General features: G+C 41.9%; 1 protein-coding gene across 7 annotated transcripts; it reads left to right on the top strand.

Annotated features, from left to right (window-relative positions):
- The first annotated feature begins 39,074 nt into the window (after positions 1–39,074).
- Positions 39,075–66,202, top strand: kiz (kizuna centrosomal protein). Of its 7 annotated transcripts, none has more exons than XM_027004823.2 (16): positions 39,075–39,194; positions 39,919–39,981; positions 40,426–40,588; positions 42,140–42,217; positions 43,909–43,987; positions 44,162–44,482; positions 44,599–44,845; positions 48,858–48,977; positions 49,649–49,816; positions 50,298–50,448; positions 53,012–53,165; positions 56,875–56,937; positions 59,079–59,186; positions 59,423–59,474; positions 65,396–65,445; positions 65,992–66,202. In XM_027004823.2, exons 1-16 carry the CDS (start codon positions 39,130–39,132, stop codon positions 66,093–66,095), a joined length of 1,986 nt encoding a protein of 661 aa, XP_026860624.2. In that variant the 5' UTR covers positions 39,075–39,129; the 3' UTR covers positions 66,096–66,202. The 7 variants fall into 7 exon arrangements, with proteins under 7 accessions (XP_026860624.2, XP_026860623.2, XP_026860621.2 ...); XM_027004822.2 differs by having other exon boundaries at positions 43,909–44,096; positions 44,202–44,482; XM_027004820.2 differs by having other exon boundaries at positions 43,909–44,482.
- Positions 66,203–72,089: the final 5,887 nt, after the last annotated feature.

The raw sequence follows: 72,089 nt of genomic DNA, 5'->3' as shown, positions 1-72,089 counted from the left end.
AGAGCTGTATTTGGTTAACTGTTTCAAAGCGTGGGTTTCGTGGAAGTGTCTTCCCTCTGAATGGCGCGCTCTTCTTTTTTGCCTGTTATCAAGATGTTTGCTCTAATTCCGACTCTTCCATTATCTTCGGCGTTCAGCGCTCGGCGCGTCTCGCTTTCGCCGCCGATGAGGCAGCGTTTAATTGGGCCAGCGCTATAAAGACTGTAGGGCTCTCCACCAGCTCAGAGACTTGCATTCACGCTTCGCTCGTTCACTTAGAGTATGTTAGATGTCGAAATATTATTTACCTTTAGACTTAAAATCAAAAGGCACACCATCCCACAAGCATAAATCCACGGGTAGCACGAGGCACCCGCGTGCTTTTTCCTTTTTACCTACAAATTGTTTCTCCTGAAAAAAGAAAATTCTATAATAATGTTTAAATTCAGCTGATATATTTCAATAGATATATAGTACATTTTACAAAAGAACAAAAATTGGATATTTATTTGTAATATCCCACAATGTAATAGCATACTCTAGGGGCAATTTGGTATTATTTAATATTATTTATTGCCCTGTGTTTTATCATGCTGAAAAATTCCAGGTTAGTTATTGCAGTTGTTTGTTGTGGTAGATGCTTTAATTTTATTTTTTTCTTTGTCTCAAAAGAGGATTAGGATATTTGGTGCTTACAGTGTATTTTTAGTGCTAAAAAATTATGTTGTTGACTAAATGTAGTTTTAATTTAACACATACAGATAAATATGTTATATTGTGTTTTATTGTTTACAAAAAAAAAATCCACACTACATCCTCCAGTTTACAGGAACTATTAACCATTTATGAAGACAAAATCTCTTGGAGTCTAAGCTACAGTATACAACAATAAGCAGCAGACACTCTATTTTCAACTCTTTTCGCCCTCTTGACTATATAGCCAGGATTTACAAAGAGGCCAGATGTGCTTCATTAAAGTTTTAATGCTGAAGCTTTAGATAAGGGTACTGGCCATTACACACGCAGGCACACACAAAACACCAAAACATCCTAGCAATTAGCATGGCTATTAAACCCCAGAGAAGCCACTAAAGAAAGATGCCATACGAGAGAGAAACGAATCTGTCCTGCTTATCTCGACCAACTCCTAGTGGCTTCTGCTGTCTTTATAGTGCCACACGCGCTGTTACACAGAGTGTCTCCATACTGAACCTGTGCGGAGGAGAGAGTGTCACTCCAGCAGGGCTGATGAACTAGTGATATTTCTCCTGTGCCGAGGCTGCGCAAGCTCTCATTAGTCAGTGCGGCACGGCAGAGCTGCGCACAGGCATAAATGAGCCAGCTATCAGCCACTGCTTCCATAGTCAGCCTTATCTCATTAGGTTCCACATCAAAGTTAATCAGAGATGGGCACGGTAATTGGTGGAGGAGACAATGCCAATGCCGTAGATCGGCGGGGGGGGAGTTCATCTTGAAACACTGGCAAAGCTGGGATTAGTAGATAGGCAGAGACAGGAGAGGTATAGTGAAGGAGTGAATGAGACAGAGACAGAGAGAGAGAGAGAGAGAGAGAGAGGGAGGGAGGGAGGGAGGGATGGAGGAGAGAAAGGGTTAGTAGCTAGAGCAGAGGAAAAGGAGTAATGGTACAGGCATAACAAGCAAGCTGCTCAGAATTAATGAGCTTAGCCAATAAGAAAAGAATAACCAATCAGTGTGTGTTGGGCAAATATAATTTAGGAATAATTGCTTGATTGCTTTTCTATAGTAGGCTGATTTGACCACACACAAGAACTGAGAATTAAGATGTCAAGACAAGAATTAATTTGGCATGCGAGGGCACACAAATTCCCTCTCGCCCTTCCCCGCCTGCCACCCGGCAGTGGGAGCAGAGTCGTCGTGCACTAATGATGAAAACACCGAGGTAGATTGCAGAATCATTTCCTGACTCTATTATCCATAAGGAGTTGCTTCGCTAATGCCACAGATGCCCCGATATCATGAAAAAGAGTGTGTATGCTAACACATTTAATTGCTGTTTTTGCATAGTCCACTCCAGCCGTGATAGCTGGCCCTGGCTGATTGTGCAGTTTGTTTCCATATTGATTTCTGCTTTTTCTATTTATTTATTTATTTATTTTTGGAGGATGCGCGGCTCTAATTGTGATGGTTGACAGACACCCCCGCCAGCTGCACCTCCCACACACATACCCCGCCTGCCGTGACTCTCTCCCAGAACAGTGCTTGTTTTGAAGCCCTTTCTCTTCTCGCTGGATTGCTAATGCGTGGCAGCTTAAGAGCGCGCGTTTTATTCCTCACCTGCTTTGAGAAATGAGGCGCGACCTCTCCTGACGCTCTCCTTGGAGGACTTTTTTTTTGTCTTGTTACACTGTCAGTGGTCGCATGTCTAACGTTTTCACCAGTAATTAACTTCATCACAATAACCAGCCCTCTTACTAAAAACAATTGGTTTATTTTGTCCAAGGTAGTAGAACTATACCTACATGTGGTTAGTTATTAAATAAGGAAGGGGCTGGTGATAACCATTGGATCTAATTCAAGACCGGGTCTGACATTAGTGTGAACATTTGGATTGAGTTCGAGCAGCCCCAGCTCAATTTATATTTAAATAGGTGGTGCGTCCAAATAGGAATCCATGCATATGAATATAGCCATATATTTGCTCCCACATGCGTCTGCTACTTAGTTCCAATTAGGCTGAAAACACTGACGCTGATTCTGAGCACACCACAGCGCCTGACTTATCATTGCTCCACAGGTTCCACTGCTGTGTGTTTATTTTCACATGAATGAGTGTATGTGTGTGTGTGTGTGTGTGTGTGTGTGCATGTGTGTGTGTGTGTATGTGCTGACATAATTTCACCAGTGGGCTAAGTAAAGGGGGAATAAATAAGTCGACAGGGCTTGTCAGGTGGGTGTTGCGGCTGCCCTAAGTCTGCCTGCAGTAGACACACACACACACACACACACACACACACACGTACCTCTGTTCCCTCTGGCTTTACTGCCATATATCACACACTGCATGAACACACAAGGGGCACAAGGTACCTTCGCTTTGATCTGCATGGGGCCTAATTGAGTCACAGCCGTTGACTCTATCTCTCCACATCAAGGAATTTGCCAGTGTTCGATTATTTTCACTGGGGGATTAAACCTCATTTTGGGGTGTTCCGCATTAACCTATTAGGCGGGCTCATCTGCATTGCTAATGCGGGCAGGGGACAGCTGTCAGGAGGTGGTGGGGGGGGGGGACATGATTGCGCAAACCTTGAGTGAGTGATCCCGGCTCCGATTAGCAGCAGTGAAGTTCGCTGAGCCCGAGTGATAAGGCAGGCAGAAATTCCCAAGTTGCCAATAGCTCTGAAAATTATCAGACTGTAGGCAAAGGCGAAATTGTGCCTGGCGGCGCCGAGCTTCAATCCAGGGACTCCCAGATTGACATTATTTAAAGCTATGGAAATGTAGCCTGCCTGCCTATCAGGCCACAGCTGAAATAAGATTTTTTTTTCACTCCTGCTCCATTTATGCACATGTCCAGGATGCTGGCATTCTCGAAAAGGCAATTTGAGCGCAATTTAACAATTTTATGATCTAATCTGGATAACGGAAATAAACAAACATGCATAGCACCAGCCAGGGTGCCGGACGGCGTACTGTAGGTGGTCTGAGATAATCATCCAAAAAACCTATTTCAAGAAGAACAAATGCAAGCAAACAATATGCATTAGACATTGTTTCTCTGCATCATCCTTGCTGTGGCTATATTTGAAGAGTCATCATACAATGCAATATTTCCGATGCAACCTTATTACTTGAGTATAGCTCATTGGCAGCATATATGTTTTTCTCCATTGAGAACTAGGGACTGGATTTCAATCACAGTATTCTAGCCCACTTTCAGGTGAGTACTATAGCGTTATCGCCGTTGTTTGACCAGCAGAAAAAGGCCCATCGGTAAAATTCAAAACAAGTACATAAGCATCAGCTCAACCTTACATAGTGGCTAACGCCTCCACAACAGGATGGGTGATTATAATGAGCCACTCTGAATCTATGCCCATCACAGTATAAATGCAGTGACTACTCTGTAAAGTGTCCAGACTGATGTATTTGGGGAGTGCAGTCACTGCCCCTTTGTATGTCAAAGCATATTAACACAGGTCAGCACTAGATGTGTTGTTGCACAAAGCGCACTGGAAAGGATGGGGGTGGGCTACAGGGAGACTAAGTGCCTGGATGAAACCAACCCGGGCCAGCAGTCAGTCTAAGCTGAGTGCACGCAGAGCAAGGTGGGCCAGAATCTAGTGGTCTGCTAGGGTCCTCTTCCACCGAGCATGTGTCAACTCTGCGTGCTACTAGAATAATAACGCCAGCCGAGCTGCACATTTTGCGCGTGATCTCTGCTATGCAAATGTTGGCTTGCAGATACTGTTGACACATCAATCAGTTCAAGTCATCATCAGTTTCTGCATTTCTTACTTTTGAATACAGCCTATGACCGCTAATAGGGCTATTAGCGATGCGAGGGATGTGAGGCTCCCACCAAACCTAATCAATGTCAGACTGGAGGGGAGAATCCTCTGGCCTGGCCTGTTTAACTTAAACGCTTCGTTTGTGCTCTTCCTGATCCCACAGCCTTTGTGTACATTGTAATGAGTGTTGCCATAATCCTGGGATTTTCTCTGGGGGTCAACCCATGGCAATGCCTCCTCCTTGCCCCGCCACACCAGGCCTAGAGTTGAACCCAACCAGGGCTATGGGGAGTGGCCTGGGAGGAGGGCAACAATGACCTGTCTCCCAAGAGATACCTCCATTTACGGCTGGTTTGGAGGCTTCTGATAGACCTGCTAGCCCATTTTAATCCTATTAGAGCAAGCCCACAAAGGGTGACTCTGCAGCAGGGCAGAGTGGACAGAGAGGAGTCCCCATTTTGGCCATGGTGGGGTGGGAACAGGGACATCTCCTGTTAATGCTCACCTATTATCTCTAAGAAGGCAGAAGAATGGAAAAAGAAAAGAAAAGGAAAAAACAATACAAAAGTTCCAGCAACAAGCAGAGCCACATTGTCCACAGAGAGCCCCCAAGAAGAGCGCCACCAGAGTCCCGGCATCTACAAAATCAGCTCACTGGACATCCATCTTTAAACGTAACGGACGTGTTTCTGACAGGCCGGGTGATACATTTCCTGCGAGGCGAGCCGCAGGAAGTGGCACTGCGGTGCCTTGTAGGCGTCAGTACCTAAGGGTCACCTCACAAAAGCTTGAGCAGGCTGGGAGGCCTCAATGCGCTTTTGTTCTGTGCTCCGGTTATGGGACACGCGGTGGCCAAGCGCGCTGGTGGTCCATCCTGTTAGCCCACCGCCAGTGCTGAAGCTTAAAGTCCCCCATTGTGATGTACGAGGAGGGAGGAATGACATGGTCCATGCAGACTGAAAAGTGTTCTTTAGCCAAACAAGGCAGGATATGACTCTTTAAGGGCCAGGCGTTGTGAATGGACAATGACACCATGGAAGAAAAGATGCTCTGAGCAAGGGCGCTGGAAGATAATGCACTTTTTCGCGCCAATTGTGTGCTAGCCAAGATGCCTCTATACAGTTCTTGCTTTCACAGAGCTCTTCTTGATTCATATAGTTGAGTTGAATTATACTGACAAAGAAAAAACAGCATCAGTTGTCGAGTTATACTGAAAACTTCTCCAGTTGTGATTTTATATGACTATGGAAAGTTCATCACTCAACCCAATCGTGTCAGTCATCACTTTACAGCGGCAGGGCCACACGTGTAACCGCAGGGCAACCTTAAGCATGACATCACTGGCAATTCTCCTACAAAGTTCTAAATTCATGTATTTCAGTAAAAAAAAATAACACTCAAATTTGACAATTTGTCAGAGAGTTTTATGCATTGATGGAACCTGTTATTACTCCTACAAATGAATGTGACCAGTGGCTGGGGTGCAGAAAAAGATGTGACATGACTTCCTCATCCATCCATCTGCCCCATCACCTTTTGTATGCACTGCCTTGACATCATTACATGAACAATTGTTACAATGTATTTACTATTTGTACACTGGCAGAGTAGGGCAAGGCTAGATGGGCAGTGGTTGATGGACAGCTCTTTTAAAGCGCCGGTGTGCTTAGGTCTAGCCCCTGGCTCCCCTGGGGCCACTGCGTTTAAAATAGCACAAACCAGGGATGCGAAGCTCTGTCATACATTTATGTATGGGCCTGACCTTTTCTATAATGAGTTCACATCATAACCGTTGACCTAAAACAAATTCACAAATGTTCTCTGCTGAGGTGGGTGACAGAAACGAGGGATATTAAAAAACACAGAATAGTTTGAATAATGTTTTCATTGTACAAATGTTAATTCTATGTGCATGTTAAAAGGTAATTAAAACTGGTATTTAAAAAAGCCCGTTTGAAAGAACCTAATGGCTTTAAGATAGATATTTCAAACAACAGTGTACTTTAAAAATATACAGGAATTGAGATGCCAAGGTGAATGAAATGGTAGCATTAAGATAAGGAGGCAAATCTATTAGAGTAAGGAGACAAATTACAAAAGATGAAAAGAAAAAGAATGGAAATTCTATCCTATATTTCTACTCTGATTTTTAATATTCATTACTTATGTAAAGTATACAACGTGGCTTTAAAACATTTTACACTATTTTTAAGCAGCTACATAATTATTACTGTCTCTCATATAGACTTTCTAAATCTGAATTTAGAAATACTTTACAGGAAATGTCGGAAAGAATAAAGGTCCATTAGAGGAAAACTGAAGACGTGGGTCAGATAAACATGAGGAGGAACACACGTCCTTCTCAGGAAAGCATTTTATTGGCTTCCTGAGGAAATATCTAAACTTTCTTCATAAAAGACTCCCAAATTATTTAGCACTGGACCCAACCTTGGAACTGTGTCAGCAAAATTGACAGGTAATATTGACTATGACCTGCTGGCTACAGTTATATGATAAGCACTTATCTGTTTGCACTGCACAGTCATTCAGTGTGTGTCCCTCCAGTATGAGTGTTCTTCCCCCTCGTGTTTGCATCCTGCGTTAATATATCCACACACATTGGAGCCAAAGCGTAGGAGCGGCACGGTGGGCTGCTTGGCGCTTCACCCCTGCTCAGCTCACGGATAATTGCCTCCTTTCGGGGCTGTTGTGTGTTTGTGCATCCCTGCCACAAAACAAGTGCTTCATACCAGCAGTAGTTTATAACTGCGCGTGGCTTATAGACGAAGGAGCTAAACAGAGCCTCTCCTTCCGCACACGGGCACAATCTTTCAATGGCGACATCCGTGAAACACTATTGTCACTCATACTCGGTGTATTGTATCACAGCTACAGCGGGAGGGAAACAGATGGGAGCTATGCATTACAATACATCCGTGGCTATTTTCATAAGTACCGGTTTACTGGCGAATGCTGCCGCGGTAGGTCAGAGAGTGTACTTGACAGGAAATATGCATACTGAGTGGATACTTGTGCTTCTTTTCATTTGCATTGCGTATTGATTTTTGGGGACCCATTTAATCGAATATTATGTGTTTGTCTTGCACTGCTTTTCAGCTTGTCTGAGAGGAATGGTTATATATGGGGCTCAGTGATAATTGCCCCAGTGGAAGCAAATCCGGGTAGATTTTAGGCCAGTATGGTTACTATGAATAACCCCGTTTCACTCTACCCATCTGCCACTGGAAGGATGGAGGAATGGATTAAAAAGGATGGTCAAATAGCACAAATACTGGAGAAAAAGTCCTCTGTAAAACACAATTAACCTTACAGGTTTCTCAGTAAGGTCTGTTCTACATGTCACAATAGGGAAATTGGAAAGCCCTTTGAAAAAGTGGCATTTCTAATTTGTGCAAGATTACTCATACTGTGATTGTGCTCCAAGTTAAATCTCTTTGGTAGTACAGGGCTTCCCTTTCAAGATCCATACGAGACGCTGCTCTGAAATGTCAGCGCCTAAAGAAGATATCAAATCCTCCACAGATCCCAAAGGATCCTGACAAATGCCATTATTGTAATACATTCACTCATCGTGTTGTCTCTCCCTGCTTAAAAAAAAGAGAAAAAAAGACAAATACATAACGGCTAGAATAATTTGATGGTTATCGTCACAAAACATGCACTGAAAATAAACGAGGCATACTTCCAAAACATACCGAATCATATTATTGTAATGGTCATGCTTGCTTGTCTCCTGATAGAGCCAGATTAAGCTGTCAGGAACAGTGAGACGATAAGCTGCTGTTTGGTCTACAAATGAAGAGTAATTAAGGGCACTGGCAACCCCATACAGTCCCAGACATCTCTATTCCTCCAGGACAGCGTTTCAATTCCAGCCTGAATTCAGCTGTACAAATCTAGCCAGTAAACAGTATATGTGCTTAGAGTTCAGTGGTTTCCCATATATTCAGCATTTCTCTATTCCTCAATTTTCCCAAGTCTCCTTCTCCAGTAAGCTCCCTATAGCTCCATTTTAGAGGAAGACTGGTTAGTTGCAGTCCTAAAGGAGCTTAATTTTGACAGACATGTGTAAACATTAATAAGATTAACGAATAGGCAGCAAGGGATATTTTATTGGCTTGACAAACAGCTCTGGGCTTACCAGGTGCCAGTAGGCCTAGGAAACTGTTTGAGAAAGAAGTCTGATGAATCCCTGAAGCAGTTCTTATGAAGGAATCTACCCAAAGCCAATGACACAAGACAAACGTGAATGACAGCACAAATGAAATAATGTATCTGCACTGGATCAATGACAACACATACGCAGGTTAACATAGTAAGTAACAAAACATGCATGCACCACAACAGGTAAAAACCCAATTATGTCAAAGATAATACTGAAATTGATCATTTCCATGCTCCATTCCCTGATAAACATATGTTTCTGCACGTGCGTGATCTGTTGTGCAGAGCATGAAAACCATTTTAAAGTTCCGAAATTCAAATAACGCCACTTGTTTTGATCATCAACGAGCACCTCTTGGTGGTGTGTTTTAACCTCTATTAGGCGGGATTACGGGGGCCGCCTGCATGCTGGCATTTGCTAAGTGTCACAGTGACAGCACTTTGCGGTGGAATGCTGGGCTGTCAGCAGCGCTCTTTATCACTGGGCTTTTCTCCTTTGCAGAGTGTGGACTAATAAGCCTAGAAATTACAGTTGCCTCCCGGCTGAATCCCCGATAGCTGCAAATAATGATATCAGTGCCCTGCTAATCTCCTCCGCTCGCCGCTTGGCACCATCCTATTGAGTCACCTGTCACACTCATGTCTGATGAGGTGAACTTAATCTCACTGTCTGTAATGACAATGGCAGCCATTTGAATGTTAAGAATGATATTTGTCAAAGTTTCCTTTTTTTTTTTTTTTTTGCATCCTCCAACACCTTTTACTGACAAATTGAAATGTTATGTCAAAATGTGAGATGCTCCAGAGCAAGTTAAGACAGCAAAGACGAGTCATGTGTGTTCCTCCCATCATTCCAAGTTGTACATTTGAGAATTTCAAGTCAGGGATACATCTAAGTGTCAAGGAATGGATTCTACTCCGCCCAATTAAACGTCTCAAGGATTAAAGGTCTTTTACAGAGACTATTCTTTAAACCCTATAACACAATGTCTTACATGCCTGGTGAGAACATATAACAATTATATCATAGTTGATTCAGGCTTCTCTTAATGGAAGTATTTCACTGCACTTGCAACTTACATATAGCTGCTTAACTGTCAGGTTCCGTGCCATTTGAGTACGGCATGACATGATAGTCATGTCCTCCTACAGATAGCAATTGGTAGATGGCAACATTTTACTTAATATAGCCTAATCACACAAATGTTGGATCTTATATAAAGAGCATGACTCCAGAGGCTGACGTGAGTATGGCCAACTTCTACGAAGCATATTAGCACCGTGAAGAAGAAGACAGGGCAAGGAGTGGGTTTCAAACGCAACACCGCTCGTGAAGCAGTCCAAGGTCAGTGGAAGCAAGGCACGCTCCAGCCTTCCAGCTCTTCGGTATTGTTCATTGAAGACTGGTGGGCAGAGATGAACTGACCCAAGAGGCACAGACAGCAGTGCAGTGAACATCAAACCAAATATTCTGGAAAGTCAGCTAAAAGAGAAATCTGTCTATTCACAGCCAGGCATTAAAATGCCTGAACCACTGTGTGCCTCTGCTATGAGCTGCTATGAACTGTATGAAATGTTCTCTTCCACGTGCACAGATGAGGTGAATTAAAGAGATGAGAAACTAGGATGGACCTGACAGAGCTGTGCAGATACTGTCTCTGAAGTGTCTGTGGACCATTTGAATGAGACGAGAACCCATAAACATTGACATCGGCATATCCATTTAGCGATGAGATGTTGATCATCTGCCCGTGTAGACAACAATGAGGATGGAGAATGGCAGGTGGGTGTAGCCTAACACGGTCCGCACCACATGCAGCACAGAATGGGTAAATGCACAGTGATATTTGGTGCACATTTTGGGATCATGGCTATTGCTCCTTAAGACTGTTCACTAGCTACCATCTCCACATTAGCATCCTATTGAGAAGGTGAGAATTTACTAGAAAATATTTAAACAGAAATACCCATTGAAATGCACCACAATATGGTACAATATGGTACTGATTATAAATGTGCCACTTTGTGACCAAGGTTCATTTGAAAGGAGTGTTGTTTTCTGAATAAAAGGTCCCCTTTGGTCCTCCCATTCCACCCACCCAGCAAACCAACCCCCCCTGCGCACGCGCCCGCTCATCGATCAGTGTTACGGAAAACTGTCATTAGATAAGTGACTGTTTCCCACCAGCATCAGATTACCATTGACAGGACAATCAGTGCTGCCTTACTTGTGTCTTCACTGACAAAGAATCATTTAGGTTTAGCATGCACTGTGCGGTGCCATCCTCTGCTTTCCTCACCACACGGTCCACAAATGGCGGCTGTTACCATACACCACGAAAGGAAGGAACTACTAGAAAACAATTTTGTCCGTGGCCTGCGCAGCTTGTGGTTTGGCTGGCAGGCTATCTGTGTGAGTGACTCTTGCTCTGTGTACTCAGACGGGTGAACTGGCATGAAACGCTGCCATAGGATCGCGCCCGTTTCCACTCCAGCCTGAAATAGCCAAAATCGCAGGAGGTCAGAATGTTGCCATGCTTAGCACAAATCCCACAGTTGATTGTGTGTTTAAAATGTGCACTCTCTCTCTACTACCAACACCTTGGTGTGTTTTTCTGTTGAAATAATTATAAATGCTTGCTTTTGTGGAGAACATGACAGTTTAATGCAGAACAGGTGATGAAAAGGGACAATAGCACAGTCGTGTGGGAAGAATATAGAAAAAACACAACAAATCCAAAAAATTGGCTATAATAACATAGAGCAGGCATAAACAAAATAAAATATATAAATGTAGCTGCTGAAGTACTTTAAATGTAAAGTAATAAGCAGGGAATAGTTTCTTGGTACAGAACACACATGGGCCTTCCCAAAGCAAGCATACCAATTAAGACTAAACAGCGAGTCTGTTCTCTGTGTTCACCAATCCCCCCAAAATGACTGTGTGCTTCTTTTATGCTGTAATTTAAAATCTGTTTGGCTCCCCTGAAGAGAAATATTATTTCTGTGTGAGAGACACAGTCGCACTAATGAGTGTGGTTAAGAACGTCATTATATTTTAAGTATCATTCTGGTGTTCACAGCAGGGAATGTAAGAAATCTCTGTAATAATCTGTTACTGTGTCTCAATTTCAAAGTGACATCTAAAGCTGAAGCTTTAATGCCGACGCATCATTAGCACGTCAGTTTCTTTTGACATTCCAGAAGAGGAAAAACAGTAATGAAGATGTATTAACTAGGAGTAATTTAGCTGTGCTTCAGTTGAAGTTGGTATTTGGTTTTATTTGCATTTATGTCTTGCAGAAGTAGTGTGCTGTTTGAACACAGGGGCTGGAGTATGTTAAGTGCTTTTGAAATGGCAGTCTTTCCAAGCAGCAGAAACCCGTCTGATGAAAGAGTGGGAAATACAATGTGGAAATCGATTTCACAATCTCCTCTTTCGCTCTGCCAATGAAGTGTCGCTGTGACGCCGCTGCGCCGTGCATGTCTGCACATTTAACACACCCTCAATGAAGGACTTAGCGAGTTGTGCCGCTGTCGTTAAGCCTGACAAATTAATGCACGTTTGTGCTTGGACGAGTGGTAGACGGTCCGGAATTTTCAATTGGTTTGAAATTGATTGGACTGTTGATATAATGTAGTGCCACTACAGTTGCATGTCTGGAGAGCAGGCTTGATTTCGCCTGGCTGGTTCAGCTTTAAACAAGAGCTCCCAACTTTTCCAGAGGCAAACAAAAAAGCATAACGTCACATCTTGGATTTTACATGCCGCGCAATTAACATGCTAAACGGTGATAACGGCCAGTAAGGAGTTAAGGCCGGTGCGCTTGTCGCTTGTGATTGTCATCTGAAGCACTCTCGCCAGGGGCTCATGATGCATTTGTTTGTGTGTTCCTCCCGCAGTTTACAGTTTGCACTTTGTCACTCCGCTGCGTTGTCGTTATGAGCTGGTGCGCCTCTCGCTCTGTACGTGTGCCCGCTGCATACAAATGGAAGCTCAGTGTCTGCTGGTGACAAAAGGTCCACAGAATAGGAAGTGATGGGACAGGCGGGGAAAGGAAGAGCGGGCCTGCGCCGAACTGTCTCTACCATCTGTGGGGATGGGGGAAAACAGGATACAGACCCAGCGAAATTAAAAGGCTTTTTCTTTGTGATTAACGGTGGCGATACACGTCAAGCCGTTTCACCACACTTAACGCCACTATAGCAGTATGCAGCTGTTGCATTCTCATGTCCAAAATGGGGGTGGGGGTGGGGATGGGGGTGGGGGTGGCATTGGGGAAGAGGGAATACAACATCAAAATCCTACACTACTTTGCTCCCACTATAATCCTCCACTGAGCAAAGAAGGGATCATGGGGCTAAGGTTACATCTGTAACAGCAAGGTCTGAAGTCATGACGCTTTGGTTTCTCTCTTATGGCTTTTAATCTTACCTCGTTAATTAACCGTTGTTTTCTTTAAGCAAGCCGTGTCCGTTTGTGACTTCAAAACGGGCAGGAAAAGCGGATGAGTCCCTATTTAATATGGCGCTAAAGTACAGCAGCACTATCTTGGCCATCGCCATAGGTGGTGAGCTTTCTTTCTTTCTTTTGAGACCCAGGCCAAGTAAACAAACAGCACAACGAGGGGGCAGCACAAAGCCCGGCCTATCCCGACATCCCCAGACACCTATTATGAGAAGGGAGGTGAAATTATGCGCTAGCAAATTGCTAATGACGAGCCAGTGATGTCTCGTTAAGTGACATTGTTTGGCCTCAGATCCCTTTGTGTCTGCTCTGCATTCCGCGCTTAATGAAAGCCACGGAAGAACAGAGTGTCGCGTCTATACATCCTCTTTCCTCCTCCTCTTCGATCTCATTCTGTTTGGTGCGGTTTCGCTTGCGGCTGCGTCTTTGCTGGGCTCTGTCCCTTGGCATGGGCAGGCCTGATTTGGCAGAGGAGAGAGCGTGCTGGAGTGGGCTCGCGCAGCAGGGGGGGCCCTTTGATGCAGCGCCCCCCGGGAGCGCGCCGCCCAGCCAGCGCCGGCGGATCACAGATGCGTCGGCTTTCGTGTGACAGTTAACTTTTTCCTAATTAAGCTGCCCGGCTAATTACGCCCGGTGCCGTGTCTTATCGCCGCAGAACGGGACAAGGTATGCACCAGCCCGTGCTGGGGAGGCTCAGATCAAAGGCCTTTAGGGGAGGGGTGGTTAGGGGCAGGGCAGAGGGCAAACAGTGTGGCCCCGCGGGCCATTCAGTCTCACCTGGGCACCGGAGCACCGAGGGCTCCCAGTGCAGCAAGGCCCATCTCATTTGTGCCAATGTCTTCCCTGAATGCTGAAGTGTAATTATGGAAGAACACGGGAGGGGAGGATAAGGGAAAAAATGACCAAAGAAAAAAAATTTCTATAATTAGCAAGGCAACTCCAAGCACAAGAAATGGAAATTAGTCACAGTGTAATAAATTAGCCTGTGCATACATTATGTGAAACGAACACCCTTGGGGCTGCGATTTAGCACCTTTGGCCATGCAACCTCATGTATCTAAATAAACCATTCAGTCCTCGCTTATTATGGCTTACAAAGAGACATCTCTGAAACCGTCCTTCCTTACAAATCAGCCGCACACACATCATTTAGAGGATGTCTATATGTGCTGGGGGGGGGGGGGGGGGGGGGATGATTGAGTGGCGCTAGCTGTCGTATTCTGGTGTGCTCTCTCATTGCCTTCCCTTATGCATTTGTAAGCTATCACATATTTCTTTGCCATTTTAGCTTGATTAGTGGTGTCACTTTGCACGGTTATCGAATTCTTTTCCCCTAGACCACAGTAAACAAATGCAAAATTAAACTGAGCCAAGCTGGGCTGGGGGGGGGGGGGGTTGAATTTGCATCAAAATAATACAAAAGAGCTACAAGACAGCAGAATCAGATAGCAGCAACAAAGGCAGGCAAATTGCGAATTAAAAGGCATGATGTGAATTGTAGTTTGTCATCAAGCTTCACTGGCCATTTGAAGGAAAGCGGGGGCTGAAATAAAGAAAGAAAAAAAAGAGAATGCGTGGCAGGCTGCGGAGCTGTGTTTTGATGAGTCTTATCTAGAGCGATTATTCATACTTGTCCTTCTGCTTGAATTAAAGCAAGAGTGCTGGAGCCCGTTAAAGCCAAATACTTGAATGGCTAGTGAACTCTCACCTTTGCACGCATCCATTTAGCTTGCAAATGAAAGCCAAGTACAGTCAGCGAGAGTCATAATGGGCCCTTCGTCTTGCCGAGTGTGGTCATTACATACTAATTTCTCCTGGAAGCTCTTCAGGAATGGAAACACTTGGCTGTGGTGGCCCGGCCTCGCGCACAAGCGCACGGGCCCGCGATGCCAGCACACGAGGTGTTTGTTCAGGGCCTACACATGACAGCTGACCACAATCAGGCGCAAGTGAAGAGGACTGATTGCAGCTCGAGGCAGTGCTGCTGTCAGATACCAGGGGAAATGAATAAAATATTGGCAACGTGATTTTCATCATCATTAAGTACATTCTTGAGTCAAAAAAAGAAAAGGGGGAAAATAGAATTCTGATTTCTCATATTTTTATGTTGTATATAAAAGGAAGTAATAAGTAAATGACACACATTTCAAAATCTGGCTGTTTTCAAAAACTGAAAATATTTGCTTATATGTAGTGCTTTTACACTGCAATGTTAATAATGCTAGAACTGTACAGTATTTTTTCTTTTTGATCGGCAATTCCAAATGTTAAGGTTTTTAAAAACTGCATACAACATACATAAATTATGTTTTATTACATACATGACTGATTCATTTAATATGTGAAATAACTTACCACCACATTTTATTACACAAAGCCCTTTCTTCCCCATTAATAACTAAAAGAGAAAACTATACTATTTATTTAATAAACGGCTAAAGACTCTTCCCTTTGTTCTGTGACAGTTAATTCATTTATTAGTTCCACATGCATGCTGTAGAACTTAAACCAGCTCATTTGGGTGGTAACACTGGCCATACCTGGCACCGATCTGCTTATGGTAGGGGAACATTTGGACCATGAGCAGCTGATTGTTAACCACACATCAGTTGTCTGGAGAGACTGGTGATTTAATTAAGCAATTAGGCAGGTGGCTGATTGAAAAGCTTAATTCATAGAGTGAGTAATTAGTTATTTGACCAATGCAATAGTTTATAGTAGTGATTCTGGACATGATTAGTTTGACCTTTTATAATGACTTTAAAAGTACTAGTACATTAAGGTCTTGATTTATAATAATGAATGAAACTATGCTGATAGTGTAGTAATACAGATGAAACAATAAATCACCATTAAACAATAAATGGGATTAACTTTGCATTGTTTAAAATGTTGCTTTTTCTTGGTATGACTCGTGAATATTAGCCACTATATACTATCAATATCCCCCAACCATTCAAAAGTGTTATCTTTCTGTTACGTTGAAATATTTTCCCAGGACGTCAGCAGAGATGACATGGCCTGTCAGCCTGCCACAGTGTGATTGAGACATCCCACTAATCCATGTTTACCCTGCTACATGTGTGTGCGCGTGTGGGGGTTTGTGTCATAGCGCACAGAGCCACCTGGCATCACGCACTTCAACTGCTCTCAAAACAGAGCATCCACAAGGTCCCCTACAGTGGTGAAGAGGATAATGTAGAATACACTTAAAATAAAAAAAACCTGCTCGAAACAACAGAAAATGAATAAAACACCGCACAAATATAAGGAATTTTACAGGCAGATTTGGAAAAGTAACAGCACGTGAAATAGTGAAGTTCTACTTCTTCTCTATTTCCAGTATTTCTCCTAAATCTCTTTTGAACTAGGTCTCCTTTGACCCAACACATGCGTGACTAGTCTCTTGCTCTGCCTCTCACCCTCTCTCCAAAACTCCCGCTCTTCTAGCATTCCCACTTTCCCCCTCTCCCACTCACGTCCCTTCCCTTTCTTCCCTGGCTCTACCTCCCCCTGCCTCCCTCTCTCCGTTGCTTGCTCAGAGAAGCAGCCAGTGTTTACTTGCCCTTATCCGGCTGGCTAATCCCTGCAGCACTGAAAGACTCCACTAAATAGGTGCCGAAGAAAAAGAAAAAAGAGAGAGAGAGAGAGAGAGAGAGAGAGAGAGAGAGAGAGAGAGAGAGGGACAGGCAGAGCCATTAGAGAAGAGTTTATCAGAGTCGCTCAATCTGTTATCACCCCTGTCCCTCTGCCCCCCCCCCACCAACCTGCCCCCCCCCACTGTCACAGAGCCACTGATTACAGCCCACCACGCAACCTGGATCTGGGTGTGTGTGTGTGTGTGTGTGTGTGTGTGTGAGAGAGAGAGAGAGAGAGAGGTAGGGAAAGGCAGAGAAGCAGCTGTTCTCAAAAATGTTTGTGTATCTCTGTGTGGACAAATTCATGAATGTAGGATGTTTTTATAAGTTTATTTTATATTAAATACTTTAGAGGACAGATATTTGTGTAGTTTTTTCTGTTGTAATTGATCTGTAATCTTACAAATGACTTTGTAGTTGTAATGATTTATCTGTTGGTCTGTTTCACTTTTTAATTAATGTTTATCTGCAGAATAAAATAACTAGAATATTTTAAAGATTATTTTCACAATATCCATGCATTGTGTACTGCTGTCAGAAGTAGAATTATAGTTGTTGCTACTGGAAAGGGCATGACTTTAGAATTTTGCTCAAAAATAACATAATTCTGTAACTATAAGTACTTAGTTTAAAGTGCTACTAATACTAGATTTACATATCACACAATAGAGATATTTAAACTTCTATGTCACACTTTGAGTACATGACCAAGCAGTTTTGTAAGTGGCTCTGGATAAGTGCATCTTCTAAATGCTACAAATGTAAATCTACAATTACAGTAATTAGTGCCCCATTGAGCAAAGGGCAAGGGAACAGTAGGCCAGCACCTTCGCAACAAGCTGCAAGCTCTGGGCAAGAAACTTTGGGGGAAAGAACTGAATGCTCCCATTAATACCAGTAACACGTGGGCAGCTCAGGCGCTCACAGAGGGAGAATGCCAGTGTCTAAGCCGGGTGCCAGGGTGTAAGCTCTGCTTCAGGTCTGGACCTTAACCTCTGCTCTCCAGTAAGGCAGGTTGGGGGACATCCACTCACCAAGGCTATCTGAGTGGCATCTGAGGGTATCTTCCTGTCAGTAAGTATATAAAAAGCCTCTAAGGAGGCCTTAAATATCAATAGGGTGTGTTGCTTTAAACAGATATCCGCATGCAGAGACACATATTTACCTTTAACAACGAAGTAATAATCGCTGTTTATTGCGGCTAGTGAAACAGCTGGGGTACACAGATTTTATTATAATGAAACACAAGCGCAGAATGATGCGGAAGCGATTATTCGAGGGAAACGGTCGTTACAAAAAAAAGCACTTTCGCTCAGTTACTCCCTGTTTTGAAAAGCACCGGCAGAAAATGCCCTGTTCCTAATATTCACCATAATGTCCAAAATGTGGCTTATTTGGAACTGCTTCCCCAAGCGGGGCAACAGAGAAATGCCCCAGGCCCCTGGCAGCAGCGGAGAGACGCGTTCCCAGCCCGGCGCACACGGCCATACGCGCCGGCTGTCGTTTAGGCTCTAATGGCTGGTAATGTGGGCTCCATGTTTACCGAGCGGTGGGTCTCCAGCACACAGGCTGTGACAAATTATGAAAGGCGGGCCTGTGTAGCCAGGCTGAATTTCATTAAACTTTAACTGGCCTTATCTGCGGCGCGACAGAGGACAGCATAATAAATGCTGACAGGTATCTAAAGACGTGTGTTTGGCCTGGGGAGAGCGAGCAGCGGGGGAGATGCGGCCAGCTTTGTCACCAAAGGAAGGACATATGTTGTTGGCTATAAAATCCTAAAGCAGATGTCACTTTAAAAAAAAAAAAGAAAAAAAAAAGATTGCAGTCGTGTTTTGCACATACGCGTAGAAGAGTAGCACACCGTATTTAGTTTATTCGAACTCTGTGAAAATATAATCTCCCTCACTGTGTCACTCATAAGGAAATATGGTGAATCCTACTTTGCATTTGTCCATTTACTTGACTTTATGTAGATTACATTTGTGGTACAAATATGTAGATTAAATTTTTTTTTTTTTTGGGGGGGGGGGGGGGGGGTCACTAGAATTTCTAGTTTAAATACCAACTGCAAAACTAAACTTTTGGGCTTCATGCTGTTTGATATGATGAAAATATAGAACTAAATTAAACCAAAACTCTGGGACTAAAACTAAACAATAGGAAACTAAACATCTGGATACAATAATAAAACACCAATGATTAGAAAAGGAGCTATTATCACCTGCCCTAGACCCAGTTTGTCATGTTACTTGTCAAACAAGGATTCAAAACACAGTCCAATTTAAAGGGAGGGGGGGGGGGGGGGTGCACAAACAGGCTTCCACAGAGCCTTGTCCATCAAGGCTACTGGCTTGGAGCCAAAGATATTTGGAACATGCTTAAGAAAGAAGCAGTTAAAGCAACAAAAAGCAGTTGAAGAAGGGCTTTGTTTAGGCCTCAAAGGGCTTTCAAGCTGTATTCTCTTCATAGGGCACTACCATTGTGAGTAAGCAAGACAACTGTGTAAATAAAAGCGGAGCATGGGTCTACATCGGGGCACCCTGAACGGGTCTGTTACAGATGCAAACCCCACCAACCAGGCCTAATTTTAGATTTGTGCAGTATTGTATATAAAAACAGTATTTCATACTCATTATAAACCAATGATGATTACTGTTTACAATAGTCCCTGAACTTCAAATTCAATAAAAGCTGCAATTTGTACATTTTCAAAGGTCTTCGTTTTCCTGCAATAGTCTTTGGCAGTTATAATACTGCAGCATTTCAGACAGCATAGTATGGTACATTTGATGGGATTTGAATGGGAGGTAATGCAATAACAATACCAGAGTCTGATCTACACTGATAGACAACTATCATTCTAGCCTTATTTTTATGTACGTTAAAGGTACTGGATCAAATTGAATAGAATCTATAAATATTTTATTTACAAAAATAGTACATTTACAGATTAGCCCAGTTATAAAAACTCTAAAACCATTGCACTAATACAGCTGTTCATAATAAAACATGATTTTGCTATCAATAGATGATCTAAAAATCTAAACAAAAAAAAAGTCTCTGCATGATCTAATGTACTATTTTATTTAAAATTATATTTAAAAATTGCAGCATATGATTCCCTAGTTTGTCGATTGATGTATGTCTGTTTACAAAGAGCTTGTGCTTGCACTAAATGTTTGGTTTCATGGATTTGCCCATATGAAGGGCAGCAAAAGAACAGGCCTATCCACAGCAACATCTAAAGGAAGTGTCACCCACATGAGAGGACACTCAGGGTGGACAAGACCCTCGAGCCAAGCCCAACAGCCCCCCCCCCCAAACACACACACACACACACACACACACACACACACACACACACACACACACACACACACACACACACACACACACACTCTCACACGTGTGCCACCACTCAAGGGTCCCTGAGCTAATCCAGTTGGTTGTGTAGCTTTCCAGTTTGCACAGGCCTCTAAGACCTTCCACAAACAGTCTGCGAGAAGAGTTCAGCCTACGCTTGAGGAATATTTGCCTTCGTCCGCACGGCCGTCTATCGACTGTGACGCTCGAGGAGGAAAGATGGCCTGCCTTCAGATTTTAATGGCTGACTGAGAAAAAAAGGGCAAAAATAACCTTGCCTGAATATGCTTCAAATTCCATGGCCACTCCGAGTTGTTGTCATGGCTTGTGTGCCCAGAGAAAAGGCGATGTAATCAATAACACACAGCCTTGAAAATGTCCTCAAACAGATGGCCCATTGAGGAAAGAATTCCTGCGCCTGTGTGCCTGAGGCTTGCACTGGTGTTAATTCATTGACAGGCAGCAAATTTGAATCCATCTCAGGTCTGAGGAAGCTTTTAAAAAAAAAAAAAAATGGGCTGCCTTACAGTTGGCAGCTTCCCTCTCTCCCTCTCTCTCTCTCTCTCTCTCTCTCTCTCTCTCTTGCTCTCGCTCTCTCGCTCTCCCTTTCTCTTCTGTGCACAGAGATCAATACATGCATTACTGCAAGAGTCATCAGACAAGCACAGTTTGCAACCCAACTGAAATAGAGCCCGCACAATGGGCCCAGTTAAAACACAGAGTGGAAAAAACAGTAATGAAACACAATGGCCTTTGGCTTTGTCAGCGCGCCCATGGTCTGGGCCGACACTCAATATTCTCTTTTCTTGCACCGTGACTGGAGCCCCAGTTCCCGCGGTGATGATTCAGCAGCAGGCTGAATCCGTGCTCTTCAGACACCTGCTCGGCTCCGAGGAAGCGCGAGATATTGACCTTCAATTCAGGCAGCATTCAGCGGCTATGAAAGGAGATAAGCACTCTAATCGTCCCTCCGTCTCCGGCACCTCTGTATTGACTAAGTGACACGCGCTCTACCTCTGGCGCGAGTGCCAGCGTCGTGTGGCCTGGCAGATGCCGCGCACACAATCCAAAGGATGTTTATGTGAAAGGGGGGCTAATGTGAAAATTGCCACTAAAGGAATACAAATCAATTTGCTCCATCAAAAGGTAATTGGATATGGAGGCATGCTTATTTAATGTGACACTAAAGCAAATCTCCTTTCCAGACAGGCCAGAATGTTTTTTTAAGTCCTGACTCTATTTGCAGCATTGGGGTTGGCTAGGGTGGGGGGTGAGGTGCCTTTATAGCTCTCTCTTTCACAGGCATGCTGGTTTATCAATTGCTTGACAAGGAGAGAAGCGTTGAATAGACGACGGGGGCTACTGCGGTTAAAGGCATGGCCGAGGATTCAGGTGGGGTGTGGGACTTAACCTCCGATCTCGTTGCAGTGTTTTCCCCCGGCTCTCTGGGTTTTGGAGGCTTAAGACACTTGAGGATGAGTAGGGGAGTGAGAGCAGCCTTGTTGAGTGCTCTAGTCTAAGATAGAGGACTGCAGTGCCCACTCACTCTCTGTTATAGAGATCCAGTAGGAGCAGATGACTAAAAATGGGCAGTGTTCCCTACACATGCACACACCACACACCACCACACGCCATCCCGAAGCCCTACGTTAGCCATTTTCATATTTATATTTACATGTATATGTGGGTCTCCGTCCATGACAATACAGCACATTATATTTGAATTCCTGCCAGACTCTGTTAAGACCATGCCTGGGCTGATACAGTGGAACATTTATTTGAATGACATTGTCTAAATTGAAGTTTGACACTCTTCACCATTCTAACCTTTATGCAAATGCAAAATCATCCAAATATGATGGACAGAATTCAATTAACTGAGATGACAGAGAATAATCTACTGAACTGAATACATCAGCCATTTGAAAGGTAACATAATCATCGCGCCGAGGTTTGGCAGTGCTGGATGGGCGTGAGAGCGCAGGGGAGCAGGATGGGAGGGGCCCTGTGGATGCAGATATAGCCCATTTCCTCCGTCTTATCTAATGGTGCAAGCTCTATTTCTCCAAAGCAGAGTCTTCAGTCCAGTAAACTCTTGATCTCAAATGAGAGGTCTGAAACACTGTTGCTAAGCAATTAGGGGGCCTTTATTGAGCAGCTGATTCTGAGCGCTCAATGTCCATCAGTGCAATTTCGCCTCACCTAATAGACTTCTATACTCGCAAACAGAATAGCCCTGCGCTCAAAGAAAATGGCTCAGGAGCAAGGCTGTAAATGAAAGGAATGTAAGCAGGTTGGCCCCCTCTTCAGAGAGAGACTGTCCAAAACAACTGTTGCTCTCTATACGTGTCTTTAAATGCTACCTCACAGCCTTAAAGAGTGTAAAATTCACACAAGAGAGGGAGCGACAGAGCGAGAGAGAGAGAGAGAGAGAGAGAGAGAGAGAGAGAAAGAGGGAGGGGGTTGAGAATAAACAAATGACAGTGGAAGAGAAGCAGAAAAAAGAAACCTATAAAATGTCATTTAAAAATTCATCATTGAACCTAAAATAAAAAAAGCCACCATAATTAATAACACTACTAAGAGTATGTATAGTATATACACTATATGTATACATGCTGTAATTAAAGGGTATTTTCAAGGTATTTTCAAGCTATTTTATATTTTTCACATCACAGGTAATTTGGTTCCTGAATCCCATAAATGCTTTTTTTGTGTGATGTTTTTATGCAGGTCCCCATTGAACAGTACGCATATGAAGGTTGTCTTACTAGCTATTAGGTGAACAGAGCCAATCGTGCAGTTACGTGCATCTGGTACTGAATAGATTTGTGGCCAGATGGGGGCACCCTTAACCAACTTTTAACATTTTTCACTACTTTAGTTTTGGCCAAAACACATTTACAAGCATTCAAAGGCGGTAATTATTATTATAAATAAATATATTTTAAATATATTATAAACCTATTAAAATTTTAACGAATTGCAAGTGCAATCATGAATAGTTATAAAACAGTAACTAAGGTATTCCTAAAAACGATTTTTTTATGTATGTTGGGGGTCTCGGTTAAATTGTGAAGCCTTCAACTTCTGATGAATTTTGACCGCCATTCCAGTGGAATCCTAAACACAAGCTGTGCAAGTTAAGCACAATCCCGGTTTTGTATACGCCGTTATAGGTACATTACAAGTGTGTTCAATTTTAGTACACAGACACTAGATGGCTCTGTTGTGATGCCTGTGATTTAACGACTGTTCTTTAGTGGTTAGATTTGTTTTAATATTATTTCAGTCGCATTTTCTTTGTGTCTTTTTTGCCATTCGCACTGCTTTTCAGGGGGATTACTTATCTTTTAAGTGTCTTGGCTATGGCAAATTAAACAGAGATGAACGCTTATTGCTAGATCACTCAGAGCTGCTACTTTGAAATTCAATGTCATTTCGAAATTCTGCGTTTAAAATGAAAGGCACTGTATCTGTCATATTCCTCGGAAAAAGAAAAATACTGCCTGATATGTAGAAGCTATAGTATTATAGAATATTACTAAAAATCCCAGTATGGACTAATCAAGTGTTTCCCTCTCAACTGAAAGGTAAGATAGTGTTGTTCGAATGAGAAAATGAGGAGAGCATTTGCAATACACGCGGTGTTAATTTATGCCAGTTTATTAGCACATTAACACCTTTCATTTGCACCTTTAAACTACTAATTCAATTTGAGTGTCTTTTAATCAGATTCTTTTCCTCAAACAGACTGTTTTATTCTTAAAATGAAACAGCAAGGAACTGCTGCAAAGTCAAATTGCATCCATTAACGATGGCTAAGTGATTCCCCACCATATCTGTTACATATAATGTAACTTCCATTAGCCCTCCAACTGGCTACAGTATGCCATTTAATTAAATATAGCCTTTCAAAGAAACCCATGAAAGCAATTTAGAGAGCAGCACATCTGAAGCTTGCATGAGGTTACTAGTGCTTTTAACCACTGGTGTGAGAGCATAGACTGTTAATTAGCATATTTAGAATTAAGTAGATTGGTTATGCACTAATCAGTGTCTAATTGACTAAGAACTACACCCGTTCAAAGACTGGACACCAATCACCGCCACTAGGGCCCAAATATTACATAATCATTAAGGACTTTCTGCACAGGAAATAATAAAAAAGGTACCAAATTCCTCAAAGCTCATCCATATGATTGCCTAATGGCTACACCCCTTGCTACTAGCATAGCCGGGTGAACACTGGGCAGTTCTACCTACAGACTGATTGGCTTTGGACTGAAGTCATCTCCGATTGCGACAAGCAGAAGGTAGAAAGTGACTGGGACAGACAAACCTGGGGCATCTATGCAGGTTGAAATTCATCCAGTGAAAGCGGGCAGTAGCATAGCAAGAAAGACGCACGCACATCCCTGCTGATTGATATACACCAGTAACTATTCATAGACATAGAGAACTCTTCTACCCCGGGGCAAGTGCACGCTCTCATCTTCGATTGTTGCCACCAACAGATTTCCACAGATCATATGAACTTAGCGACTCACATTTGTTCCATGTTTGTAAATGTCTGACAGTCTCTTTTCACAAACGTTGACTCGCTGTGACATTTCAGCTGATAAAGGAAGAACGCAGCTGTCCAGTCCTGTCTTTTCAAATCATATTTCTGTTTATTTCAAATAGTCTCTCTAGCACCCCCTGCAACTGAGCTTCAACTTTCTTTTAACAGAGAGGCCCCTTTCCCTCTAGTTTAAAAGGGCAGTTCTTCCTGTACTGCCAGAGCAGCCTTGACCCTCTGATCTCAGTAATATGGACAGTATTGACGTGCGGCTGCCCATTGAGCACTGCAGCTCGCTGAACGGGCCTTACACGAAACCTCTTTTTTCTTTTTCCAGGTGAGCTCGGAAGCCTCAAAGACCCATGCAGGGTGCTCCCACTACCAGCACCTCCTTTCAAAAAGATTGCCTAAGTTAGAAAATACACACAACCTGAAGTGTTGATATTAAAAATACCCAAGAGGAATACGTCTGAAAGGTAACATTACATGCAACATGAAATTAATCACTGGAAATGATGAGATACTGGTAGGGATACAATATCATATTCGCATTAAAACTGTATAGTTCCAAATCTCATTCAGAAGACAGAAACGAGATAGCATATTTTGGTGAGCACAAGGAACACTGGGCCCTGTACAAAACGATAACTTTGATTAAACAGCGCGGTGAATGGAACGTATCAATAATGTCTGTGAAATATTTGAAGCACATCCTCCAGTGAGATTTACTGAGCATCGTGCTGGGCTAGCTCACGTGTCACACACTGAAGATGAAACAATGCCAGCACACAGATGAGCACAGCGGGGGTACGTCTCACAGCAGACCACACACCCAGCGAACGCGGCAGCGTCTGAAGCTGGCAGTCTAGGCCTGCCCAACATGGGTGTGGACCTGGCACTAACTGGGATAAAGTCCTGCAGAGAGGCTGAGATCGCATGGTCATCTGTGTCCGAGTTAAGACGCCAGCCCCCTGCTGAGTATCACAATGGACAAAGCGAAGACGCGCTAACTGAACAGGAGAAGGCAAAGTTTCTAAGCAAAAGCAACTGTACATCATTCTATGACACCACTATTGTGGTCAGAGTGGTAAGTGGTCAGCAATGAAAGACCATAATTGACTTTAGGGGCTGTAGATGGAAGCTTTTCACAAGCCAGGTACAAAATATCTTTCCACTAATGAAAAGACACTGCATTTGCCTGTACATGTTAAATGGGTGGTAAATAAATATGACTAAAGTATTCACATTCTAAATATTCATCCTTTATTGTCAACAACTCTCCGAAATATGAGAGAAATCTAGTCTACTTCCATTAATAGGTGGCACATTAATGACATTTGCTCAGAAATATGAATGTAAAATACTTGCTTGAAATTAGTCCACCATTCGTCTGCACCTTGGTTCAGGTGAAGAAAATAGTTGCAGCCAAAGCTGCTGAAGGTGTTATGCCACAGCTGGAAAAAGGACCACACTGGGCTGTCTCACAGAGATATTGTTTGCTTTACCTAAGCTTCAATGTTCAGTAGATGTGCAACGGGGCAGAAAGCAAAAAAGTAAATAAAATTCCATCCACGCCTGATCCCATCATATACCTTTTATTTTTTAAACATTTATGAATTAGACAAGAATTGGTTTGTGTATGAGTCTTTTGAAATGCTCTTCAGAAATTCAGAAATACCAAAACCTACTGTGACATATGTAACTAATATCATATTTCCTGTAAATGCACTGGCAAAACATCAATGGTGCAGCATTCTCAGCAAAAGGCATGGTTAAATTTGCTTTTCCAGTTGTCGGGTACTGAAATTTCATACAAGGCATCCACACCATTTACAGTTGGGTACGATATTCTGTCTGTATTTGGGGCATAAGCAAATAGAACAGCACAAGTTCACAGAAAGAAAAAACCACAATAACAGTGCCAAAACACAGGCCCAGTAAAAGCATGCTAAAACATCCTCCTCTGTGTTGGAAAGGAGAAGGGGCCAGGAGAAGGGCGAGATGCTGTTCCTCCGAAGCACCCTAAAAACAAATCGAACGGGACCTGGTGCTGTGTGTTAGCTGCTCAGGGAGGTTGGTAAGCCTCGGTTTTATTCATGCGCATGAAGGCTCTGTCGCCGAGAAAAACCCCCGCAGTCTCTCATAGCACATCAAGGTTTCACGCCTGTGCACGCTGGGGCCCAGGTCTCAGCTCTGGTGTACCATATTAAAAAGCAACAGGGATTAACAGGCTCCGAGTCGATTTAGGAACTGACGGGTGTTTCTGGTGTAGCGCCGTGGCAGTCTAAAACAGTCCAGGTCACTAGTGTATGCAAGACACACTCATTCTGCAGAAGATGAGTTTTATTTTTCATGGGAAGGGACAGCAGGATTTTAGGAGAGGTTGAGGGGGTGGTCTGCGCATCTGCTGAAATGCACTGCTGCTGATAATCTAGTGGAAATTGAAAGAGAGCCTGGCTGGTCTCAGAGAAGGTGCAAGGCAGTGGATCCTGGCAGCTTACCGGCGGGCCGATGTGACCGCTGGAGAAAGCCGAAGACGGCCGTGGGGGGTCCGCCACTGGGGAGCTGTGGAGGAACGGGGCACAGAGGCCACAGCTCCAGCAACAGCTTTCGTTATTCAACACATGAGCTTTAAAGTTTTTGCACTCAGACTAGAACAATAGGCAGAAAAAGGCCTATTTTCCATAACTACCATATGCTGCGGAAGCAGGCTACTCTCGCCTCCGTCTGGATGAAGAGGGCTGTGCTTGGATAATTGCCTCATTTTGAAACATTAATTACGATCCTGGAATCTGCGCAACATTATGTAACAGGTGTAAACAATATGTATGGTATCATGCTGGCACAGTAAAAAACAACCTGACACACACACACTCACACAGACACACACTTAAAAGGCAAAGACAAATAAGTTACTTTGCCAACAGGAGGAGAAATCATTGGCCTCACTTCCCATTATGCTAATACACAAACTATAATGATAAACAAAGTTCCAAGTCTGACAAAAAAAATACAAAATAAAATACAGTTCTCAGCAGGAGGGCTCCTATGGCATGTACCTCACCCTGTTTCAAGACAATTACATGCATCTTACAAGGTGAAACCACAGCAATGTAAAGTTTGGGTTTTTTGGGGGTTTTTTACATGCCATCTGCATTTTGTTTAGAGGACGTCCCTTAATTGCCCTCTCTGATTTTACCATCCCAAGGCTCCCTGTCATTACGGCTGCATTCAGGTCTTAATGAGTGAAATTGTCATCCACAAAGACCCCCCCCCCCCCCCCCCCCCCCCCCCCCCGTCCTTTTTCCTGCTGTGTGAGCACATTAGGTCCAGACAGCTCATTTCCATTCCCCTGCTGTCTCTCCAGAAATGACGTGCGATGCTTGAAACTGTTTATTTCCAAATTCAGGCCTCCTCCGCGGCAGCCATCGGCTTCAATTACCAGTTTTTCTGAGCGCAGCCATCAGGCAGCCTGACACTGAGGTCCAACCTAATTCCCACCTTCTCCAGAGTCAAGAGCATAATGTGCAGATAAAAAAGGTGGAAAATAGCCTGCGCCTCATTAGCATGCGGCGGCTGCCTGTTCATTTGCTCGCCCGCGAATGAAAGTTCTGACACTCGGCTGCCTTCTGCAATATGAGAATGGTCCTCTTCAGACAGTGTTCCGTCCTTACTGCAGTGGAGGGGTCACGGAGGGAGGGGCCAGCGCTGAACTCTGCTAGCAACTCTCCGCTGCAGAGGACCAGGGCAGAAGGGTGCCACACGGGGCGGAGGGTATTGATTCGGGGAGCAGCTCATTACCTGCTGAATCAACACATTACGGCCGCATTTGAAGCGTGTGCAGGCGAATTGTTTACGAGTGTCTTTAGCACGGGCCAAAAGCTAGCGTTTGCAGGGCACGACCGCACTCATTAGCGCGCGACCCGTCCGATTAGATGTTATCCGATCCGCTACTATGCGCGGTGTCTGTTTGACCATGGCTCCTGGCCCACATTGGCCTCGGCCCATTATTGTCCCTCACTTTCTCTCTCACTCCCTGTAGCTCCACTCCCTCTTTTTCTTTCTTTCGCTCACTGCTATCCATGAATGTATCCATTAGCCCACCAATGTGTAAATTGTTTTCACCTGCACTGCAGGCAGATGGGGGAGTAGTAGAAGCTCCGGACGTGTGATTTCTTATGCATGAGCTTTCTAATCAGCTGCGGTGTAACGCGATAGTCTTGCTCCTCGTGGATATAGTGGGGGGAAGGTCTCTCAAAGGCACATTCTGCAATCAATATGCATGCTATGTTATGGGGATATTGGAGGCAGGCAAGCTGGCGACTGGGTTCATCATACGTGCTTGCCTTATATAACTGACATGGCTTAATGGGAAGGACACGGCACCCAGCCCGATCCCATCCACTGGAGATGGACTTCAGATGGTGCTGGGAGAATTGGAGGATAATTTGACCTAGGAGACAAAGCCCACATAAGCACATTTCCAGGGGTGGTGCAGAGGGCGAGCCACAGTGAGTGAGGATGCGACTGTATCCTCACAAACACACAAATAAATGCTGCCTGCAGTCAGTGCTCTGAATAACCCCACAGCTCTTTTTCAAAGGCAGGTCACGGTGTCAAATAGGACATCCGGGTTGGAGCTGATTTGAGGTTAGGGGAAAGGGGGAGAAATGGGTAAATAATGTAATTGACAAGCAGGCTGTGAAGCTGACATTACAATTACCAAGGTCCAATTCTGCAGGTCAATAGTTACTGGACCATGATGCAGCAAAGGGAAAAAAACAAGTGTATTCAGGATTTGATTTTACTCGAAATAATATTGTAGAGTATTCTAACAAAGGCACTGTTATTTAACCAACAACACATGTTATGGTGCCACATCTCATTGAACCAATCTTTTGACAATCAAGATGATTAACCGATAAAGCATGTAAACCCATGCTAATTTGCAAAGCCTCCTCTGTGTGTAACCCCAGTGCAAAAGGCGTTCTGTAGCGGCTGATGAGAGCACTGTATTTATAAGGAACTTTTATGCCACGTTACACTTGGTGTATGTTTTTGGAATGCGTTGCTTGAACAGAGCCCACTACAGGCTTTTGTATGACTAAGGTCAGTACTCTGTACGCTGATATACAGCAACGCTTCTGCTTTAGCTGCTCGAATGCCGGTTGTATTCTAGTGTTTAGGTCAAACTCTTGTTCCATGTGCCCCTTTTGAGTTTTAGGTCATAGAAAAATGCTGCACAACTTCCTCCTGTATAATTTCCTGCTACACTTGCCATTCTTTGGATTCTCTATGATTTCAAGCATTACATGCTCCTAATGCAGCTAGGCAGCTCCACACCACTGCACAACCTGCGCCGTGCTTTAGAGCTGGGATGAGGTTTCAATACTGATATGTACTAGCCTGTTTTCTCCAAACATATTGCTGGGTACATTTACTAAAAGTTTCACCTTTAGGCTCATCAGTCCACTGAACACTGATACAAAAGAGCTACGGAACACCCAAGTAATCTTTTGCAAACATGAGACAGGTGGGATTGTTTTTAGAAGGTAGCAGTTTTCTCTGTAGTAACCTCCCACAAAACCCAGGCTTGTTCATTGTTTTTATTATGGTAGCCTCATGAACACAGTTCATGATGCCCACAGATCCTTGGCTGTTCCCCTAGAGCTTTTTAGCAGAGAATTCTCAGCGTGCCTTTTCTTCCATCCTTGGAGGAATGCCCACTGCTGGAGACAATAACAATGACACTGAATTTCTTCTGATTGTAAACTGCCCAACTACAAATCCTTTCTAGTCTTAGAAGCTGCAGCAAACCTCTCTTCAGAGGTTGTCTGCAATCTCTTTTGATTGGGTCACATTGCACTTGAACAGAATTCCGTTGTGAAGAGCAGGTAGTGTGGTTTTTGCATGGCAGAGAACATCAAAACAAAAACAGAGAAAATGAGAACACTAACTCCACCTACCTGCTTTCCATATAGCTTTTATTATATAGGCTCACACATTTTTCTATCCTTTCTTGACCATCCAACCTTGATCGTTTAAACCACTTATTCAACAGATATGTCAATGTGAAATATTGTGTGATGATTATTTAAAAGACTTTCATACTTAAGACTTTTATATTTTTCTAAATAATGCATTTCTAAGATCACGTTCTAAGTGAGATGGAGAAATCCAATTCCCAAAGGGTCTGTAATGATAAAAATGAGCTAATGACGCAAACCTATTAAACTTAGATAAGTCTTTAAAATATCTTTAAAGATATATTCAGCTGCATTTCATTTTTATTAAACAGAAACAGAAACAACCTCTCATTTGATATGACTAATTCATTCTTAATGAACTGCAAGGGTGTAACTATTGGATAAACCAACTTTAAAAGTTCTTTTTAAACTCATAAGAGACCTATCCATCAGAATCAATGTGAACCATATGGTCATTTTGTAGTCACAACCAATACTCTCATATTGAAATCAGGTGTTAGGATGCCAGTGTTTGCTGTGTTCATTTGACACAACCTAGCTAGTTGGGCCAGACTACAAGATGCTGCATGGACAAAGTACAGTAAATAAATACAAATATAATTATATAATACAAACTATTAATGTTTCTGCCATCTTCTACTGATATTACTAACAAAACTAAGACAAATCTTTCTTTTTTTCTTGTTTGTACAACAATTTCTGCTTTCTATAACTCTACAGTTCTGCGAATAAGTCTTGGGCAGAATTCATCCACCATGACGTGAAATATCCACCATAAGCAGAGTGGAAACATGGAGACAATCAGAAACTGTTGTGTTTGTAGTGCTTCGTTTAACACACAGCGCATGACTGTCTCCCCAGACAGCACTCGAGACTGAACTGGTGCCTGTACAAAAATAACAGCTGAATCAATGAGTGCACAAGGTCTAGAATAACACTACTACTTGACAAAAGTCTTAGAGATAACTATTTTTCATAAAACCAGACAATCTTGTGGGACTCTATATGTGTTTTTTATTCATACCCTTGAGGGTGGTTCTATTCTGCTTGATCTATCCGAACGGTGGAGGAGAAGTTAAGATGTTTACCACTGTCACGACTGCCACACCTCCTTCTCCATCGCCCTCAAAAAGCTCTCGTTATCAAGAGTGTTCGATTATCGCATAAGGATCACATTTCACTGACTGCTTCAAAAGGTCTAGCAAGGGGCGCCCAGCACACTTTGTGATCAGGCCGTGCATCTCGCAAACACACATTCACAGCATGTCAGGCATGGATTTTTGGATTTTGGCCACATTCAAGCCACGTGTAAATTAATTAACTTACTTTATCTGCATACAAGCTATGAAAGCAGAAGCACTGCAAATTAAATGTCTGGCCCTGTATGCCAAAGAATGATAGACATTCTGGTAAATTCAGATTGGTCCGTAATTCTTTCCCACCAGTCTTGGCTGCATTCTTCTGACCAAATAGTCCTCGGGATGGTATTGACATTGACCACTGCTGAATTCAGACTGACAGAATCTTCCTCTAACTATTGTCAAACATTCAACAACAATCTTTTTTTTCCCCTCTCTCCTGTCACAATGGAGACATATTTCAATAAAAATTGTAACTGTAAAAACACAAACAAACACAAAAAAACCCCCCACCTATCTAATGAAACTCACCAGTGGACCGTCCACGAGAATGACAAACCAACAGTGAACAGCACAGAGCTTTGGCAACAGCATGCACTAGCCATGCAGCAAACACAAGGAGGTGTCCAAAACGTACCTCGTTTGCCCTGTTATTTCCTCCCTTGCATGCTTCTAGTCTCAAGGTTGCAAAGCAGGGACGAAGTAACATGGTACGAACACCACTACTGTAAATTCTTCGTCACAGTTACATGATATGAAATTCATATGATTTATGATCACATGATAAGAAATTCATTCAGAAATGACATGTGAACTTACCATTGTGATTTGAAATACAACTGGCTTTGGGCACTGCTCAAAGAAAAGAATCACATTCATTGCATGAAAACACATTTTGGTGTCACCCACAGGTGTAATTCTCTTCTCCAAAAGACACCCTTGAATGTCCTCTGACATGTTAAAAGCAATTCTTCCCATGAACTGAGAGCGCATGCTGTTTGAACTACTGATTTGCCCTTAGTAGGTGAATCTACAGCCGTGCTCTCGTAAAAGTTTGTTCCTAACACTTCTCTGCATATTCTGCCATTTAAGGCAGCCAAAACACCCCCATGCCCTAAATGTCCTTATAGTGTCATAACAATAAACCTTGTCTTCAGTATAAATATAATCTTCCTCTTCTGCACATTAACTGGTAATGGTTTTATATCTGTAGGAACTTAACTGAGAGAAGTGAATAAATGAGGTTTTTACTTGGTAGAAAGAAACAAAAATTGTCTCTTGTGCTGCCTGTTTGAACTTAAATGACTCCTGCAATTTTACTCTGGATAAGTAAACAAATATTAGGAAACAATCATATATTCTTTAATCTCAGAGGAGAAAAATTACAGGATGAAGGATATTAGTAGGCTACCAATTTTGTGAAATGTACCCAAAATGACTTAGACATAATTGACAAATTTAGACCATCTATTTTACTTGAACTCTGTTTTTTTTTTTGGATTTCTCCAGTAATGGACAGCTTTTACACCTAGGTGTTACTAGGCAGATTTTACGCAGGTTACCTTATTTGACACTACATGCTTTTAGCAGAGTCCTCTCCATTCTAATCAATTTGGCCCAATTAAAATGCTTTACATTTAACAGTGCATGTTTTCCAGAGGCATTTCAAATTATCTCTCATAATTAGACACAATGACATGTCCAACCTACGGAAGCCTTTGTTTTTAAATTAGCTTTATACCACATCAATTCAAAATGTGAGAGAGGTCATCTATTCTGCAAGTCAACTTTGAATTCTTCTACTGGAGAGTGACAATTACTGTCAACGGCATGGGTGACACAACGTCTTGACATTTGTTTGGGAGACAGGCTGTGTCCAATTCCCCCTTAATCTTGGGCTTTGAAGAAAAGCTTTCAGAGGACTGCTTCTCGTCAAGCCTCTCTCCATTTTACTTTATTAACGTTTCTAACACAAATTTTAAAAAGGGAGGGTTTTGCACCTTTTTATCCACTTGACAGCACTTCACTAATTGCTTCTCCCTCTCTCTCTCTCCCACTCTTTTTTTTATCGGCCTGCCTCTCTCTCTATCTCTGTCTCTCTGTCTCTCTCTCTCTCTCCCCCTTTTCCACTTTTTTTTTGACACACACACATCCCTAGAACCAGTCACATGAATATAACGTACACAAGAACATTTCTATATAAATATGCAAATATTATTATATGCATAGATTTAGAAAGTTTTAATGTGTGTGACAGATGTTTTGAAATTATACCTCAAGCTGTAATGATCATACTTTTGGTCAACAGAGAGTCAAAAAGGGACCAGTCCTCAAGAGACCCTTATACTAAACATCTTAGAAAACTATTATCATTGCACAAATTTACTGTTCTTCCCCTTTACACTGCTAACACGATGCATTAAAGGCTAAAATAAAGTGTGTAGAATAAAGTAATGATATAGAGATGTATTCAAAAATATACAGATATATAGATTGAATTAAAATTTTCTTACAGATTTTAAAATGCTTAGGATTTTTCACATTAAGAACTCAGATCATTACTTGCAAATTGCATATTCAACCTTTTTGATATGCCTGTGTCAAAACGATACCTCAATGATGCTAACCACGAGTGTCCATTTGTTGAAACAATGATAAAAGCTTGGTCAAATTCACTCTCCTGATGGCATAAACCTATTATAAAACAAGTGACCATTGAATTAACACAAAGAACTTGAAAGCTTTTATACTCCGATGTAGAATACATTCAGAATAAAAATTAATTCACCCCATTTGCAATTGCTCTGGGACTCTCTTGAGCCTCATGGAGACAATTTACTTAAATACAGAAAAAAAATCTTTATTTTGTGCTTGCTAAAAAGATTGGGTGGGTGGCTTCATATCCAGCATTTACTGTTGAAGTTGAATGAGATATTTGAGTGAACAGTGATAAAATGTAGCTATGACATTACCCATTTTGTGTTATTCACTAGAGAACACACTGGGCTTTTACCTTCTCTTGGGACCTTTGCAGGGTTTTAAATGAAATCCAGGTTACATTCACTGGTGGACATCACTTTCAAACTGGTCCCAATTTTTAGAAACATGATCAGCAGTGACAGCCATGAAAAAAATGAACAGAAAGGGCCAATACAACCCAACAAGACACTCAGCTGAGCCGAAAGGCTCCGCACTTTACACTGGAGACAAATATTCTCGAGGGCAATTTGGAGACTATTTGTATAAGCTGTTTATCAAATTATTGAGCAGACAGATGTTTCTGACTGCTTCACGGCTGCGCTCTGGATCTCCCAGGCACAGAAACAAAGGTCTAAAGGAATAATTTGTGATGTGCCCAGAATTTCAATTCAGTTTACTGCTGTTAATTCACATGCAAATTCTGACCTCTGTTAAGGCATATCAATGACCCTATATACAGTATCTGAGGGACAACACACACTGGCAGAGGGGGAGGAGCAAAATATGGCAATCTCACTGATACAAGCACAAGACAATAGGCTGCATTTCTCCATGCATTTATAACAAAAAATATTTTAAAAGTATGGCTGTACTGTTACTCCTACTGTTACTCCTATTATTATAATGTCAGTCATATTATAGAACCTTCAGAAAAAAACACAGTCAAATTCTGTAAGAAAGTGAGTTCAGGATGCCCAAGAATGTGTGGGAGAGAAGAAGACGCGTGACCTGCTTTTTTTAAATATACAATTTATTTATACGATAAAATAAATAAAATCTCTAGCAGTCAGCACTGATCTAACCTCAAACACCAACAACAGACCATTACAACAGGGCTAAAAACAAAGCCTACTTCTTCTCTTTCAGCGTCAGTCTTACTCGAGTGCACTGTTTTGCTGCCCGGTCCTTACGAGCAACGTCTAAACCCACTGTGTAGTATGAATGCTTAGTTAGTGACACATTTGTCAAGGAATGATGGCTTTAGATCTCAGGGGAAGCTGTGTTGACAGTCAGAGGAAGAGCAGCGTTTCAAATCTCGCCGTTATCACCTCCAAAATAATGCCTTTCAGCCCTTCCCTGCTCAAACAAAGCACTGTGCAACAATATCAACTATACATGCAGGAAGCAAACAAGAGGATTTATTAGCCAACAAATAGCCTCACAGAGTGACCATGAATGGGGTAGATTAGCATGTCAAAAGCACAGCAAAACTCCCTGGTTCAACAGCTAAAGAGTAATTTGATGGGGTTAGAATTGGGGAAATTGCTTGGTTAGAGACCACACTGGCATGAAGAGTCAGAATCACCTCAGCTATATGAGACAGCAATAGAAAATACAGAGGGATCAGCTGTTAAAGCATGATGAGACTCACTGGGATGTCTGTAAGTGAGTGTTGATAAACAATGTCAGAGTGAGACAATGGTTCCCAAACTTCAATGCCCAAAACTAACATTTGTCCCCAGAACGAGTCCTGATCACCCTTGGGAGGAGGTTTGAGTTCTACAGCATGTGTTTATTCAGAGACAGGACATGCCGAAAAAATGGCCTGCTGAATACTTACCGATTTGTATGGGTCACTAAGAGACAAAGAATGAAAAAAACATCAACTGACACTAAGGTTTTATCTTTGGTTTTTATTTCAACTTTACCAATCAGAATATTATGAATTTTGTTAATACTGCTCAGACTACTCAGCCTTGTGTTATTTGTAAAATAATATAAAACACTTGACCTAACAATAGTTCCTTAAATAATATTGCAATAATAGTCATGGAACAGGTTTTGGAACAAAATGTATTTGATGACAATCAGCGTGAAACTAAATTGCTGATGTATGTCTGGGCTCTGTTAAACAGCAGAGCAACAGATTCTGGCATTTTGTTAAAACTGACCTTGTGCCATTTTACCTCCATTACATCTGAACTCAAGTAAATGGCAGCAGTATTCCAGGGCTAGTGATTTCAACGTGCCCTTTTTGAAGAGAATTCTATTATAGTAAAACAGGCTAGCTGGGAAATGGAAGAAGCTACAAACATATATTATTAGATGCCAGAATAGGAGAGCAATTTACAGTAAGTGGGTTCAAATTCTCTCTATCTCATTTTGGTGAAACTGTGAAAATCCGGAAGATTACTATAGAAACTGAATCACAACTTGCAGCCAATGGTGTCACCTCCGTATCCCTGTCAATGCCCCTCACTCACCTCTATCGACTTGAGAGACACTTACCTTCATGCACTGAGAATCTAACACAGTTACTTGCCCCTGTTCTGACAGAAAAGCCCAATGAGCTCCTGGAACATTCAGCTTCCTTTTCACTGTATGTGAGACAGAAAACAGTGGTGGTTCTTTTTTGATGAAGGTCAGTAGTCTCTTCAGCAAGTTATTTTTCTGAACCACAGCTTCAAGGAAATCGGGATGTTTACCTGCTGCCTGGACTTAGGGTCACGAAGGAGAGTGTGTGGATGGGCTCTCGTAGTGGCTTACAGGGCAGATGATTGGAAAAGGATATGATGAAATGGGACTTACAAAGTAGAGCTTTGTACGTCAGGCAAGCTCAAGCACCAATCATTCTCTGTACAGTTCCAGTATTGAAGAAGTTAGGAAGCTCTGTGGGTCTAGGATGGACAGCCACTGTTGACATTATCAGGAAAGGTTCAACATATAAGTCAAATATAGGATCAACATTTTTAACAGAATGTTCTGTTAAATTAATAATAATAATAATCTGATTCATCGTGGTATTTTACAACAACAAAAAATAGTTCATATTTAATATGTGATGGGTTGTGTTTTACCTCCACCAAATTACAGCCTCGTTAGCTCGCTAGCTAGTATATAAACCTTCAGGTTTATATTAGTTAATCGTTTGTTCATTGGCATAGACTTTATTGTTTATTTAGCTAGCTAGATGCCTAACTAGTTAATCAAGTTGACTGCTGCTCTTTTGATAAGCCTTGTAAGCCTGTGTCTTCAAGTGATTTTAACGACACCGTATCCTAAATTCTCATTTAAACGAATTCATTCTAAACTCTGTAGGATTTATAAGATACTCCATTTTTTCATAGTTAGTCATAGTTACTTTAACATTATGTAAGAGACAAAGACTTTGTGTCTATCCGAAGCTTTCAAATAATGCATATCCCACTCTAGTAACTAACTAGCTAAATTTGCTCCTTGTACTACCTCTTCCCAAATCGACAATTTAATTTTATTCTCATGCAGATCATGAAACACTTGCGCACTGAATTATTGTACATACTGTGCGTGTAGTGTATCATACATAACAATCCGCTGTGGCTCGTGATCTTTCTATAGTGAACTATATAGTGAGTCAGGTTTATCAATGAGAATGCAAACTACACTACAAAATGGCCGACACACTATATAGGACACTATTTCTATAATATAATGCACTATTTCCATAATATAGTATGTTAATTCTATAATATAGTATGTTAATTCTATAATATAGCACACGACTTCTGTAATATAGTACACTACTTCTATGATATAGTATGATATAGGACATTATTTCTATAATATATGACACTATTTCTATGATAAAGGACATTATTTCTATAATATAGGACACTATTTCTATTACATAGTATGCTATTTTTATAATAGAGGACACTATTTCTATTATATAGTACGCTATTTCTATAATATAGGACACTATTTCTATGATAAAGGACAATATTTCTATAATATAGGACACTATTTCTATTATACAGTACGCTATTTCTATAATATAGGACACTATTTCTATGCCAAAGGACATTATTTCTATAATATAGGACACTATTTCTATTATACAGTACGCTATTTCTATAATATAGGACACTATTTCTATGCCAAAGGACATTATTTCTATAATATAGGACACTATTTCTATTATACAGAACGCTATTTCTATAATATAGGACACTATTTCTATGCTAAAGGACATTATTTCTATAATATAGGACACTATTTCTATTATACAGTACGCTATTTCTATAATATAGGACACTATTTCTATGCTAAAGGACATTATTTCTATAATATAGGACACTATTTCTATGCTAAAGGACATTATTTCTATAATATAGGACACTATTTCTATGATATAGGACATTATTTCTATAATATAGGACACTGTTTCTATGCTAAAGGACATTATTTCTATAATATAGGACACTATTTCTATGATATAGGACATTATTTCTATAATATAGGACACTGTTTCTATAATAGGGAGCGAGTTCGAACACAGCAACAAGGTTCAGTGCGCAAGCGTGTGGCGGCGCGTGTAAACATCCCCAGCTCGTGTCCGCAGGCGCTTACCTGTAATGGCTTTCTGCAGCAGTGAATACTTCCACACAACTGCGTCTGTCCAGAAGAGCATGCATGAGAGGTAAGGAGGACATTTTCGGGCATTGTTTGCTAAAATGGCAACCAACCCCAACACGAAAAGAGACTGTTGAGGCCGCGAGTGAACCCGCGAGACAAAGTGAAGACGTTGTCCGTTCTCGAGCTTAGCCTGCCAGGGAGACACTGACTAGCTAGCCAGCATCGCTAACCGTTTAGGTGCTCGCCGTCTCCGGCCAAATGATCCTGTGATCAAACAGTAACGTAGCAATAGTTTGTTTTGTACGACAAACATGATATTGTAACGTTATCTAAGTTACGGACCTAACAATCTAGGGTAACTAGCTATATTGGGGTCCATTTTAATAGCTAAGTGGCTATCTAGCTATTCAAGTTTTTATGAGGTTAGCTAAACTTGGCTAGCTAGCTACTTAGGTGACTTACCTGACGCAATACCGAGTTAAAACATTACTGTTTGCTTAGCTAGCTAAGTTAGTATTTTGGTTATTTTTGCTTTCCGGCATGTCTGCATTTCCGTAGTTTCAATAAGGAACGTATAAAGCAAGGGACATTGCTGGTTTTAAAACTGTTGTTATAAGCATGTTGTTTCGGGTACATCTGGTTTCAGGTCTGTTACAGGTCGGTTAGTGCTGTGGCTGACTTGCTATTTTCTAACGTTAGCCCCAAAAATCCCGTTCTCGTTGCTTTATGTTGTCCTGCAAAAAAAACGGGTTAATTGGGCGTGTTAATGCCTCGATTTTACACTTCAGGGAAAAGAGAAGACATGAGTTGGAGCAAGAGCTGTTTGCCTACACAAGATCAGAAGAAAGGCTGTGAGTGTCGCTTCTTGTGTGTGACTGCTGATGCAACTTTAATGAAAACCTAAAAGTCTAGAAGCTTTTAGCCTTTAAGGATTCCTAGAAAACGTCTGTCTCTCTCTTATTCATATATATATATATATATATATATATATATATATATATATATATATATATAATTACACCGTTTTTCTAGGAATCCTTAAACTCCACATAACTAAAAATGAAAAATATAAATAACCCCCCTCTTTAGAATAGGTGTTTCGTTTATATTTTTCATTTTTAGTCATATGGTGCTTGTAGTTAAACATACTTCATAAAGTATATGTACTAAGATTCACCAATACAGGATGTTATGTTTTGCAAACCTAGAGAATGGATTAATTAATATCTTCGTTTTTGTGATAATGACTGTTGTAAAAAGTGCTGTATAAATAAATTTGACTCTGACTTTTGCAGAGCAAAGCTGAAATGTGTCAAGATGAGGTACTATCACAGGGAACTCTGTAAGAGAGAGCAACAAGCAAAAGCCCGCAACCTTGAGCTCCTCAGAAGTGTCGAGAGCCTGATATCTAAAGCGAATGAATTATCCAGTGACTTCAGTGCACTTCATCACTTAAAGGTAAAGCCTTAAATAGCATTTTTTAGGCTAGAGTGTCCTTGAGTGCAGTGCTGATTAGTAACTATAACCAGTGGTATCTCTGTCACCACAACATTTATGTTTTAATGTTTTGTATTAATACAGACCAGACTCTGTAAACCTATAATTAACTTTTTACCTAAAGGTGTTTTATTTTATTTTGTTAGAAGTGAATTTTCTGCTTATATTAAACTGAGCTTTGAAAAACCTTCCAGAGCATATCATTTTTTCCAGTTCTTTAAACACAGATGTTATATTTTTGTGTGCTGTAGTCTATATGAATGTTGGTAACAGATTTAGCCTAATATGTTCTTTATAATAGCTAATTGCCCTGAAACCAGATAGACATGTTTCACATACACAGTAAGCTTCAATTAGCATGTTCCCTATAATCCAATATCATTGTCTAATTCTCATCTGCTGATTGAATATTTACACTCATTTTTGTTTAGTAACAATTGTAAACACTCTAACACTGCCAGTCATCACTGAAAGGAAATGAGGGAAAAGAAAACAATAGTGGTTGTCGATTATCGCTTAAAACTGAACGCTGCTCAACAGCTTAATATCAAATTTGCCAATTTGTTTAATTACACTACCCCAAATTAATTGCCCACTATTCAGACACTGAAGTACCTCTGGTTTATTCCCTTTCTGAAATTATACTGTCTTTCTCAATTTCATTGTGTTTGGATTGCATTTGTTTTTAATTAAAGAAGCAGTGTATTCTTTTCAGGTTATTTAATATTATTGATATGGAAGCTGCATTCCCAGTTGCAACAGACAGCTGTTAAGAAGTTTGATAGTTGTCTTGCCTAAGTTAATGAAATTGTTAAATCGCCAAGGTGCTTTCACCATGATCCCTGACAGCACTGACATAACAGCTTTCCATCACCAGGATACCTAACAGCCCTGGCTTTTTCCCAGGCTTTTCCTTCCCTTCTCTCTCTCCCTTTCCCACTCATATTTCTACAATACCAATATTTGCCTATAAAATTATAATTATGTGTCCACTACAGCTGTTATTGCTGGTTTGAAAGTCATTGCAAACAGATAACAGATTGTGCTTAGCAAGCAAAATTGCTTCTGGGGGGAGCTGCTATTGTCTTAGGGGGATGAAGTGGGGGGCTGGAGGTAATCCCAGAACCCGCAGTGCTACCATTAGGCTTGTTAATTGAAGTTTGGATTAGGCCAGTCAGTCTGGCTAACCACAAAATTGATTACAAGCCCTGGCAGGCAGTGTTAAGGGCACTCAGAGAGCTGAATACCCACACTGAGGGACACTACATTTTCTATGATAAGCATAAGCCTCTCTTTTTCCTCCTCTTTTCTTCAAGTTCACTGTTTTCACCGTCTTGTTTCCACAGTGCAGCTTCAAGTATGCTCTGTAGGGATGATGGAACATTTAACACATGCACATTAATGTGGTCAATGTTCAACAAAGCATTGTCAGTGGTTTTACATGGCAGGATTTTACAAGATGAATGAGATGAATGTTTGTTTACCTATCAATTTTGATGGAATTCCACACAGCTGGAATGTAGACATCACATTACAAGACTTCTGGAGAAGAGCGAGAAGGAGAGCGAGAAGCAGCTGGAAGCACCTAAAGTAAGAGATTTATGATATCATTTGGAGTACAAACTGCTGTACATTTACAAAGTTATTGCTCAGCTTTCGAGGAAACTATCATCCTATGATGGGAACTTATTTAAAAGTATAGCTAACATTTTCACATTTTGCAAGCAAGAAAGGAGAGTTGGAGGAGGAAAATGGAGTAGTATACTCACAATTCTTCTTTATACTCTTTTATAGTTTATAGAGGGTGTCATTGTTGAAAGCCCACAATTAATTTATAATCAAAAGCAATTTGGGAACTGCTTGAGGTCATTGTTGTTTTACTCACAACTTCAGATTGCTCTTTTAGTTCATTAAAAGGGTATCTAAACCTTTAAACCAACTTATGTTAGACAGTTTATGAAGCTCTTGAAAAGGGGGAAAAAAAGTTGCTTTTCTCAATGTTTCGTACTAGCTACCAGTCATGGAAAACCACCATAAACAGTTGTTAATAGCCAGCTGTGACTACAACAGGAAAACAGCCTTAGTTTCAGTCTTTAGTCCTGTGAAACAGAAGTCGCCATTATGTTGATGGCTCAGTAGAGTTAGTGTGGGTCTGGTTGGGGGTGGAGGCTGTTCATTTTCGTCGCCGTATCTGTGATGGCGCAGGTGTCTAATCCGGCCCGCTATGACCGTGCCACCGATGTAGTTCAAGCCTGTGGCTGCTTCTTTCCCTCACTTCAAGCAGTTCGAGCGCTTTCAGATGAAATGTGGAAGACAGCTCATAATGACTCGGAGCATGCTGTCTCGAGCAGTCACTTGTGACTGTGTGCCACCCCCCCACCCTCCCTTGCTCCCTCCCTCCAGCCTGGTGATATTGTAATGAACAGAGATGGGAGGAATCACTCCATTATGCATACGCGCCACTGCTGGCTGCGTGCATGTCCCCGAGGCTGCAGCATTCATTAAGGGGAGCTTACCGGCCTGAAAGCTGGGAAACCATGATAACGGGATATGATTTTCATATTTAATACATTCCTTGGAAGAGCAGGCGCGTGCCGCGGATTGATAGAAGAATCAATTGCTACTTTAGCGAAACACTTTCTGCTTTGCCCTGCAGCTAGCGATGGAATCACTCAGCCAAGAAATTAACTTTTCCTTCCTCTCCCTCTCTCTCTTTCTCTTTTTCTTTTTTATAGCTCTGTGCTGGATCTGCCAGGCTGGCTGTGCGGTTTATAGTGGATGTTATTAAGCAGCTAACTGTTTGGTATTTAAGACCCTTATCAGAAAAGAAACAGAAGCCCTGCTTTTTGTTGTTGTGTGTGGCAGATTTTTTTTTTTTCCCCCTCTGCCACTCCGTAGCTCGGTGGCAGTTGTGAATCAGAGCTGGGGAGCAAAGCGTCACTAATAAGATTAAAAGTTAAGACACTGATCTCTGTGCACTCGGCTGAAAAGACAGTTGGAGAAGAAATCTAACCTTGACCCAAACAGGCAGTTGTTAAAAAGGACAAAAGTGGCACTTTTTAAACACTTTGCACTTGTGTCTATTGGAAAGGAGCCCTGAAATGGGAGAGATAGTAGGCCTGGGCTAGTGATTGTAGGGGTAAAAGGAGAGGATGATCTTGCATAAATTAGTCTCCTAGCACATGAACTCTCTAAACTTGGTGGCAATTTATACCAAAGTTCAGAAGCTTTCTCTTCAGGTCATCCACTGCTTGTAATTTTTATTTTTATTTTTTTCTCAGGGAAATAATTTGCAGGAGTACGGCACATCCATTCCCCCCAGCACGGGGCAATCATCCCAACATGCCGCCACGGTAACAGGTCAGCAGGCTCTTCATGACCTTTCAGTGGAGTGCCGCGTCCTGAGCACACACTTGCCGTGTCTGACGGGGCCCATGCCTGATCACTCCTCAACTCCCCATACACAAAGGTACCCTTTGACCGATGCCCCAGTTTCCAAAACCAGCATCATTGCAGCTTTATCTGATGTTCCAGACTTGGACGATTCATCTGACGGCGCGGGCATTGTGCACAGAAAGCGCCTACCGTCTGCTGCCAGACACTTTGCGGCGCATGAGCATGGGCCGGGCCAACCGGCCTCGCCATGCGAGACCTCACAGGCGTCTGCGGAGTCCTCTTATCATGGAACTGTGAGTGGTTCATTGCTCCAGCACCACCTCAACCAGAGCCCATCCCCAGATTCCCGTCACTCAAGAGGCCCTGCAAGGTTCGGTGGCTCCGGAGAGCAGGACAGAGGGGCCGGCGGAGGGGCAGAAGTGGAAGCTGAGTCGCCACGGAAGTGCCCAGACATTCCAGGTAGGGGTTCTTTACTTATTTAACACATTGCCAAGTTCCCTCCTCTTTCACCTGCTCCTTCCACGTCTTCAGTGTTTTTGTTTATGTTTACATTCTGGCTTTGTCTTTGCCTTCAGAACGGCGTCAAAACGGAAGCCCCAGTACTCTTAGTATTCCCAGTTCTGATGTGGCTGTCACACCCCAACCTTCACTAAACACAGACAGCAATGTTTCGGTCTCGTTCAGCGACAGTCTCCATGAGCCACGCAGCCCAGGGGGAGGGGCTCCACCTCCAGGCAGAAACAGCACACCCTGCATGGGCAGGAGAACACCAGAGGACACGGTGCAGCCTGGAGGACCTCCTTCTTCAAATCCAGAGCACAGGTAGGCCTGCATCTAGCAGCCTCTCAGCAAAACAGCTAAATTATCATTCAAGCACTTGAAGGTTTATGTAAAACAGACTGTCTTAAACCTACTGGAACACAGTTCATATTGTTTGTAGTACACCCATTGTCTGAATTTTAAGATGCCAGAGTTAGTGGGCAGGATGGTAGAGGCTGAAACCACAAATGCCACTGCAGCAGAATGCTGCCGGGCTGCTGAATCAGCCCACATATGTGTCACGGCTGGTGGATGAGTCTTTGAGATTCTTTAAAGACACAAAGTAGGACAAGAACAACAGGTTTGGTTCAGTTTTTTCCCAGTTTTCTGCTCTGTGTGTGCTTGTGTGTGTGTGTGTGTGTACGGGTCCATGAGAATATGATGAACTAGAGTCACGCTCCAGAGGGTCTCACTCATTGCAGCTCAGTAGCAGCTTGAAGACACCTCAGAGGGAGGGCTCAGACCCCGAATCCAACATTACTGCCCTAATCCCAGATAATGCCCTAACACAGCAATTTTCTGCTCGGGAGATTTGTCCAAGTCCCAGTGGAGTCCACAATTTCTTGACTCCCCAGAGTGTCGTGACGAATGGAAGTATGGACAGCACTTTAAGAAAAGAGAGCACAAGGTGATGTCCACCAGTTTAAATAATGCTATTGTAGAAAACTGCTTGGTAGTCGGTTTGATTCCATACTAATGTATTTTATTTATTTATATATTATATATTTATATATTATATACTGCCTGGCCAAAAAAATGGTCACACACTCTTAATATTTCATTAGATCGCCTTTAGCTTTGATTACGGCACACGTTCGCTGTGGCATTGTTTCCACAAGCTTCTGCAATGTCATAACATTTATTTCTGTCCAGTGTTGCATTAATTTTTCCCCCCAAGATCTTGTATTGATGATGGGAGATTTGGACCACTTCGCAAAGTCTTCTCCAGCACATCCCAAAGATTCTCAATGGGGTTACATTGATGGAATTATCTGGTCGTTAAGTATATTCAGGTAGTTAGCTGACCTCATTCTTTGGGCTCATAATGTTGCTGAACCTAGACCTGACCAACTGCAGCAACCCCAGATCATAGCACTACCCCCACAGGCTTGTACGGTAGGCACTAGGAGTGATGGGTGCATCACTTCAGCTGCCTCTCTTCTTACCCTGATCCACCCATCACTCTGGAACAGGGTAAACCTGGACACATCAGACCACATGACCTTCTTCCATTTCTCCAGAGTCCAATCTTTATGTTCCCTAGCAAATTGAAGCCCTTTTTGCCCATTAGCCTCACTGACATGTGGTTTTCTTAGGGTTGCACGGCTGTTTAGTTCCAATCCCTTGAGTTCCCTTCGCATTGTGCGTGTGGAAATGCTCTTACTTTCACTATTAAACATATCCCTGAGTTCTACTGTTGTTTTTCTATGATTTTATTTCACCACACGTTTAAGTGATCGCCAGTCACGATCATTCAGGATTTTTTTCTGACCACATTCCTTCCTTGAAGACGTTTCCTCACTGTCCTTCCACTTTTTAATAATGTGTTGGACAGTTCTTAACCTGATTTTAGTAGCTTCAGCAATCTCCTTAGATGTTTTCTCTGCTTGATGCATGCCAATAATTTGACCCTTCTGAAACAAATTAACATCCTTTCCACAACCACAGGATGTGTCTTTCGACATGGTTGTTTAACAAATGAGATGCTATTCACTGCATCAGTTAGGGTTAAATAACTTGTTGCCAGCTGAAACATAATCACCATGCAGTAATTATCCAATGGGAGGCTCTTACCTATTTGCTTAGTTAAATCCAGGTGGTGACCTTTTTTTTTGGCCAGGCAATGTATTATATATTTATATTTCCAGCTTTGATGCTTTATGTTCATTATACTTTTTTTGTGATATGGATAAATTAATCAAATGAAATGTAGTAACATTGATGATGATAAATTAATATGGATTAATCAGTAAGTATGAATATTGAATAATGAAAGAACATGCCTACTTTCTCATTATTCAATCTTGAACACATGCAGTATATAAGCTCCCTAAGCTAACTCTGTAATGCTATATCTGATAGGGAATCAGGAATGATCAGGAAATTCCCCTTTATATCAACCATACACTGTATCATTAAAAAATAAACTACACAAACATATTTGGATGCAGTATGCTATAACATTCAGGGTACTGAAGTTTTCTCTGTCAATGCCAGGTAGATATTTTAATATTTCTTTAATGTTAGGGGTCTCTTTTTGATTTAAGATGACCACTTTATTCACAGTGTCTGCATTTCGGCTTGCTGTGGAACAGTGACCCTCTATCCACTTGTCACAAAGGCCAAGCATCACTGTCTGATTCTGTTACACTGTTGTGCGTAATGTGTAAGTCGAGCCACTCTGTGTCGGTGTGAACACTCTGCTTTTAAAGAGTGCAGGGGAGACCCTCATCCCATCTGACTGGGCTCAGAGAGAGAGTGAGCCATTAGTGTACATCTTAGCATATACTGCGGTACTGCATGCTGGCCTGTGGAGTGCAGGGTAAAGGCAGTCCTCCATTTCAGCACGGAAAGGAGAGCTCTTCTACTGTTTTCGCCTGCCCTCTGACCAGGCAGAGCAGGCCATCAGGTGGATTCTCACTCAGCCATTCAGTCTAGGGCTCTGCATGCCACATGTAAGAGGCTGACCGTGGCATTTCAGTAAATTATTGTAGCAGATTGAATATAAAGTTCTGTAATATTTTGAAGCGATCATAATGGTCTTGGTCATGAATGTGGGATTGTGGTCAGTGGCTTCGTATTAGCTGACCACAGCAAGTTAATATTGCAATCAAGAATAGAAATACATTTTTATCGTGTTTTGGCATGTTTACACTTGCATTTTTCCATGGTTATTTCTATAGTGTTGCCCACAATTTCATGTTTTGGTGGTTTTTGCTTTATTTTGTTCTTTTGTTTTTTTTTGTCCCTCCGCAAGTTATCCAGTGTAATCCAGTTATCCAGAATGACCCTAAAGTCTTCATTCTCCTGACTCATGACATCAGTTTCCTTATAACCATTTTCCAGAATCTTTTCACTGGAATATTGATGAACCGTCATGGCAGACACAAAATAATTTATAATAAGCAGAGATCGTAAAGCACTATAGAAACCTAGAGGTGTAGCTAATAAGTAATCAAATGTTCACAGCAAGTCATGTTCCCCTTTTTTTCTTGGGAAAGGTCTGGTCTGAAGAGTCTTGCCAAATAAAATGGAGAGGAGCTCTCTGTCTCCCTGCTGTAGGGGAGGGGCCCTGCTGCAGCCGCTCTGAAGTGGACTTAGCCCAGATGGATTGTGCTCCACAGAATGTCATGGATATAATTCGCACGGGCAGCTTAATCAGGATGTTACCAGGAAACGACCTGCCAAAGAGAGGCGGGGATTGTTCGGCGCCCTCTGACCCCCTCCCCCCCCAGGCCCATTATAGATTGTCATAAATTCTTTTTGGGGGCTTTCATGTGGTGGGCGCTTAGGATTTGGGCCTGGGCTTTGCAAGGTCCATTCACTGAGGGCCACCCAGTGCTTAATACTGCAGAAAGACAGATATAGCACCACTAAGTCTACACCTATTAGACGCATGGTTCATATCTTGTTTTTACTGCCACCCATGATCAGCCTGATGGCGAAATGTTTCCTTAAAATCAACACCGAATGTTGGACTTATGTGAGGATTTGATATCTTCAGTGTAATGTTTAAATTGCCTATGAGAGGACTTGATGTATAAACTGAACAACTTTGACATACAATATTGTCAACTTTGTCATCTTTTTCTTATTATTGTTGTTATTATTATTATTATTATTATTATTATTATTATTTAATAGCTAACTACAATGATAATTTAAACATCTTTTCTACACACACACACACACACACACACAAAAAAAAAATTAAGTTTTGTGTTGGACGTGTTTGCTACTCACTTGTGAGCAGTGTTTCCTTTTGCATATCTGGCTTTTTTGCTTTCATTTTTAGACTCTCACTGGACGGATTATTTTATCTGCTGGACAGCATTGAGGAGCATCTGCCTGCTAGAGACACTGAACTATACAGCAGCCCTGCGGTCTGTGAGCAGAAGCTCAGAGATATTATCAGGTCTGTTAATCTGATCGCTTCAGTTTTCCTCCCCCATTACTGTGTAGTGTTCAACCTTCCAATGTGCATTGCATTCTCCTGTCTTTTAAGAGCACTCACTTTCAATTAAGTGCCATTATGTGGGACCAACAACACTCTAACCATAAATCCAAGCTTTTGAGGGGTTTCAAATCACAGAAGTGTCATAGTAAACCCCCTTCTTGCAGTCTAATTCTGGAGTTAATCATTAGGAGGTCTGTGTGCAAATAGATGTGTATATTATCTTAGAATCATCTCCCTCCATTTTTTGATTTACTTGCAGGTTTAAAGCTACAGTAGATTTAAAACTTGTGACTGGATTATCATAAATGCTTTATGGCTATGCAGATCAGTTGCATTTGCGTGCATGTGCATAAAACACTTTATACGTAACCACGCGTTTGTGTTGGTGTCCGAGAAGGTATGCGTACTGCGTGTGTGACACCTGATGGAGGTACCTGTGGGTGTGTGTGTGGGTGGGTGTGTGTGGGTGGGTGTGTGTGGGTGGGTGTGTGTGGGTGGGTGTGTGTGTGGGTGGGTGTGTGTGTGTGTGGGTGGGTGTGTGTGGGTGGGTGTGTGTGGGTGGGTGTGTGTGGGTGGGTGTGTGTGTGTGGGGGTGTGTGGGTGGGTGTGGGTGTGGGTGTGTTCCTCAGCCGAAGTGACGGGCACTGCAGGATTCGCAGGGAAGAACTGGCCTCATGCGGGGCTGTGGTCCTGCAGCAGCTGCCCTGCTTAGCACGGAGCATGCCTCAACGCTGCCTGCTGCCCAGCAGCCTGGTCCACACCTACTGGTCCACGGCCGCAGACGCAGCGCAGATCCGGTAACTTCCACTCACATGCTGCTCTCTCAGAGCGGGTTGCAACTGCATGCCTGAGTAGTGCCTGCTCTTCTTCACAGCTCTACAGTAAAACTAAATTGTGATATACAGAACATTTTATGAGATTTGTACCTGTACAAATTAAATAAAGGCACACAATTTTTGTTTGTTTATTTATTATTTATCTTAAATGATAGCTACTGAAAATAATATTAACAAAAATAAATGAATAAAAAGAAGAAAACAAACAAAATAATCATATACACATTAGGCTACAGTTTGGAGCTTGGTTCTCCTGCATGCTCTCATGTTGCACTTAATATTCCCCTTTATGTCTTGTTCTGGTTTCTTTTGGGGATTAAATTATTACCATTTAATCATCTCTAATTTTATAACAATAGTCTGGTTTTAAATGGTGGCCGGTTATACATATGTTGATGTGGATGTGATATTGAAGGGTTTCTGTGTGCATGTGCATGTGCAGGTCATGTCTGGCTGGCGATAGTGCTCTCCTGTGGGAGCGTTGGCTCACTCATGTCTGTCGGCTGCTAAGGTTGGATGTCCTGCCACTCGAGCGCGCCTTGCGACTCTTCACGCCACTCCTAGTGTGTGAAGGTGCCTCCTACACGGACAAGGTAGCAGCCCCGTCCTCTTGGGCCCTCACAGAGGGCCACAGCCAGGTTCTCGGGGTGACCCTGTGCCATTTCGGTTATTGTCAGTAAAGCCATTTAGGCCATCCAGCAATTCCTGACCCACACTAAAACAAACAGTAGAGACAGAGTTTGTCTGGTAGCCATAGCTCTGGAATTTCTTGTCATATTGCTGGATGGAAATGTGGCAATGCTACAAAATCACCTAGAATTACAAAGGTGAATATCATGCACTGGTCTACACATAGTCTACACATAGTCTACACATAAAATGACTACAGATATTTTTTGTATGAAAGCCATCACATGACTTGCCTAATAAGGTTACTTGAACAGATAATTAACATGCTTTATTAGCACAGACATTGTCATAGATTTTTGTGGATGCAGCACAAGTGCAGATAAATGACATAAGACAGTGTTGGCACGTGCGGGAGTGGCAGAAATGTTGTCTGCACTAATCCAGCGCAGAGCCGCACAATTCCAAAAAGAGGCTGGGTTAGACTGAACGCATAATCAGCAGGTGTGGTTAGGCTGCCACAGCAATATACAGTCAGATTAACTCCCATCATTCCCTTTAAAAGCCAAGCCTTGAGCCTGCGATACAGTACAGCAAGCAGATGCACAGATGAGGAAACAGACATGCTTGTCATGCAAGAACACAGTTGCCACACACAAATATATGGCAATAATTTTTACTTTTCACAATAATAATAATAATAATAATAATGTTATTATTAATGACAATAATGCAATAGTAATGATCAACAATAATTATTATAATACATGTTAATATTATGATTATTATTGTTGTTCACGGAGATCACACTAATATTTACATAATTGTGATATGACTACTTATTTAAATAATATACTTTTCCATGTGTAATGATGTCAATTGTGTGATACACAATAGAATTGTGAATAAAAAAATTAAATCAATTGCATTTTTTTAGTAACTGAGCAATACAATTTTAGCAGGATGATGTTTTTGGTCAAAGTCTCATTGTGAGAAATTGGACAATGTTTTTATGTGCCTGCTTGTAGTGAGGAAAGTACTGTGTTGTACTTGTATTTTAAGCTAAGAGCAGGTCCAAGGAGGCAAAATGGGCTGAAAAATATCATTGCACTGACCATATTTAAATGTCACATTTTAAATGCCCTGTCTCACCACTCCATTCACCTTGTCACAGGTCTATTTATTTCTGTCCAGCAAATTAACATATGATGAGAAATACACATGGACCATACAAAATTGGTAAAATTTGGTTCCTTTTAACGCCCAAGCACAGCCTTAATATTGGAGCCCTCAATATGTTTTGTCAGATGGAGGATGAAAACCAAAAGGCTCCTCATTAGCATGACACAATGTTCTTGTTTGCTTATTTTGATTGTAATATGTTTTATTATAAGTAAATTATAAATAAAATAGAATTAGCCTTATTAACGAAGTGTTAATTTCAATACTTGGTTGCGTATTGAATACCCACTTCAGAAATGTCTGTAGATGGGCTTCATTTTTAGATTAGTATCTCGAGGAGCTGTGCCACAGTGGCAGCCATTGAAAATTAGGAGGGAGAGCATGTGAACGAGGTGGAGAGTTATTGGGAGGTGGCGCTCTTGAGAGCAGGATGCTCAGCCCTCACATGCTTTTGGTTAGTGGGAGTGGCCAGGCAGGTAAGGGCAGGAGGCTCTCTGTATGCGGATCTTGTTGCTCTGCTGCAAAGCTTGGGGAAGGAAAACGCACATACACATATACCCATACAAAAGAGGCAGTATGTACCAAACATGCACACGAAGAAACCCTCTCCGAATAGTGGAGTGCCAACAGTTGCATTCATTGATATTTAAAACGCAGTGGTTCATCAAAACCCTTGCAGCATGGTGCACTTAACTGATATTCAGCCTTCTGTTCAGAAGCTACGGGACTGTGATGTACACCCAGCTGCTCATGCCAGAGTCTGTTCTGTTTATCTGTGTGGGTACTATCAGATTTCAGTTACATAGATTGTCCCTAGAATTGCGTAAAATATTTGAAGTGTGTAAGTGTTCAGATCTCCCAATCAACAATTACCTCTGTTAATACACATTAAATTAAGTTGTGAACAGCAGTTTTGAACTGAGCTCTGTAGTGCTGAAGAATTGAGTCCCTTTTTATGATTACAATGATTGGTTTGTAGATGTGTTCAAAGATGTCACCAGCGACTATCAGACTTCTATTTTATTATAATATGTTCACTCTGATCTTGCAGTACTTTCTACAGAGTGATAATATAAGTGGATAATGGGGCCGGGATAGCCTCACCTGATAGCGATTGACATTTGAGTACATTATTATCAGTTACACAACTAGAGACAAAACAATCAAACAAATCCTGAATTTATTAATAGACATGTCACACCAGAAGTGTCTGTCTGCAAGTGGTAGGGAATAGAAGTCATTCAGGATCAGAATGCTGGATAAAGTAGAAGTCTGTAGTAGAAGTGTGCTTTGGGTCGGCATGTCTGGCATTACAGGTGTGTGTGTGGGTGTGGGTGTGGGACGCAGGCCGAAGAGCTGCTGAAGAGGCTTTTAACCCATGTGGCCGAGACTGGTCTCTCGTCAGAGAGCGAGGAGTCCTCATCCTGCAGCTTACCCTCACTCCTGCGCGATGGCCCAGAGATCAGGCCGGGCAGACACTCCAAAAACCCTGCTACACAAGGTCAGTGCATATGCAGGCCCAGCTGCTCTCTACGGTTATGCACATGTCGCAAATCTCACTTCTACAAGGTTTTTGTTATCTACAGAAATGCTGAATACTGATTGGTGACACAGTTTCCAAAGCTACTGCTACTGTGTCATGACTTAGTAAGTCACTCTACATGGAGTAAATCAAGCATGGTCTTTTTATGCTTGGTGGGCAATTCATTATACATTGTTATGGATCGATGTTATAATCTTAGCTGCAAAAAGGTTCCTGTTTTATACCCAAGTATTGTAGGCATTGGTCACATAAATAAGTAATACACTGAGCGAGCCATCATTATGAACTGTCATCGAACCTGGAGGATACTTTGAAATGATAACCACAGTTGTACTCTGTGTTCTCACCCATTGTTAACTAAAAACAATCCTAGTCCTTAGGTAATATTTGTTTTCTCCTAGTTGAAGTGTCAGATTAACCAGCTACTTTGATAGCTAATATTTAAGTGCTCCAGAATGCAATTATCCAGTATTTTTTAATTGTTCTCTGATGTCTGTATAGAGAGTATTTAAAATTGGTTGGGGCAAAAAATGTCCAGATGTGGTTTTGCATGCACATTTACAACCCTGTGAGTTGGCCCTAGAATGAAACAGCCTTGTCTTTTTTTTTTTTTTCCTCAACCTTTTTTTTTGTTGTTGGGCTCATGAATAATTAAAGAACACGGTTCTGATTGGCTGGTTTACAGTGAGGCACCACAATGGCTCACACAGAATCAACAGGTCAAAATCAGTTGCTTGCTAACTGTGAGAGGTGAACCATAGGGTGCGTAGGTATCCAACCGTGTATATGTTTGAGCCTGCGTCAGAGGATATTTCAGTTCTCAAGCTGATTAACAGATTGGATACATGTCGGATGTCTTATTTCCACTTCAGTGATGGAAAAACTAACATTAGCCATCTATAGGCCTACACTGAATATCACTAAGCAAACGAACTAGCTAGCTACAATATATCTTGTAGATTTATGACAATGCAGGCTATTCCTGTGAATGGGTCACATGCAGGACGATAAAATTTACATAGGTTGTCATGCTATTAATACTAAAAATTTTATATGCTAGCTATTTACTTGAAGCTTGTGGATAACTAACTACTATAACTGTAACCTATACTACTTGCTTTTGATCTCAAAAACACAAAGTAAATTAAAAGTGTTTAGGCATACAGCTATAGATGTTTGAGCCTGCTTTTGGGATACTTTAGTTCTCAAACTAAATTTGAACTCAAACTGATTGACTAGATCTCTTTTCAAATGACCATTGTTTCCACATCACTGATGGACAAGCTAGAATTAGCTAGTAGACAGCCAAATCACCCATATCTTCTTAGTTATGTCTTGTTCATTAACTGTAAGTTAGTTTACTTGACAAAGGGATTGTCAGATGCATATTATTTTGTAGATTTATGTGACAACATGGGGCATTTCTTTAAATTGGAAACAGGCAGGAAAATCAAGTGAACCTCCTTGTGAATAAACTAGGTCATCAGACTAGTTAGCTAGCTAGTTAGATACATAGAGCTTGCTAGTAGCTAATGATACCTGTACTAGCTAGCTAGATACTTGCTTTCGATGTTGAGAACACAGTAAATTAAACTAGTTATCTTACTATCAAACCTTCATTGTAAGATGATCTTGCTTCAACTGGCAAAAAGTTGATAAAAGTCGCATAGCGTGGCTAGCTAGCTACTTGCAGGTTGCAGTTTGGATTGTTATGCCAATAAAGTTGGAACTACCCTTCTTTTCAGTGTCAGACACTGAGCAAAGCCTTCTCGATACTAGTCTAAGGATGGAGAAACTGTCCAAAGCGAAATGTGCAGAGAAAATGAACAATTTGTGTGGCATCCTGTTAAATATGACCATCAGCCATGCCCGGTGCTCTGCTGCTGTTCTTCACAATACATGCAGAATTGTTTTGGCTATGCAGGTCCGTGTTGTTACTGCTTAGGGTGGATTATGGGCGGTTGTATGCAAATTCTAGGAGCGTGAAAATTGATCAGTCAAGACAGTGTTTTTGGAATTGGTCCATTTTACAGACCTGCTTTGCTTATGCCGGATTTACATTTGAAGGAGGAGACAACAGAGTTTGAGGTTCACGGTATATCGGTTCCACATACTGAATTCTCCTTATTCAACTATACCAAGGTAAATACAGTTTTCCATTCTATGGCACTTTTAAATCTTTCAACTAGACACATTGATATTGGACTCAGTTTTTATTTTTCATAACATGCTGATACTGAGGAGGCTATAATAATGGCAACATATATTTATATCCCCAGAAGACAGTTCCCACTTAATTTTTAAACCTTAATTACATTCACATAGAATAGTCCCTGAATGTGTATTCATTTGCAATCATCAGATTATAATCCTCTGAGGGGAAGGGTGCACAGCACAACAGGGTACAAAATGTTCTTCTGCCAGTTGCTTGCAGTTACATGTTTCTACCAGAGAGGACCCACATCCCCAAACTCAGCTGCAGCGTCTTTATATGACTCATTTCTTGGAAAGTAGCCACAGAGGACGGGCTTTTTGTGCAGTTTTACATCTTAACCACTTATCAGCTCTTACTTTGGTGAAGTGACTAATTTGCTATACATTATGTATTCCATATACATAGGTTAGTAAAGCTATTAGATGTAGATTGGTGTTAGCCCATAAAGGCTCAATACCTCAGCACTACAGGACAGCGTTTTATGTCAAACCTATTAACCTTATTTAAACACTGATAATGACCCCAGATTTGGGTCAGAAATTGGGTTGATTATATAATAATGTAACTTTCTACTTTGGTGCCAGTTGCATCTGTCGCATTCTAATCTGTTTTTGTTCAGCTCTTGTGGTTTGGCTGCTGGGTGCCTAGCTATAACATGCAGTCATTAACATACAACTACAACCAGTAAAATGGAGAAGAGAACTTATACGTGGTAGGGTAAAGAAAATGTCATAAACATTTTGTATGCAAAATAGAATATTTCCCAAGTGTTTTCTGTAATAATGACAGTAGTTTCTGTAATAACATAATTATGTTTAATATTATATTAATAAGGACTGATAGTCTATTTGAAAAGCGTTCTTGTCGTTGGTTGTTTGGTGAAGAAGCAGTAGCAGCAATGGCTGTACTATGTTGGCTGTGTCAACCAGCTTTTCAAGAGACTCGAGCACCCGGTAGAGTTAAGAGCCACACCCACCTAAGACAGAAACAGAATCAGCTGCTTTCAGCACTTGCTGCCCCACAGCTCAAAGAGTGCAATTGTAAGTGTTCCACAAGCAAGCAGACAAGCACACGCTGTAAGCGGCAGTCTGGAAGGCTGCATGATGGAGAGCCCCAACACTTCCATTTTGTAACTTCCATTCTGGTAGAAGATGGAGCAGGGTGCCAGGGTTTTGAGGTCCTCATGAGAGAACCCTGCTTCAGAATTCTGTTTCTCCGCTCTGCTGAAGCCTTGTGGACCTTGTTTTCCTCTTTTAAGCCTATCGGTCTCTGTTCTCATCAGTCTTGCTGTTCAGATACAAAAAGGCTGCTCAACAGCCCCCTGCATCTGTATCTTTCTCTCTCTCTCTCTCTCCTCTCTCTCTCTCTCTCTCTCTCTCTCTCTCTCTCTCTCACTTTCTCCTGCAATCCCCCTCACACTGAGCTTTGCTTTCTCTGTCTCCTTTCTTCCAGAAGTACAAAGTGGTGAAGAGGACAGTGCCGACCAAAGCCCTGTGGAAAGTATTCCTATTAGAGGTAAAAAGGCAGTGCCGAGAACCGCCCGTTTGGGAGTTCTTCCGTGCTTGTTTTGTCTTTCTGCTGCCTCAGTGAATAATGGGGGGGTCCCCTTTTTTCCCAAATGGATAGCTGTGGAAGGATGATCAAGGTGAAACGGGTCAAAGTCCCACCTGAAGAGTAGAGCATGTCCTCTAATTATCGCCACAGAAAACAAGCTCCCCACCACCACCCCCTCTCCCTTTAGTATGGGTGAAAGTGAGATCCTTGGGCAGCATAATGCGGCCGTTTAATTGTCCTCTGGCCGGGTAGGGGGTGCCACGCGAGATCTGGCGTCGGCTCTCATTATCTTCTAAACAATGGCAGCCAGGGGCAGACTTGAAAAGGCTGGATGTGAAGGCATGTCTCTAAGAGTCCAGGGTAGCAAGTCCCCAGCACTGGGCTCAGAAATGTAAAACTGTCCATTATTCCACTTGGCCATCTGATTTCATACTGTGCCTTTCATCTGCTGGCCTCGCCAAAGTGCAACGGCTAACAGAAAGAAGTCCGGCTCCTCACTGCAACTAATCAAAGGCCTGTTAGTACAAACACCGCCTCCGCCTGCGCGGCCTTCTTAGGAGATGTTTACAGGCGAACAGTGGAGACTTAGTGAGCAGTTGCTTTAGCCACCCTCGCTGTAAACATCCGAATCATCTAAATATAACCAACCGGTTTTCATGTCTCTGTTCATTTCCATGTGTGTACAAAACAGCTATGTTATGCACATGAAAGCGACCTTCATATTTTTTACATGTAACTAATGCCTGCATTTCTCAGTCATTAAAAAGGGAGACCTGTGTTGTACTGTTATAGGAAGTTGCATGTCAACATCACTGGAAATAATAAGATAATGGGGCATTTTGTGCTCTTTGCATGTAGCCGAGCGTAAGACACTTTGAAGGCATGACTCAGTTTGGCTATCCTTTGTTGGATCTTCAGATGAAGATATTTCAGTTATTGTGGTCTATGTGTTTCACAAGGCAATTTAATGTCTTGTTTAATTGCTATTAATTACTAATTAAATATTCTTTATTTACCTGCAGTACACTGTAGAGATGCTGAATTCCTTAAAATAGAAGCAGAATTAATTTCTGTTTTGTCCCCTTATAAAAAAGCTGATCATCAAATAAGCATCAGTGCTAACATGTCACTGTTTGTATTGATATTAAATCATGCTAAATTATACTAAATCAATGTTCCAAAAGAGGTATTTGGGTGAGATTTCTTTAAACAAACCATATGTGTATGTTTTGTTAGAAGCTCTACGAGTAAGGGATAATGTACAGCCAGCCAGTCAATACCACAATATAAACCCAGGTGGAGCTATAGTCTTTGAGTCTTTGAGTCCTCTGTCAGCCTGTCATCTTTGTTTTCCAGTAATGACTAAGTGACTGTTCCTTTTTCCACTTATTATATGAGTAATTACCAAAGAATAATGACACTAAATAATGGCTCTGAATTTATTTTATTACCCAGGTACATGGCCCTGCTAGGAAAAGGTTCAGAATTACATAGAAATCAATGGTTATGTATAGAAGTCCAGTCACAGTTCAGCAGTCTGAAACAACAGACACAACAAACTCCAAATGCCTTTGACCAATCAGAAATGACAATTCTACAGATCCATGTAATAAGTTTGCAGAACAAATAGAGTGATCAAACAGAATTTTTTTTTTTCTAATACTTGGACTGATGGTATCAGCTGTATTGTCAGGCCTTGGGATCAGAAGCCTTTGGCTTGCTTCCTCTGCGAAAGATTTCGATTAAAGAGGCTGCCTGCCAGACTGAAGCTGCTCCACCATGGATGGCTCACATTCAAAGTTTGCGGAAACGAAGGGCATTTTGTCTGAGTGGATGTCTGCCAGATGTGGCGATTAATGGATGGCACACTTGTCGTGCAACAGTGCCCGCCTGTCTGCGCGGCTAGGCCAAATCAATAGTTTTGTCCCTATCTTCTACCCCACCCCCATGTTTTCACCTCTTCGCCTGTCAGAGATCTCAAAAGGGTCTGTTGGTTCAACAAACACGGAACGTCCGGAAAGTTGGACACCCAGGTCCTGGGCAAATATTTGATCAGCCTATTTTGTGTGTGTGTGTCTGTTCCTTTCTTCCTTTTTTTCTAGAGACAAAAGCATATCAGCTGCTTAAACAATCGGTCACACAAGAAACGCAGCAGAAAAGCAGGCAGGAAGAGGAAGAGGAGAACAACACGTCTGACTTGGAGCCGTCAGGTAACCAAACTGACAGAGTTTTCGAGGCTCAGGCTCTGCTCTGATAGCACACACAGGGTAGTCATATGAACGACCACATTTGTACATTCATGAGAATATTTACGTACTATATTCTCTGTGTAGCAGCATATTAAATCATTGTAGTTTTTGACAAAGTGCAGCATTTACATATGTAGTTTAAATATCGATCCTTAAATTTAGCTTGTAACCTACATGCAATTCCTTTTTATGCAAAGGTGTATCTGATATAGAAAAGCCGAAGAGAGAAACGCTCATTCAAGACTCGCGGTAAGAAACTGCATGCAACAATCCTTTGGTTTTATAAAGGAGGCCTGTGTGGTTAATTTCCATCACTCAAACTCCCCACTTCCTTATTCTAAGCATGGCGAATATTGATTGCCTTCCCAAATCAGACCTTTGAATCGCGGAAAGCTCGCGAGAGGAATATTTTAGCTTTGTGCGTCAGTAGATCTTCATACAATCAGCGAAGAAATGCCGAGCGGCTGGGCTCTCTGCGCTGGCTGTGCCTCTTCACCGTGAATGCATCAGGACACGTAATGGATGAGCAAACATTATGAGGAGTAATCGTCTTTGATTTCACGTGATTACCAAGCGCTGCGCTGACATGAGGGCCAGAAGTCTGCTGCAGCAGCTCCCGGTCTCCCTTCTGCACGCTGCACCCCGCCCACTCCTCTCTATCTGCCTGCCTGCCTCCTTCCCTTGCTTTGGTTCTCTCCCTGTGTCTCTCCCTCTCCCTCCCACCCTCCCTCTGGCTGGCGTACACTATTAGCTGAGGGAAGGGCATAATGGCCGCACTCTATCAGCGCTCTCTGATGGATGCCGTGGCCTGCCCAATGAATGGCTACATTAATAAACATGAGCCATCTCCAGGCCCTGATGCTTTCGGATCATAACCCCCTCTCTCTCGCCTGAGAGTTACAGAGGACTCCTCAGAATGTGTTTAGTAACACAGACACACACACAGACACACACACAGACACACACACACACCCCCAACCCAGCAACCATAGCACCTGGAAGCTGCCATGCCTGTCATGAGGGGACAGTGCTTTTTGTTTTGGTTTGTTTTGGTTTGGATTTAAAGTATATAGGAAGAAAGATATATTTTCAGCTTTGTGTAGTTGTCTAGTGACTGCTTTCAATATTTTTTCCCTTGTGTTTAAGAATTCTTCTTAACATAGTGCATACAGTGTAGTCGCTCATGCTTTATTGCTTCCACAAGTGCTGTGCACTCAAAACCCTGGCATAGCATGCTCGCTCGTTCTCTCTCTCTCTCTCTCTCTCACTCGCGCACACACATACACACACACACACACACACACACATATACTCTCTCACTCTCACTTATTGCTGTTATTTTGTTACTGAGCTGATGAGCAACATCAAAAGAACACGCTGGCTGGGCCCAAAAAAATGGTTGCCTCTCTGTTGTCTTAGCCATGATTACAATGTGGCAGTTAAGCTGGGGCTACAGCTGAGGGATTGGAGTTTAAAGCAGGGGCTTTGGTGCAAAAAATGCATTTATGGGCCTTTGTGCCGCTCCTCATTATGTGTGGGGCCGATTCATTAAGTAATTGGTTTGCAGTTGTTTACATGAGTATTAAGGCCCCCTATTCAGCAGCCTTTGAGAGATACATTGTGCAAATGTTGCATGTTATGAATGGCCAATGGGAGGCGGGGGGCCAGGCCTATTGGCCAAACTCTGCACTCGGCTGAAAGGAGCAGAGAAAGGCACTGGGTACTGCTTTGCATAGCAATGACTCACCCTTAATAAGCTTTCCAGATTAAATACATGCAGTCCATACAAGATGCAAGAGATACTCTTAACACATTTATATGTGCTCATTTTACTATTATGGCACTGGAGAGAATTGGGGGGCTTTCATATTCCTCTTACTCACCAAGTTCTCGCCCAGTGCCGCACACTGCTGCTAAATACTGCTATAGAGCACAGCATCACGTGTTTCCCTCTTTTTACCTGGCCCTGTATTTTTATTGATGGGGCAGCGGACAGATCGGCTCAGGTTTATAAAGGATGCGGCGCTGTAACCCTCTGGCCAACATTGTGGCGAAAGAGTGCTGGAGCAACAGAGTTGCAGTGAGCAGCGCCACAGAAAGGCCACTCGTCACCCCCCTCCTTTGTCTGGGGGTGCTTCTTCTCCGCTCCCACTGCCACCATGTGCCCGGCCACGGCAGGCATGTGCACGGCATTGTGGGGTTGCTCCCACTCTTGTCCGCTTGCTCCTTCATTTTTGGCAGCAGAGTCCACAGGAACCAACAGCGTGTGCCGTTTGTGGACAGCGTCGGGAAGGGCGGCGCTCGGGGAATTTAAGGGTTCCTTCGGTGTTCATTTGCATGGCAGGCTGCACAGGACACGTGTGCCCAAGCAACAATGAGGGCCCTATAGCTGCCTGTGGGGTAAGGGAACAGCAGGCAACACCCGCACGCACAAACCCACCCTCTGAGAATAGTCCTCCTGACCCATCAGCTAGGCACTTGGCAATTATTGCGTGCATGTGCACTGTGTGAGAGGGAGAGAGTGAGTTGTTTGCAGCTGCATTTAGCATAAGCATCCCATGGGGGGGCGCTATGCTTCTTTGTGCACTGCTTTGTTTTCACCAAAACAAAGCATGTACAGTAAGTCACTTCTCCATTTGTTGTCTTAAAAATCATGTCCTGGACATTAGATTTCATTACAAAAAATTTTTCATGTACTGAACACTGTCATATATTTTTCATGTGTTATTTCAATACTGTACTCCCCCCCCCCCCCCCAACATTTTGTATTTTACTGTTTAGTAACAGTGTGAACAATTAGTCAACAATTAGTTTCATAGTTTAAGATCCAACTAGCTGATCCTGGCGCAGTATACGGGAGAACATGTTAAGAGATGCTGCTAAGACGGCCCAGGAGAGCCTCTTGGCTGGGTATTCTGAGTAAACCCTCCAAGCCCCGTCTACCTGCAACTCTCCTGCACAGCCAGCAGAGAGCAGTCGTATTAAGGCCCGCTCCTGCACGACGCGTTAGTTCCAGGCAGCAGCCCATAGAGGGCAGCCCTGCAGCTCTTCTCACAGTCATTACCTCATTGTGAGCCCCCTGTGGTGTGCTGCAGAGGTCTAATCAATCCTAAATCACTGTGTTGCAGGTCAGTACTGGGATGAGTGTAGGAGGAGGTGAGAATGGTGGCGCTGCCTCATTTTTGCACCCTTACACAAACATTGTTCCAGAGTGCATGTTCTATTAGCATTTCTGTGTGGGTGGCAGTTTTTTTTCTTTTCTTTTCTTTTTTTTTTTTTCAGCCAGGTAAATAAAGGGAACCTTCCTTAACAACGAGGGGCCGATTATAACAGTGGCTGTAAGTTTGTGATTATTCTTGAGCTGTCCAGTAACATGCAGGTGCTCTTATGGCTTTCCTATCACGTGTCAGATTAAGAAATGGATTTGATTGAGGAGAGACGCCCTTTTTCAGTGTTATTTCGTCGTACTGTTTTTTTTGTGTTTGTTTTTTGGTTTTTGGTTTTTTTTTGTCGTTCCCCCCCGCTCGTGATTTCAGCACCTCTCCTAAGAGGTGTTAACTCTAATAAACAGTTCAGGCACTTTTGACCACTTGTTTGGTTCCTTTCAAAAACAATACACATGCAGCTATAATCATGTGAGATCACTGGCATTATGAAAACCACCGCCCATATGGCGAGACCCAATCCCAGGCTGTTTACGTGTAGCGTGCTGAACCCAGCGAGCCGTCTGTCTTTTATTCTCAGTTCAAATGCATTACAGCAACTCACACATGCCATATATTAATGCATCAGTTGCTCACATGGAAATGAACAGGACCACACCGCAAATATGTCCAAATGCGCTAAACAACGTGCAACAGAGAGGATGGACCAAAACCACACACACACAGACGCGCCGGCGGAAGCAAAAGAGAGGTTTCCGTCAAAGTGGTAATTTGCATCATTTTGCACATTACATTCACCTCTGTGTATGAGACTGAGCCAAACAGTTGCCGGTCCAGTCTTACATATTCAGATCCGTTGCCTCAATTAAGTGAATCTCAGCGCAAGATGAACTGGCATAAATGTTTATGGAAATGGAATATTAGATTGGCGGGGTCAGAGGCATGCACGCCTCTCTATGGTAATCACGTCTTGAAATCAGACCTGTCCCTGTCTGAAGAGCAGCATCTGATGGAGCGTTCCCATGGCACGCAAGTTATATAAAAGAATAGCCCAATTTATGCCCTGAAACATGTATTTATTATTGTGCTTGTTATGGCTATGGAGGGTGGGGGGAGGATACGGCTTGGATGTTGTTGTGGATTTTCCAGCAGTTAAACAGACAGGCTGCTGTGAAATTTTGTCATCTGCATCTGGTGGAACAGAAAGGATTTTCTCTTTTCTGCCTTGCCTTGTTAGGTCTGTGTATATGTTAGGCCAATGCTAGAGTAAAAGTACTGAAGAAGTCAGAAGTATTGAAACGGGTTATTTGTTGTGATGTCATATAGGAGAATGCTGTAAGTCCAACACTGGGTTCTCTTTGCTGAGTTGTGACCATGTGTGTAAAAACACATGCGTTTCATCATTAAACTCCACTAAAACTGGCTTCACAGTACTCTGCATTCATGTACACATGCAGCACTTTTCTCAAGGATATCTTTGTCAAGTGGGAAAAAAAATTAGTAATTTCTATATTACAGCATGGATCTGTGTGATGATTATATATTTATTAAGGACTTTCAAAAGACCATTGACCCACCCACCCCACACACTGGGTCTATCAAGGCTACATCTTTCTTAATAAATAAATACATGTTTTTGTTCCCTTCCTTTCACGAATTTAGCAGACTCTAAAGGCCTTGCAGAGATGCTCACAGATAAACTAGTTTATAACTAGTTCATCTTGCTGAATGACTGTGACAAAAGCAATGCCATGTGTTTCATTTATGACATATGACCACTGGCCTACCAAACAGATGAATGTCTTGTCTCTTTGTTCTTGTTGGTTAAATGTATTTGTGTTGCTTTTAACCTTGGCCTGTTGTGTGCTGTTTTTAAGCATTTGACAATCTTATACAGATAATGGCCAAACCTGCTCCAGGAAAGAGACTTACCGGTCAAATGTGTGCATCACAATATATTTATCTCTGTATACTTGTAACACCAATGAAAATGAAAACTATATGTGAGAAATGTGAAAGAGACTGTAGAATATGTTTGAATGGTACTAGACATAAACATACCAAAAGAGTTCTGCCTAGCTCTTTTGGCTACTGCCAGAAGATGAGTGCGTATAATTGAGGTTGTTTGTGCAATATGAGTGAACGCATGAATCTACACCGCTTTGTGTCACTTTGATCTGTTGAACTGCACAGGCCAGAGGAATAAACAGGGTTTTTTTTCTTCTTAGTTGAAGGTTTACTACCACTTCACAAGAAGAGAAAAGAACAGAATAAACAATATGGATGTATCATAACAGAGGACCCTGATGAAGATGAAGACGAAGACGACATTGTTAGGGTGTGAATAGGCCCAGTGCTGATGTAAATTGAAGAGGACGCCTGTATGAAAAGTAGCTTAGGCTCTTGCATATGCATTGGTTCAGATCAAAGGCTTGACAGGGGTCACTCATTTACATAGAGATATCACTGATGCTATGGGAACCCGGCAACCCTGCGTTCAGAACACTTATGAATAAAGAGGGCCTTGACTGGGTCCTCCAGCACAATTAGAAAAGGAGTCAAGGAAGTTTATTTGGCCACTCGGGCCATCTGCAATTGGTTATAGCAGGGAAATGCTTAAGCACTGTCCAAAAAATAAATTAAAAGAAATGATTGATTAGTTTCAGGCAGAAATCCACAACAATATCTGCAATTTAAGGTTATATGTGGGTATTAATTATTAATCGGATTTTTAATTTTCAAAATTCATTGCTTACAGGTTATTTGTGTTATTAAAAATGTGTTGAAATATTGTAATTTATATTGCATCATTGCTTTGTGATCAATTTTCAATTTGTTGAACATGGTCAATAATTGTTCTTAAATATTATTAACACCTGCAAACTGCACCAAGATCTTAAGACTTCTCATGAAATATAATTTATGCACACTTTATAAATATATAGTGTACCTTCCTGTGACATTGTGACTGAAGTTTTTTTTGTTTTTTGTTTTCCCTCTTCACAGGAAGGATCCTAAGAGGAAAGTTCAGGCCTTCTCTGCTGTTCAGTCCAAAGGTAAGATGGCTAACTAGAGAACGCCATACAGTAGCAATGACCAGCAATGCAGTAAATATGTAAAGCAACTTGATGTGATAGTAACTCGGAGCTTTAGGTTGTGCAAGTCCTGAAGCACTGAATGCAGTCTGCTAATACTACTGAAAACATCCATGTTTGGAATGTCACCAATAGCTACCGAGGGACATCCATAGAACAGTATATATTTGCACATATAATAGCAGTAAACACGTTTCATTTTTACGGAAACTTGCTTTCAGCTAGTTTTATGATGGCATGAGGAGGAATCACTGTAAATATGCACTGACTACTGCAGCAAGGTTAATCTGATGCTCTTAACTGTTTTACCTGTGCTATAATCTCTGGTTTAGTGTGGGCAGTTTGTTGCATGAATGGGCATTTTCCAGTCCACAAGAATGAAAAATGCAATTATTAACTCACCTATCAATACCCTTGTGTATGAGTACAGTTCTGTAATCCAAAGCACTCATTCATTGTCATTATTCCAGCTACTGATTCATTTTGTCCTTCCCCCCTCCCCCGAAGCTTTTTGGGGGGATTCAGATGACTCCAACTCGGACATTGAAATGGCTCTGCGACCTCAGCCGCACAACACCAATGATGATGACTTTGATGACTTCTATGACTGAGTAACCTGTAATGACAGCTCACGTCATCTAGCCTGTTTTTCCATTTGTTAATGTACTGTAATGAACTGCTTTTTCCTGCAAAATAAAAACATAAACACAAATCTTGACAGGCATCGTATTAACATTTCATGACAACAAATAAGGGGAGACCTCTTTATTGTGGGCAAAGAATGTGGAGAGTTTTCAAAAACATGCTCGTGTTAACCCTGCTTGAGTCTCTTTAACTGAACAACACTTGGGCCTGGTTGAAATAGATTAAACTTGGTTTTTAAAGTGATTCCTTTGCTCTATGGTGAATATTATGCATTTCAGATGTTGCAGGCATCTCAACCACGTTTTAGCATCAGAGAGTTGGAGTGCAGTGTTGTGAGTCAACTCCTCTGAAAAGCCGGTACACAATGGCCTCTCTGCATGCTGCTGAAATACCTTTGAACTCGCTCAAGTACCTGTGGCCCATTTAGAAGGACAAAATGCGCCGCGCTCATCTCAATATAGAAACAAATGCTCTCTATGTTTGTAGTGGCACAGGAACAATATCTGATGGCTTAACACGACAATGTATTCCTGTCTGCAGTCAGTGCCTTACATCAAATATGGAAGCATGTACTTGTAAATGGTAAAATTCTAAAATGTCTAAACGGTGTATTTCACATTTTGCAATTCCGTGCTCTATGCTTGTTTACTGTCTTAGAATTGCATGTTGAGAAGCATTTATGAAAATGAGGTCATTTAAAACTGATTTCAGGTAGGTTGTGTTTAGGAAGATTTGTCATTTCTGAGATATATGTCAGGCAATACTGTAAACTCATATGGTTTTAGTGATGTGTACTAAACTCCCAGTCATTGTCTTGTTTGTGATCTACCCTACTAGCAATTGTTTATTCAAATTAAAATAGAAATTTGTAATACACTAGGGTTTTAGAACTGAGACAATCCAGTACAACAGTATCATTATTGTAACATGAAAAACAGCTAATCAGTTATTATAAGTGCCACTATTTTTAATGGGTGTGAAAATAACAGTACGCCCTAAAATCGCTATATACTGAGATCAGTTTTCTCACCAATATTCCTCCTCACCTGTGACTTGCATCCAGCGGGGTGGGAGTATTTTGTCTGCCTCACAATCTGTTTGAAGCTCTTAAGTTCATTTGGTTTTATCATTGCCACAATATATTTAGCATGCATAAAGGCACAGAATCCTGTAATAATATAAAAGCACTGGCATTCAGCCCATCAGTAGGTTTCCATTAGTCAGCTTTTAGGTGACTTTATGAGGCTGAACCCGCTAAAGTAGGACTCCACGCTCATTAGCGGTAATGGCTACAGGCAGCCTTGACCCTGGAGTGCTGCACATACCAGTACCCGTCTGCATCATTTGGAGTTTGCTAAAAAGCGCCCCTCACATAATATCCATGTTAAGGATCATGTCAACAGATACTTGTGTGGTGGAAGATAGCCCTGGGAGAGAGTAACATTGTGCTGATCTCTAACAACACAATAAACTCTTTTTAAAGGACCATTCCCTCCAAGCAGTTTAGCCTGGGAAGCAGTGTTCACTCGCTGTGACCTCGCTCCTCTGCGTGATCCCAGTCACAAGAATTAAATGCACATATGAATTATTATTGTGCTGATCACTGGGGGTGACTCGCCACGTGCGTGCACCACACCATATCGCAGGAGATGAGACTGATCTAGCTTTAACATGCTACTTTTACATGGCACGTTTCCCTGAACCACGTAACCCCACCACTGGCCAGTTGTTCGTTTTGCACATGCTTCTTATGACCAGGCTGGTTTATTATTATTGGTTTCAAATCCACAAAAGATAGAATTAACAGTATTTTTACTTAAGATGCTAATCTATTCATCTTTACACGCCATCTTTCAGAACTATGTCTGTGGAATGTAGTCTATACATATCATAGTGAAGAATATTAAAGTAGCCACGGACAGTTTGGTTCATATATACACAGTGAGCTTGAAAAGTTCTTGGCAGCCTGAATGTGAATATTGCATGAGGTATATTGGTTCATGTAAGCCGGGTTTTGTAATGGACTCCTCCATTTGCTCGTGTCGTGGCATACAGAATTTGGTTTGCTTAAGTGTATAGATGATTAAGCAGTAATGAGCCTGGATAAGTGAGCCTTGAAGTGTGCAGTGCCACCGACTTGTGGACAAGCGAGCTGCGTGCCTCACATGACTAGAGACTTCGATTTGTACAAATTTGAATTCAAAATTGCCAGCAACTCAGCTCCATGTACTGTTGTGTCCCTTTGCAATGAAAACCAAGCATTCATGCCTTTTCCAGCAGCAACTTGCACAGTAAAAGAAAAGAAGACCCAGATGAAAGCAAGTAGGCAAGTTAAACACTCTCATTAACAATGGTATGGCAGCATTGTCATTTGCATATTTCGTGTTTGTGTAATTTATTCTTGCTTGTTGGGCAAGTTGAAGTTTGAAGTGTGTAGCTTCCATTCTCCCCCTCTGCACTTTTATTTTTATCAGGGAATAATGATTTAAAACAAGGTCATTTGATCTGTTTCAATGGGCCTTAATTAAATATTCATTCATGCAGCTATGGTTTCTCTGACAGTGTTTCTGAGAGAGAGTAGTGAAGACACAAAGGCGAAGCTTTTTGTTATTCAAGCCCATGTGAGCTTTTTGAAAGACTTAGACATATGTGGATTATAAAACAGTTCTCTTCCTATAACCTTGGATTTTGCAGAGTTTGCCATAAGAGATGTTCAGAATAAAAGGAAATTCCAGATGAACTAGAATGGTCTATGATTTGCTATCATACATATATGTGCTCATGCATTTCCTACATGTATTCAGGCATGTTAATTAGCATGCATTCTAGTCAGATTGTGGTTAATCTGAAAAAGATACAGAATAGCATATGTGCAGTACATGACAATAGAATATGACAGATACATTTAACTGGCTATAGAAAAAAATAGCACTCAGACATAGGGCAAAACTGTTGTAGTTACACAATGTAAACTAGTTTAAAAGGTTAGTGAATATAGCAGCTATTTTAGTCTGCAGTGAATTATGCACCCACTAATAAGACACATCCCTCCATATATGAATTCAGCTGTCTTGAGTCCTGTCATTAAAATGTAACTCAATTCAACAAGAATCTGAAGGAGCAGGGAGACAATAGGGCCATTTGCACATGAATGGCCCATGTGAAAGGGGAGTGGTGATTCAGCAAGGCCTCGATGCTTTCTCTGAGTGCCAGGATCTGCTCTGGTCTTGGAGCCCAGGTGAAGATCTTCCCACTCAAAGGCCAATGATACAAGCTTGCATTCGATATGAATGGCGGTTTAAGACAGGTTTCAGATGTTCAAATGAGAGGAGATTCCCCAATAGCTCATCACCTTCTACCCTAACATCACAACGTGTTTAATGGCTATTAAACCAAGCAGTTGAGACTGTGAAGCTTATTTCATGTCTTTGGGGAAATAAATAAATATGCACTTTCTTTTTGGCTCTTTTTGATTAGAAATTGTAAGTTACAAAGCTAAACTGTGGGACAGAGAGAACTGTTTACGATGACACACAAGGTCTTGACAGGCAACACCACTCCACACTGCTGGACCCCTGTGTCTAATGCACAAAATCAAATTATAATTAACCACATTTAAGTTGGAGCAGCAAGTCCCTCCTTATAGGTTTTCCTGTGATCTCTCCATGTTTTTTTTTTCCCCTCATGCCCATGGAGTAATTAATATGGGGATGCATCATGCTCGGCAAATTCCTGTGAGATGGGCTTGCTAAAGCTGTTAAAGCCAAGAGGCTGAATTAGTATTCATGCAGGTCTTCCTGCTACAAGTCCCCTCTCCCATTGGGACTGGGGGCTAGATTGGGTAGACAGACAACGTTCATCCTTGATTATGTGAGCAGAATGCCACTGAGCAGTGCAGGTGTGCAGTGTGGGCCTTTCCTTGGGTGGCAAATCAATTTCAGTGATATGCTAAATGGAACAACAGTGTGATTCTTTAACCCCACACATATCAAGTAAAAACAAGAGGCATATTTTGAGTGAACGATTACTGGCCATTGTCTACAGCAGGGTCTTTGCATCTGTTAATAACATTCATTCCATCATTTACACTTATTCCATGACTTTGCTGTAATCAGAATGGCTTAAATTTATTGGCCATATGTTTACTCGGGTAATTAGTTAAAACTAATGATACTATGAAATTAGAAAGAATAAGGAAAAGGGTTAGATGAGAGTTCCTGTTCTTAGGAGCCACTGAACTGAATGACAATTGAATATGTTATGCTATGGCAACATATGTGGTTCTAAATTAATTGATGCTGTACCAAACTTCATGTATCTGTATATGCATCTAGATGTACAGTATAAGTGCTGATTTTAAGCACAAAGATGGAATGTAACACTGTAAATGTAAATGTTTTCTTTTAAATCTTTGTGCCACCCCAGACCTATGACATTTATTGTACATATGGCATTAGAAGGACAGCTTTAATGTCATATTCCTTGTTACAAATATAGATGTTTCCCAAATTAAAAGGTTTTGTTTGACTTTTTTTAGTTTCTTCTAAAAAATAATGGTATAGTTGTTCTCATATGCCTTCTGTCATTATAAGCTAAGCAGGCATTATTTTCAAACTTCTAGGGTTAAAGTTAGTCAAGTCTCAATGCCACTTTGAATTAGTGCTTGAAATGTTCCTAAATCAGTCAATTTGTTTTAACTCAGGAGTATATTTTAAGTACTCCAGATGATGCGTGATTAAGCAGCTTACATGCTTTAAATATTAAAAACAGGATATAAACACAGACCCCAGCTGATCATCGGATCTAGCTGTTACAGGACAAAAGAAAGCCTTCACTAGGCTTCTGAGACCCAGATTATATTATTGTGCCTTTTATATTTCTTTCTGTTGTTTGTAAATTGCAGCAGTATGAAAATTGTTCAGTAAAAACAGTCTCAGTCTATGAAAAAATGCATTCCTCATATGTGCACCACAGCTAAAGTGTTACATTTCAGTATCCTCATATGCGTACATGGGTGGCAAGAGACCAGACTCCCTGCTACCTGCGCTGTTCCTCAACTGACCCGAGCTGCTCTTGCGTAGAGCAGCCCACCCTCAGATCGCGAGTTCTGACTACCCATCAGGTAATTAAGCTCGCGCGGCATCTTATTAGAGCCTGTTCGGCAATCTGTCAGGAACTAATTCACTGCTCGCAGGGCCACAGTGCTGGCACCTTGTGCTGTGTGATTGAAGGCAATCTCTAGGGACAGGCAGAATTATTCAGCATCGCGTCCTGCAGGTATAGCAGAGATGGGCTGCCTTGTTTCCCTCTGTCTGCTATGTACTGACTCATTGCTCTGCAGTTCTCTGAATACTCAAACAGCATCAAATGATCTCAAGAGGTGATCCTTCTCATTTCATGCAGAAGAGAAGCCCAACTATCATACTTTTTTTCTGGTCTCTGCAGGTTTGTGTGTGTGAGTATGTGAGTGTACGTGTGAAGTTGATGTTGCATTGTCTCTTCTTAACCTGCGCACTCACATATTCAAACCCAGTTCATAACCTACGTTTACTTCCACTGCGTTTCTCGTCATTCCCCCTTAGTCTGCCGTACTTGCGGGAATACAAATGTTTATAGACCGCCGGCCGATGGCTCTGTCCGGGCCAGCACAAGTCACATTACGGTAATCTCTGCCTGGATTAAATCTGTTGTTCATGGAGATGTTAACAAAGGTGATAAAACAAGATTAGCCAAGACACACAGTGTGGGGATTGTGGAGTGTGTTCTTATTAGCATGCACTGTGCTCTGGTGAGGAGAGTGGGCTCAGTGCTCCTCACAGGGGGAACAGGGTTCAGCCATTAGCATGAATGGGAAATGCTAATTCTGGACTGCGGGCACCTGCTCCCCAACGGCACCAAGTATAGACACTGAGGAGGCATGTGAAGAGATTCCAGCCCAGAGCAACATCGGCTCCTGAGGC

This window comes from Electrophorus electricus, chromosome 13 (assembly GCF_013358815.1).
Source record: "Electrophorus electricus isolate fEleEle1 chromosome 13, fEleEle1.pri, whole genome shotgun sequence".
NCBI classification, from domain to species: Eukaryota; Metazoa; Chordata; class Actinopteri; order Gymnotiformes; family Gymnotidae; genus Electrophorus; species Electrophorus electricus.
The sequence above is the reverse complement of the archived record's forward strand: the minus strand, read 5'-3'. Positions and strand labels throughout refer to the sequence as shown.

Excerpts from the sequence above, each read along its gene's own strand:
- kiz (XM_027004820.2), top strand. The coding sequence starts at position 39,130 with ATGGCTTTCTGCAGCAGTGAATACTTCCACACAACTGCGTCTGTCCAG. Across the intron at positions 39,982-40,425 it reads ACAAGATCAGAAGAAAGGCT|AGCAAAGCTGAAATGTGTCA; the intron begins GTGAGTGTCGCT and ends TGACTTTTGCAG. Across the intron at positions 50,449-53,011 it reads GTGCCTCCTACACGGACAAG|GCCGAAGAGCTGCTGAAGAG; the intron begins GTAGCAGCCCCG and ends TGTGGGACGCAG.